The sequence below is a fragment of the Piliocolobus tephrosceles genome, chromosome 8 (assembly GCF_002776525.5).
Source record: "Piliocolobus tephrosceles isolate RC106 chromosome 8, ASM277652v3, whole genome shotgun sequence".
Lineage (NCBI taxonomy): Eukaryota > Metazoa > Chordata > Mammalia > Primates > Cercopithecidae > Piliocolobus > Piliocolobus tephrosceles.
Window position 1 is genome coordinate 64,055,034 of NC_045441.1, and position 72,089 is coordinate 64,127,122.

The 72,089-nt window shown below is 36.4% G+C and overlaps 1 protein-coding gene and 2 pseudogenes across 1 annotated transcript; 2 read left to right on the forward strand and 1 right to left on the reverse strand.

The window, feature by feature from the left end:
• Nucleotides 1-8,321: 8,321 nt before the first annotated feature.
• Nucleotides 8,322-8,592, reverse strand: LOC111545088 (annotated as a pseudogene).
• A 6,652-nt stretch (nt 8,593-15,244) lies between these two features.
• AGR3 (anterior gradient 3, protein disulphide isomerase family member) lies at nt 15,245-37,275 on the forward strand. Its single transcript, XM_023216009.1, has 8 exons — nt 15,245-15,284; nt 17,902-18,037; nt 22,395-22,458; nt 33,995-34,047; nt 34,601-34,677; nt 35,228-35,291; nt 36,070-36,153; nt 37,049-37,275. Exons 2-8 carry the CDS (start codon nt 17,929-17,931, stop codon nt 37,096-37,098), a joined length of 501 nt encoding a protein of 166 aa, XP_023071777.1. The 5' UTR covers nt 15,245-15,284; nt 17,902-17,928; the 3' UTR covers nt 37,099-37,275.
• Nucleotides 29,953-32,320, forward strand: LOC111545086 (annotated as a pseudogene).
• Nucleotides 37,276-72,089: the final 34,814 nt, after the last annotated feature.

Below are 72,089 nucleotides of genomic sequence, written 5' to 3' on the forward strand. Positions count from 1 at the left end.
AGGACCAGATAAAGTCACAGTGGAATTCTACCAGAGGTACAAAGAAGAGCTGGTACCATTTCTACTGAAACTATTCCAAAAAATCGAAAAGGAGGGACTCCCTGCTAAATCATTCTATGAGGCCAGAATCATCCCGATGCCAAAACCTGGCAGAGGTACAACAAAAAAAGAAAACTTCAGGTCAATAACTTTGATGAACATTGATGCAAAAACGTCAATAAAATACTGGCAAACTGAATCCACAGCATATCAAAAAGCTTATACACCACGATCAAGTTGACCTCATCCCTGGGATGCAAGGTTAGTTCCAAGCATACAAATCAATAAATGTGATTCATCACATAAATAGGGCTAAAGGCAAAAACCATATGATTATTTCAATAAATGCAGAAAAGGCCTTCAATAAAATTAAGGATCCCTTTATGTTTAAAACTCTCAATAAACTAGGTATTGAAGGAACATACCTCAAAATAATAAGATCCATTACTGACAAGCTCATAGTCAATATCATACTGAATGGACAATAGCTGGAAGCATTCCCCTTAAAAATCAACATAAGACAAGGATGCCCTGTCTCATCACTCCTATTCAACATAGTATTGAAAGTTCTGGTCAGGGAAGAGAAAAGATAAAAATAAAAGATAAAGTGTGTTCAAATAGGAAGTAAGGAAGTCAAATTACCTTTGTTTGCAGATGACATGATCCTATATCTAGAAAACCCCAAAAGCTTCTTAAACTGATAAGTAACTTAAGTGAAGTCTCAGGATATAAAATCTATGTGCAAAAATTACTAGCATTTCTATACACCAACAACAGGCAAGCAGAGAGCAAAATCATGAATGAACTCCCACGCACAATTGCTACAAAAAGAATAAAATACCTAGGAATACAGCTAACAAAGAAAGTGAAGGACCTCTTCAAGGAGAACTACAAACCACTGCTCAAAGAAATCAGAGGACACAAACAAATGGGAAAACATTCCATGCTCATGGAAAGGAAGAATCAATAGCATTAAAATGGCCATATTGCCCAAAGTAACTGATAGATTTAATGCTATGCCCATTAAATTGCCACTGACATTCTTCACAGAATTAGAAAACCCTATTTTAAAATTCATATGGAACCAAAAAAGAGCCCAAATAGCTAAGTCAATCCTAAGCAAGAAGAACAAAGCTGGAGGCATCATGCTATCCAACTTCAAACTATACTATAATGCTTCAGTACCCAAAACACTGGTACTGGTATAAGAACAGACACATAGACCAATGGAACAGAATAGAGAAATCAGAAATGAGACCACACACCTACAACCATCTGATCTTCTACAAACCTGACAAAAACAAGCAATGGGGAAAAGTTTCCCTATTTAATAAATGGTGCGAGAGAACTGGCTAGCCATATGCAAAAAATTGAAATTGGACCCCTTCCTTACACTGTATACAAAAATTAACTCAAGATGGATTAAAGACTTAAATATAAAACCTAAAACTATAAAAACCCTAGAAGAAAATCTAGGCAGTACCACTCAGGACAACCATGGGCAAATATTTCATGATGAAAATGCCAAAAGCAATTACGAAGTCAAAATTGACACATGGGATCTAATTAAACTAAAGAGCTTCTGCACAGCAAAATAAACTATTGTCAGAGTGAACAGGCAACTTACAGAGTGGGAGAAATTTTTTGCAGTGTATCCATCAGACAAAGGTCTAGTATCCAGCATCTATAAGGAAATTAAACAAGTTTACAAGGAAAAAATAAAACTAAAACTAAAAAGTGAGCAAAGAACATGAACAGACACATTTCAAAAGAAAACATACATACAGTCAACAATCCTTTGGGAAAAAAAAAAAAAAACTCAGTGACACTGATTATTAGAGAAATGCAAATCATAACCACAATGAGATACCATCTCATGCCAGTCAGAATGGCTATTATGAAAAAGTCAAAAAGTAACAGATGCTGATGAGTTTGTGGAGAAAAGGGAATGGTTAAACACTGTTGGTGTGAGTATAAATTAATTCAACCATTGTGGAAGGCAGTGTGGCAATTCCTCAAGACCTAAAGATAGAAATATCACTTGACTCAGCAATATCATTACTGGTTATATACCCAAAGGAATATAAATCATTCTGTTATAAAGACACATGCACATGTATGTTCACTGCAGCACTATTCACAATAGCAAAGACATGGAATCAACCTAAGTGCCCATCAATAATAGACTGGATAAAGAAAATGTGGCACATATATACCATGAAACACTATGCAGCCACTAAAAAGAATAAGACTATGTCCTTTGCAGGGCCATAGATGGAGCTGGAGGCCTTTATCTTTAGCAAACTAACACAGGAACAGAAAACCAAATACCACATGCTCTCACTTCTAAGTGGGAACTAAATGATGAAAACACATGGACACATAGAGGGGAACAACATACACTGGGGCCTATTGGAGGGTGGAGGATGGGAGAAGGGAGAGGAGAGGGAAAAATAACAGGCATACTAGGCATAATACCTGGGTGATGTAATAATCAGTACAACAAACCCCCATGACACAAGTTTACCTATGTAACAAACCTCCACATGTAACCCTGAACTTAAAATGAAAGTTAAAAAAAAAAAGAAAAGAAAAAAATCAGAAAAACACTAGGTGAGTGGCTAAACAAATTGAGATCTGTTTATATGGTGGAATAACACTCAGCAATAACAAGGAATGAACTACTGATACATGAAATAACATGGATGAATCTCAAAAATGTGGTTAGCATAAGAAGCTAAACACAAAAGACCACATTCTATATAATTTTATTTAGAAAAGACAAAATTAATCTATACAGACAGAAAGAAGAGTAGTGGTTGTCTAGGGTTTAGGGTGGGCCATTGACTGCAAAGTGGCCCAAGGAAATTTTGGGAACTGATGAAAATATTCTAGATCTTAATTGTGCTAGAAGTTACATGAGTGTGTAATTTCTTCAGAAGTCTTAGAAATATAATTTTAAGTGGATGCATTTTATTCAAATTAAATATCATTAAAGATGTAAAAGTACATACATATAAGTGTGTGTGTGTATATATATATATATATATTTTTCTAGATTCAAATAATGCTACCTTCATTAACATCATAGTTAAGTCAGTCACCCATTGTTGACACTCATTCTGGCTCCTCATGTTTTCTGCCCCATACAAAAGTCATTGCTATTTAAAAATAGCTACTGGCCATTTTGCCCTGTGGTCTCTCAGATATACCAACGTGACTTTGAGCACCTTCTTTCTGCTGAGCCTCCTTTCCCATGTGGAACTCAGTCACCATAAGCCTACCATTAGCAGGGAATACTAATGAAGTGGAAAGGGGCAGGATATATGGATATAATGCAGCTCTGGATTTAAGTATTGTAGTCCATCCCTCTCATTTGCATCCCATCCAAGTTGTTACTCTTTGCCACTTGCTTCTCACTGTGTTTTGACTCAGTAAACCATGTAGTTTGAGGTCTTAATTTGGTCTATGAGACATTGGCTCCTGACTTCTGAAACAGTAGCATAGTTAGAAGCTATCATGGCATCATGGTAATTTCTCATCTTGACAAGACTACAGCCTAACTATATACTGTGAAATCCAAAGATGTACAATGGAATCAACCTTAAGAATTGGAATTTTTAAGACATTGGAACAAAAAAACATACATGTAACAATGAAATAGCAAACCCCTAAGTAAAAGTGGCCAAACAATGAGAAATGGTGGAATTAAAAGAAAGTAATTTCCCATAACAGTAGAAAAATACAGTTCATTGTGACATCAATATGTGTCTGGTATTGGTGAGACAAGGTCCCTAAACATGACGGTAATCAGTGATTGTTAAAGTTATAGCGCCAAATATTAATAAAATGTTCATATTTTTAAATTGTATGTTCCATTCATCCTTTTGTCAGTGAACACTTGGCATAATTAAAACAGCATGGCACAGACACATTAAGACATATATAAGCAGTAGTCCTCTTTCCTTCCATTATAAAAACTTAGCAGTTTTAATGTATACAAAGATTAATATAATCCAGATAATTTAGCTGTAAGTTTGGTTCGGAATCACCAAGAAAATGATACAAGTATTCAGAAGAACAGCTTCTGAATACTTCCATTTCTTCTCAATGAGAATAATCAACAGAAAACAAAAAATCAATCAAGTGTCAAATAACAACTAGGTAATTACTATGGACTCAGTAATCTAAGCACTGCACATGATGCAAAAACACCTTGAACATGAAAACTGCCTGCTCTTAGGCCGTTGCTATCCAGTCTTTCTTCTTCAACCTATCTACATGAAACAGTTTACATACATTGCATTAATTCTCACGAAGAGCAAAGGAAAAAAATCAAGACACTTTAAAATAAACTTTGTCACCAGTACTGAGAACCCCACTCCTATCCCCAGTATCAGTCTACTTCCTGGGATCACCAAGGTAATGTAGTTATGTTAGACACGAATCTGCCTTTCTGAATCTTCAGAGCTGTATCCGCCTTTTGATGCCCATCAGAATCAAGGCCTTCATCATAGCTTGAAAAAAAGATGTAGACATGTAAAGACCAAGCTTCTCTCTGCATATTTCATAATATTTCTCTCCATGTGGGACCTTCCCACCACTAAAGCAATGTAAAAATTAGCAACTCGGACCAATATCAAGAGGGTAATGAGAATGAACTTTGATACTTGTACTTGGAACCTAAACCAGAGATCTTGTGGGCTCTTGATAAGCCAAGTTATACATATGCAGGCTGATATTCAACCAATAAATACTGGTACAGTCATCCCAGTTATTAATATGTCAAAGTACTTCCCTCAAGAGTTGATAAATAGGTACTACAGCGGTTGCTCCCCATTGGATCTTCCCTACACCCATATGGAGTGCCCTTATTTTCCACTGAAAGCCCTAGCCATGACTAGATTTAATTCATTGGTACCTATACCGCATCAATTGTTAGATATTCTGAATCTATTCCAATAGTGTGTGCCAGTTCACATACGTAAAGATATATTTAATATAATATGCCTTGGGAGGATGGACTTTTCAGTTCACCCAGTTGCCTAGCAATAAATGGAAACATTAGTTTGGTCCCCTGCCCTCTGTTTGTAGATATTTTGCTTAAGTAAACAAATGTGAATGTATCTGGTAATTCTACTCTTAACACACAAATACTAGTAACCTGGGGTTCTTCACATCTTTAAGCAAAGAAACTTTGGGAACACCTGATAAAGTATATAATTGAAGAATATTTGAAAGACAACTTAAGCCTTAAGCATTAAGCTCAGAAGAACTAGACTTGGTGATCTGGTCCGTAAAATTATCATTTGGAACCTGTTAGGAATATTCTGCACTGAAAATCCTTGGGGGCCTCTATCAGTTCTGTTATCTATTAGGGGAAGAAATAACAAGATGTGCAAAGTGGTTAGGAGTTTTTCCTAGTCAATGTCTTAGGAAAATGAAGCAGTTGCCATACATGTATTAAAATGCTCCTTTTTCCCCATGGCAAGGTGGATACGCAAATCATGTCACAAGTTCTTATCCAGGAACTTTGCACCACAATTGAAACACTTCTCTTTCCTCCACCACATTGAATTTTCACTTCACTGCTAGGTTGCCCGCTCTACTTTCCTTTGATTGCAGTGACATCTAATGTCAGAGTCAGAGAGTAGCTCAGCTCAGCTCCTGTTGAACTTCCAAATTGACTCTTCAGGTTGTAAACCCACCTCCTCCGCAGACAAACAGCTCACTAGGATAATTTATTGGGCCAAGAAAAACATGAACAAAACTGAATAAACTTGTTTAAAATTGAAATGGAATTAGTACTCGAATCATGAATTTTCAAAACTGGCTCCTACTCATCTTGAGAGAAGTCTATCCTCTAAAATATCATGTTTTGGGAAAATACCTAATACATCAGCCCATCTTATTGCTAAAAGAGTTTTCTCACTAGTTTCTGGGCTTAGTGGGCTCACTTGAATAATAGTTATACAATAAATAAGAGAAGCTAATATTTATTGGGAACTCATCAGCTATCATTTTTAAAATACTCATTTATTTTCTTTTCCAAAAAAGAGAGCAATTTGACCTTTGTATTTACTGTTTTATCTTCATTAACTGCCGAAGAGACCAAAGCGCCTGCTCTAAGGTAGGCCCACATGTTTGGGAAGGTACTGACTGCTGTCACTTTTCATGTTCTCTCACATTTCATCATTACAACACTTCCGTACGATAAACATTATCATCATTTCTATTTGCATTAGTAATTTGTCTGTGGTCATGGTGGCTACTAAGCAGGATTGGAACCCAGACATCCTAGCCCCAGAATAGAAGGACCACTGGAGGCTGGATGCTCAGGGCAAATGGTCCCATGATCACTTCTCCTCACATAACTAACAAGTCATGACAATTGTTAAGGCAATGACGACATTGTTAGAGGAAGCATCACAAAAGGTGGGATTGAAATCAGTGGTCACACTGTAAGGTAAAATGTGAAAAGAAAATTCTCTTTTCATGTTCATGCTTGACTGGAGAATCAATTCCTTGTCGTGGTCCCCTATGGGCCCACTCCTCCAGATGTTAGAACCTGTCTACTCTCCTTCTGTAGGACTCCCACTCTTAACTACTATGCATACTGCCTTCCTAGTGGAAAGAACACAAAATTTGGATTCAAATGATCTAAGTTTAAGACCAGGCTCTGCTACTTACTGTGAGTTTGGACAAGTCACTCAACCTATCTTAGGTTCAATTTAAAGTGGAGTAAATGGTAGCATTCTGTACAAGATGCCAAACTCAGCCCACATTCTTCTTTTTTGAACATAGTAAGGAAACAATTATACCCTCTTGAAAATGACAGAAAGATGTACTTAGTCAAACTGAAAATTCAAGAAATCTCTCTAAGACAGCACAGACAAGATCAGGCTGTGAGGACTGACATGTCCATAATCTAATATGTATAAAAGACAGCCTGCAGGGCGTAAGTGAAGGAACACTATCTGCCTCCAACAGGTTTGCAGTGGGGCCTGAAAATAAAGCTAAGTCATGCGATGATTTGTGGGAGAAATTGTTCATTCTGCTGGCATTTCCAGGAAGTGCAATAAAAGCTGGAGTCTTCATACAGTGGGGAGCTACAAAGGCACCCACAGTGTAAACCTGGCAAAGGCAGGCTTAGGAAATGAAGTCACTCTGGAGGTTTAATAGCTGGCTACACCCCTTACAGAAACACCTTATCACACAGATATAAAAACAAGATCTATAGTCATAAACAAAACAATTTGAAGCTAGAAAAGAAGTTTCAAAATGAAAAGTGTGATTGCTAACCTTTTTACTGTAATGGGAAAAATAAAGAATAAACTGACTACTACAAGGATCAAATTGGTTAAAAAAAAACAATGAGAAATTCAGGCCTCTGTGGAGGCAGGCTAGAGAGATGCAAATTATAAAGGGCATATAGATAATAATGTCAGATTTCCAATACAGATGGTCCTTGACTTACCATGGTTTGACTTACAAGTTTTCTACTTCATAATGGTGCAAAAGCGATATGCCTGTAGTGGAAATCATACTTTAAATGTTGAATTTTGATATTTTCCCAGGCTAGTGATACATAGTAGCAGACTCTCTTGTGCTGGGCAGAGGCAGTGAGCCCCAGCTTCCAGTCAGCCATGCAATCTGGAGGGTAAACCAATACTCTACAGTGCAGTGTGTTGCCAGATGATTTTACCCAGTTGAAGACTAATATAAGTGTTCTGAACACACTTAAGGTAGGCTAGGCTAAGCTATAATATTCAGTACTTTAGGTATATTAAATGCATTTTCAACTTGCGATATTTTCAACTTATAATGTGCTTATCAAGATGTAACTCCACCATAAGTCGAGGAACATCTCAAATCTGGAAAGCAAGTTTTCCAGAAATAAAGAGTTGATCATAATGAAATTCAATAACCAGCTAGATGATAAGAAGAAACACTTCTAGAAACTGAACACAGCCTTGGGTGTTTATGATTCAACACATTTATTGAGTCTTAGGCAAAATTAAGAAGTAGCAATTTATATTTTATAATATCTTGATGAAATTTTTTAACCAAAACACCTCTATTTTAATCTTCAAATAAACTTTTTTCTTTTTTTTCCAAGATAATCATGATTAGCTTACAAAAATGGGTACATGCCTTCAAAACATTTCCCTTAATAGGAAACTTAGTTTTATAAGATCTAAACACTAAAAGGCGAAAAAAAAAATCTATTTTCTTTTCATTACAAGACAAAACAGAATTCAGCATAAGTCAAGGAAACACATTCATACCTCAGGTCCTCCTCCTCCATGAACCAACATTATTATATTATTTCTATTTAGTGAAATCTGATCTAATTTAGTACTCTTTCTTCTGGTGGGATTTCAAAATCAGTGATATCGTGTAGTACTGTATTGACAAAGTTATCAAATCCTAGAAGAGTATCAACAATTTCCTTATCACTCTTCATCACAATGAGAATTTTTGATTCTTAGATTTGTCTATAAGCTCTAGCAGTAGCAGCTGGAAGGAGCTGGTACTAGTGTTAGCCCCCATGCCTGTGATGGAAATGGACTTGATCTTGATTAACATTTTTTTTTCTTTGAGACAGAGTCTCGCTCTGTTGACCATGTTGGGGTGCAGTTGTGCCATCTTGGCTCACTGCAACAGCCGTCTCCCAGGTTCTAGCAATTCTCCTGCCTCAGCCTCCTGAGTAGTTGGGATTACAGGTGCGCACCACCATGCCCAGCTAATTTTTGTATTTTTAATAGAGACTGGGTTTGCCATGTTGGCCAGGTTAGTCTCGAACTCCTGACCTCAGGTGATTTGCCCGCCTCAGCCTCCCAAAGTGCTGGGATTACAGGCGTGAGCCACCACGCCTGGCCTTGATTAACATTTTTAATTTTAAGAACAAGCAAATAATTCTACAAGCTTCTGGACAAGGAAAAAAAAAAATAGGTCACACAATAACGACAGATGGTCCTCAAACCTTTCTTCCATACCAAGTAGAAGATGGTGCCCACTAAATAAGCAGAACCCTCAACAGCTGTATCTAAAACGTACTGAACTATGAATAATCCAACATTCACGCAAGCTCCCATCCCAGGAGATGAACAAAAAGGCATTTTAGACTTACAAAGATCAATTAATATCACCAGTGTACACTTCTTCTAAAATTATACACACAAAAAAATTTTACCCAGCCTATTAGTAAAGCAAAATAAACAATGATAAAGATACAGCATAAAAGAAATATCAATCAAAAATGAAACTAAAAGTCAAAAAAGTTAAATATGTAATTATGAAATAAGCAAATGCTAAATAATGTTATCAATTAGGATGCTGCCTGATAGCTAAAAGTAACAAAACCTCAGCTGGCTTAAACAATAGGAAGAAAATTTTTTTCTTAGAAAAAGCCCTAAGATATGACAGTTTCAGGCTGGAGGCTGATTAAAATGGTGATTCTGATATTTAGACACACACAGAGGTGCACACACACACGCACACACACACAGATTCTCTCCATCTTTCACTCAGGTTCTTTAAGGTAAATCAACATGTTTTTTCCTAATCATCCTCATGAAACTACGGTGGCTGTCGGAGTTCAATACACTGCATCCAGATATGACCATATCAGTGGAAAAGGGAGCCATTTTCTTTACATTTATTGATTTTTAATTAATGAGAAGAAACTTTCCTTAGATTTCCCCTATTTCATCAGCAAGAATTATATCACATGTTTATGCCTAAACCAACAGTGATTTAGAAAGGGGATCACCATGATTGGGTAAAAATAGACCAGGAGTTCAGCCTCATCACTAATGACATTTTGGGATGGATAATTCTTTGTTGGAGGGAGCTATTCTGTACATTGTTTAAAATCCTCCTTGCTCTCTACCCAGTAGATACCTATAGCACCCTCCCCAATCGCAACAATCAAAAATGTCTCCAGACATTGCCAAATGTCCCCTGGTTAAGAACCACTTGAATACACTAATCAATCTAGCCCCTAAGTCTGGCTATGGGGCCCACCTTAAATATAAAACAGCACAGTAGAAAAGGAAAAGCTGAACCAACTCAGTATGTTTCAGAAAAGAGAGCTATATGAAAGAAAAATAGTCTTAAGTAAACAACCAACAATATTTTGTATGGTAATTCTATAAAAACAATATATAGCAATGGCAAAAAATATGTACTTAAAATTCTGTATTAATCAACTAAGAGGGGTCAGGTGTAGTGGCTCACACTTGTAATCTCAGCACTTTGGGAGACTGGGCAACTTAGTGAGACCCTATCTCTACAAAAAAACACAAAAATTAGCTGGGTATGGGTGGCACATGCTTGTAGTCCCAGCTATTCCGGAGGCTGTGGTGGGAGGATCACTTGAGCCCAGAAGGTAGAGGCTGCAGGGGACTGTGATCATGCCACTGCACTCCAAGTTGAGAAACAGAGTGTGACCATGACTCAATAAATAAATAAATTAATTAATTAATTAAATCAAGAAGGAAATGAATGAAGAGTTTTAGCAGGACTGAGGACTGTTAATGTATGGTTTAATCAAATATCAATTTGTACTTATAAGAATATACAATTTAGTTGACTTTCAAAATTCATCTTTGAAACTAATTTTCATTGTGGATTTGTATATACAATATTTAGTCCTTAAGAATAAGATCAACTAGAGGAGCTATATTCTCTTTCAGGAGATAATCTTCTATTAGAATTTTTGAAGCTATCAAAATAAAATGATTCCCTATGGAAAGACTCATAGTTTCCCTAGAAAGATACCTTATTCTATGCCTTGGTGCTTTTATGTCTGCAGCTTATGAATATATTTATTCTTTTATGTTAAAACATAACTTTTAAAATGTGGATCACATTATAACACCTTATTTGCCATCTTAAAAAGGTTTTTTATCCTCTAATCTCATGGTACGACCACATCCATATTCTCCAGTCTGCTGAATGGAGTCAAATGCCCCACACATCACTCAAGAGCCCTACCACTCTTTCCTCCTCAAATCCAGTGGGTACTCCCTCCTTTCCCTCCTTCTGTTATTCTCTGGCTCTGCTTTCTTCTTCCCATTATCTGTATCTATTCTTCATCTACTTGAGAACTATTTGGGGATCTCACTTCAGATTCACTATGGCTGCCTCCCAGCTATGCACAATTCGTTTTAATTGTATTCATGTCTTCCAAAACAGGCCCTCCCTGAATTGGGCTGAGGAAACTGGCCAGGCTAGGTCCCTGATCTCCATCATGGGAGGAAAAAATGCTATGCTTGTTTAAGATATAAGAGCATTTTTATGGGAAAAAGTACAAAGTTTATCACCACAAGCTACAGGTAAGAGCCTGATTGAAGGACTTGAATCTCTAATCCAAAAGCTACATGCACAATTCTACTTAATCTTATTTAGCTCACAGGGCAAATACCAAGGAATAAATCTCATTTACATTTATATTATAAAAATACCACAGGTTTATCAAGTGTTTAGATGTACTACCCTCCAAGTTCAGAGACTTTATGCTTGACGGAAATAAAGCATTATTGTTTTGCAACGGGAAGTGTAACTAATTTTGACAGAGCAAGAACCTGTAGGTTACATTGATTATGAGAGGCTTATAAAAACACTATGCATTTAAATATTTGGTATAAAATTATACTGCTCAATAACAAATTCTGGAGCTATCTATTCCTTTGATCCAAAGAGTCTTTTTTCTCCAAACCCAATATTTTTAAAAATAACTATTTGCCTGTACAGGATTTAGAAAATAGTGATACATAAATGCTCTCTGCAAGACATTATTCTCTTTCATTTACTGAATAGTCTCCAAATACCTGTCCTAATATGGTACAATTTTCAATATTCTTACATAAAAAGAGGTTCAGAAGTATTAATAGAATGGCATCATTTGTGTGAATATACAAATATAAATAGGTAGATAAAGAGATAAATAGAGTATTGAGAGATGATAAACAGATAGAGACATGCTTTAACAGAGAGAAAGTATTTCTGGAAGAAGGCTCAGAAAATAATCATTATTGCCTCAAGAAGACCCATAGACTGGGAAAGAGGAATACCTACTTTCCACTGTCAGCTTTTTTAAATATATATAAATTTTCTTAGTAAGAGACTGATAAACTGAAATACAAACAGATGGACACACACACACACAAAGTGAATAGGTAATCCTAATCCTTTATTTAACTAATGACTTATGTGAACAATTAAACTTGTAAAAATATAGAACAATGCCCTCAAAAGAATCAACTCCAAGAGAAAAATAGCTCGATTTATTATTAAAAGAGTATATAGTTAGATACACTTATATTCTGTTCCTGAATAGAATGAAATAGAGAGGCCCTACAATTTTGTAGCTTGGAAATTTAATGAAACATTTAAAATAATTATAAGGCAAGATGATTTATTTTACTTGTTTCATCTTGTAAAATTTTCTGTTGAAGAAGATACTCTAAGCAGAGGCTAAAAGACAATATTTGAGATAATATTTCAATAAGATTAAAATTAGAATTAAAACTGTCCTCCAGTGAACTAGACTTTCTCAAATACCAGGTAAACCATCAGCTATAGAAAGATTATTTTCTTAATTAAAAATAGGATGTAATATGACCTACAGGAAGAGTAAATTGAAGCTGTTGACAGTTCCAAATCCATTAACCCTAAGATTGACTTTGAAGATTATTGCAGTCAATTTTATGAAAAAATAAATATGAGGTCATATTGAAAAAATAAAGACAGTTAATGCCAGAAAAAATACCACCCACCTGGTATCAGATAGGTACAGTTAAGAAAATGATTAACATAAATATATCCAAAGAATAATTTGTATAATTTGCCATCATGTACATGAATATACTTTAAATAATTTTACTTCTAAGAATAATCTTTCATAGAACTATTTGTGATCTATTACACAATAAAACCAATTTTGGCTAACAAATATACATTTCAAAATATTATTTTAAGATGCCATAATTCCAATGACTTTATTGCCTCCTTTTACTTTCAAAATTGTCCTGGGTTAGAGGACACATTGCATTATCACCCTAGTGGGAGAGACCTAAAGACACTGATCCGCTCAGACATTACAGGATCTAGTTTCACTACCCCACAGGTACTCGACTTCCTCTTTTTCACTCTTATCTTATATTTATTTAAATGAATACTATGTGAGAAGTTTAACAGGGATGCAGAATATTTTGAGATTTTCCCATAATCACACTCAGTCAACAAGAAGTTGAAAACTTTCCCCGACTTTTCACTAACAGAGAAATTTAAGGAGTATTGCCCAGTCATTTCTTTGCTTTGCAAAGGCTGGCTGGATTTAAAATTAAAATTATAGGTCAAGTTTCTTAACCTTCAGCAAGAAGGATTCCATTTGAATAGCATGTTCCAGGGAAGGTTCCCTTTGAGAACCTGTGTAAGGAAGAAAGCATAGTTAGACAAGTACACAAATCAGCAGTACAGTTAAAGAATACACAACCTAGCTACATGAGGTTTCTTTCAGGACCATGGAAAGTTTAATTAGGAAAACAGTAAAATTTTCTATATCAAATGAGAAAATCCATACACCCATCTTTATAGAACAAAATCCAACATTCCTGCTTTTAAGAGAGGTAGTTTAAGAATAACGGTTACCTTCTTAACATGGTCAACTCAGCCAAATCCAGCACTACGTCTGAAGTTAAAATACTAGAAGCACATCCCCTTTAACATCAGGAGCAAGACGACCATCACCCCCATTCCTGCACAGTACATTTGTTAATATATTCAGAGCAATTAGACCCTCCCCCACAAGAAAAAGAAACAAAAAAAAAAAAGAGTGAGAGAAGTGAGCGATGGAGGGATGGAGGGATGGAGGGAGGAAGGGAGGATGGGAGGGAGGAAGGAAGGGAGGGAGGGAGGGAGGGAAAGGAATTTATAAACAATACCCTGGATTACGCTTCAATAAACATTTTCTGTAAACATTTACTAAAGATAGTAAATATTTTCAGTTTTGCAGATCATACAGTCCCTGTCACAAGCACAGCTGACCCTTAAACAATATAGGTTTGAATGGTGTGGGTTCATATAGAGGAGAAATTTTTTTTAAATAAATACAGTCCTTCATATGAGCAAGTTCTGCATCCACAACCAAAAGTGGATCAAAAATACTGTGTTCACAGGATGCCAAACCTGCACATATGGAGGACCAACTTTTCATATCTGTGGGTTACGCAGGGCCAGATATGGAACTTAGTGTGCACAGATTTTGGTATCCACTGTCCTGGACTGTACCGGACTTTGCTGTTGCAGTGCAAAAGTAGCCACAGACACTAATAAGTAAATGCACATGGCTGCATGCCATCCACCAAATCTCTCTCTATTTATGGACACTGAAAGTGAATTTCATATAACTTTCACATATCACAAAATATGATTCTTTTGGTTTTTTTCCCCAACCATTTAAAAATGTCAAAATCGTTCCTGTTTCCTGGGCTGTGCAAAAAAACAAATTTGATGACATTCTGCCCTACATTATTTTAACAGTAATTAAATAATTACTGTCAATTAATTAAATAGTATCTATTAGATAAATTTAAACTTATCTAATTGCTGTTTTCTATTTTTGTGCACAGTAAAGATTTTATAGAAAAATTGTAAAGAATAATCAAATTATGAAAATGTTCAATTTTAAAACAGAATTATTTCCTTCTCTCTCAAAAAAAAAAAAAGGACTCAATCTCTTTAGCTGTTAATTATATTCCTGTAAACAGAGTAACCCTTAGGAATTTCTATTTGCTTTATTTCTAATCTGCAAGCCTCACAGCACTCTCATCAAGAACAATAGCATGCACACAGTTCTTAAATTCATTCCAGTTTCCTTCTTCCTTTTTTTTGTGTGTGTGCTGAACTTCAGCCAAACATTAAATTACCTTGGGAAATAAAAAGTAAAAGAGAAAGAACCACAAAGATGGTATTTAACCTCATTTTATGAGGACATTCAATCTGAATTTAGAGAAAAAGAAAAGAGCTTTTTTAGTGTGAGAAGCATGAGAACTGGAAAGAAGTACAGAGTTTTTCAGACCAGCCTACTTTTTAAAGTTTGTTTTCCGGTAACTATGCTCTTGTTTCTATGCAGGTGAGGTTGTAGGTCAGGTGTGTGTGTGTGTCTATAAATCCACACCCATTTTTAACCAGAAACATCCAGAGTACATTTCCAACAAGAGCACTGGCCAAGTCAGGTAAGCAAGCAAAGTTTCCAGATTACTTAATCAGTGGTCAAGCTTTGCAATATTTAAATAATTACCTTTTGCTATTTAAAAGTGAAGCTTTCAGTAAAGGCTGGGAAAGTGAAATGAATTTTTAATTTTCTTCTTTTACCGAACTGGATTTCCTTTGCTGGTTTCATAGTTTTATCTCTATTTATATTAATGGTATTAGAATAAATTGACATCAACCACAAAAACGACTCTTTAAAAATTATTCTACAAGTAATAATAGCTCTTCTTTATATTCTTTTAAGTCTTGTTTTATTTTAAAATATAGGTGCTTATAATATCAGTTACTTATGTTAAATTACTTTTGAAAAATAAAATACTAATGTCAGAAAATGCTAATTGACCAATGTTTATACAGCCTAATTTCTGACATATGGTTATATGCCTCCCAAATGCATTTTAAGCTGCTATAGGCCTGTAACCATGCCATATTTATCTGTGTTCCCCCGAGTAGCTTAACCTTGCAACTGATTCTAAAGGAGCCTTAGCAATTTACACTGTATTTTACCAAGGAAAGCATTATTTATTCAAAATCTACAATGTACAAGTTGTACTGCTTTGTCACAGAATATATTTAATATCTATTTTATAATTTATCAATGTAAAACCAGAAAACCAAGATTTTTATTTTTTAATTAGAAAGTATTTGACAATAATACACAAATATTTGAAATTTTAAAGAAAAAAATGTTCCCACCTAACTCTAAGCTTGGCAGCTCTAAAATAGCAAAAATGATGAAGTTATGCTTTTTATTTTTTAAAAATGCAGATTCCACCTGCTTGTCTCTGTACCTAACATAGAAAAATCTTTCTAAAGGGTCCTCCAGACTGACTTTTCTTAACTCTTCTTTATATCCAAGATCCCTGGAAGAATTTTAATGACGTTTTGGACCCTATTCCCATGGAAATGGAACAGGCAGATAAAATTTTGCATGCAATTTCCAGGGGTTTTGAGCCTTTTGTAGCTCATCCACAGGCCTTCTAGAAGCCTGCTGGATTCAGGTTAAGATGCTGTACTAGATGGTTGCTTCAGTTTCTCCACCGCAACTCCCAACCTGTCTAACTAAGGCTGCATTTGCTGGGTTGGGTTTCATGTTCCAGAGTTAAATGTCCCTGTCCTCTACTAAAATCCACCCTTCCTTTGTTTCAGTCTTTAAAGTACAAGATGACCGAGGCCTTAAGGTACAAGATGACATTCTGAAATGTTTTATGGTTTAATAACTTATGGAAACTTAAACTGAAATCCTTATCAGGCACCATGATCGTTATTTAACAGGGTTTTATATGCCTGGAAAGAAAGGACAGAAGAGGATGAGAGGGGAAAGGAGGGGAGAGGAGGGGAAAGGAGGAGAGACGAAAGGAGGCCAGGAGCTGTGGCTCACCCCTGTAATCCCAGCACTTTGGGAAGCTGAAGCAGGTGGATTATTTGAGGTCAGGAGTTTGAGACCAGCCTGCCAACATGGTGAAACCCCCTCTCTATTAAAAATAGAAACATTATCCAGGTGTGGAGGTACACACCTGTAATCCCAGCTACTCGGGAGACCAAGGCAGGAGACTCACTTGGCTAAGGAAATTTTACTATTTTGGTGACGAATTCAATACTAATGTAAATCAATAGGAAAGACATCTTAAAGAAACTTTAAATAAATGTGAAGGATATCTGTATATTTATTTTATATTTTGAGGTAAAGTTTCAAAACTGCATGTGCCAACCATTTTCAAATGAGTTTTATATGCTAATGCTGTAACTAAACATCTCACAAGTATTACAGACTTCCTGTAATATATTTATCAAGTGATTTATGACCAGATTTAGATCAGGCCCAAATTTGGACTTTAGTTTTTATCTTAATGTGCAAAGTATAAAAGACTCACATTGAGTTAAGAATTGGTTTGAATGAGAATGTAATCGTGGCACGTCTACGCTTCTCTATACATATGTCTAATTTATAATAATATGACAGTATTTTGTTTTTATAAAGAGCTGTATTATAAACTGAAGGGCAAAATTCTGAGTAATTGTTGGAAGGATGAGAAAGGTAAGAAACTATAAAGGAACTGAAGGACAAGAATCCTCCATATTCTATTTTTCCTCTGATTTCTATTTTAAGCAATATTTGTTCATGTATAATCTTATCTTGGTATAGAGTCAAAATGTTTTGACCTACTAGATACAGAAGAATCAAAAGGCAAAGAATATTTCTGCATGCTAAAAGCCACTTTATAGTTTACAAGACATTAAAAAACATAATCTTATTTGAGTTTCATCTTGGTGGTGTGAACACTACAGGGCGATTCAGAAGCAGGCTTTGTGTGCCCTCATCCAGCTCTCTTTTAATTATACAGCACTATGCCCAGGATGCACAGAATGTGACTTTTCACCAACTGAGCATGTATTGAGTTGATTAAGTATTTTAAAAATAAAATGTGAATGAAAGTTCTATGTGGTTGGTTATACCATGTCAAACCAAAAGAGCAGAACTGTCTGTCTTCACAGTATTGGTCCAACTCTTAGCAAATATCTTCTAATAATAGCTTGAAGTAACTCACTAGATTCTGAGAATTCCTTTCTGTCATCTAGCTTCTTCTGAGAGATTCTCTAGAAGACATGATGCTACACTCAGCTTTGGCTCTCTGCCTCTTACTCGTCACAGTTTCTTCCAACCTTGCCATTGCAATAAAAAAGGAAAAGAGGCCTCCTCAAACACTCTCAAGAGGTGCTGTAATCTCATTTTATTTTCTAAACTCAGTCATTTGGATTGCTTTTTAAAATGTCTGGTGTCTTCACTCATGGTCTAATTATAAAACAAATTCAACTAACTGAATGATTTTTGTTGTGTGTGACTTCAAAGTGGATTTTTAAAAACAGAAGGAATCAGTTTATTTTAGGCAGTGAATCAAATCAACTAGCAAACAATAACATAAATTTGCATTATCTTTTGCTGAAATAATGGAGAATTGACTTGCTCTCTATAACTTTGGTAACCAGAGTCCTAGAAAATAATGATTGATTGCTATGTCATATTGGTGTCCTAATAGCAATTTAAGGTTCCTCAAAATTTGCTCCAATTCCCAGTCCTCTATTTCCCAGTCCTCCAAAAAAAAATAATAATAATAATTTGGAATGATTTTATATAAGCCTTCCCAGAAAATTATACTGTACCCCAAACCCTGAGAATTTGGGGTACCCAAGTCTTTGCTATATTGACTCTGGAAGACAGTGGTTTTAGACATAATCAAGGATTGTCATTGGCTACATGTTTAGAAAACATTTCTTTTTGTATTTACTGTTTTACTTTGGCCTAAGAAACAAATACACATTCATTTGTAAAGAAACATTTTATAAAAGAAAAAATTCTCAACGTTGGTTTCTATATCTTTAAGTAACAGAAGTAGGAACAGAATTATTTGTCCCCACATAGCTATTCAAAATTATCAGTATTACCACCAAGTACTTGACCATTTGTTTGCTCCATTCACATTACCACTGCAAATAGTGGTCAAGTGCCTTGTAGTAATACTGCTAGTTTTGAATAACCATGTGGGAACAAATAATTCTGTTCCTATCTCTGATACATATATATATCATATATATTATAATAATAACATATAAATTATATATATTATATACAATAGTATACATTTATGTTATAATATATAATAAATTATATATAAATATATGCTATAGTTATAGATATATATTATATAATTTCAAATTCTAAAAGACTGACTTGCTTCCCAAGTACATTCATTTCTTAACAGATGTACTGAGTGCCAGCCAAGTGCTCATCGATGTTTACCTAAGCTAATTAACTCTACTTCAGCTTAACAAGCACACAAACTATATACACAGAAAGTCAATATATTTTTGCAAAAGAAATGAATGAAAAAGTTGAAATATTTTCCTAAACATAACTCTATGTCTCTATATAAGCATAATTGTTGCAAAACAATGAGCTCAGTAGCCTTAAAGTGCCAAAGCCTAAACTTAAAGATTTTCCAGGTCTGCATTAAGCAGCACTGTGATAACTGTACCACAAAGCATCAACATTCTGTGTGCTCACTTCTAAATATTTATTTAAAACTCTTGTTGAATGTTTTGAAAAATATATTACATTTGTATGCTCTATTTTAAACAACTTAAAGGTTCTGTTATTTCAATTGATAAGAAACTAATTTAACACAGAAGATTACTGATATTAGCTGAGAACACCATTATTGAGAACTGGTTTATATTTGGCAAAGTCTTTTACCATCTATTGCTACATGGTGAACAACGGAGAGAATGAGGCTCAGAATGAATGAAGATTAAAGGTAGGGGTGAGTGGGAGGAGTTTGGATACAGTACACAGAGTAGCATATGGAGCCCCTTAGAGCACAGGGCAGCACCAGTTAAGTAGAGAAGGAAGTAAGAAGAAAAGGAAGATTAATTAGATAAAGGTAGTAGAAGATTCAGGGAGAAAAAAATACATATGCATACAGTGATCCAAGAAAATCCCAACTTCCTTTGAATTAGAATTGCTGAGTTCCTAGTCCAGTGCTTGACAGATAGTAAATACTTAATAAATATATGTTAGATAAATGAATAAAATCTCAAAAGACAAGAAAACATAGCCAGAGACAGAGATAGGGATAGAATTAGAGTAATGAGCAGAAGCCATGAGGTGCATTTAAACTGTACCAGCTTTGACCTATTGTGATTATAACAGAGTATATGAAAAATTATTATAATGCAATATAGCTTTCCTACAGGGCTTTGGAGAATTTTTTGAGAATAGGGATTATATTGCTCTATGTTTGTATTCCCACTGCTTTGTGGAGTAAGTTATGCAGCAGATGTTCCTTTACTGTTTGTGGAACCAAATTGAGCAGGAGCAGAGAATAGAAATTTTCCCCACTGCTAATGCTCCAGCATTGAATGATATTTGCATCAGAAGAGGGAAAATTAAGCAGAGGCCTAGTCTCACTTGCTGTATTAGAATAACTTTTACTTAACGGAAAATGTGGTGTATAGATATTGCATGTGTTCAACCAAAGTGGGAAAGAGGATCTTTCAGGATTATTATAGAGAGCAAGAGTTCCTGTTAAGATGTGGCATTAAACTAACAAGAGATGTTTTTCAATGTTAAGATTTTAAATCAGGCAAAAAAAAAAAAACCAAAAACATTGCTGGTGAGAATATAAAATGATGTAGCCACTTTAGAAAATAACCTGACAGCTCCTCAAAAAGCTAAATATAGTGTTGCCATTTGTTCAGCAGTTCCACTCCTAGGTGTATACCCAAGATAAATGAAAACATATACCACTCAAAAACTTGTCTATGTATGTCCATAGTGGCATTATTCATAAAAGGGAAAAAGTGGAAACAACCCAACTATCCATTAACTGATGAACAAATAAATAAAATGTGGTATATCCATACAATGGAATAATATTTGACCATAAAAAAATGAATTAAATAATAATACATGTCACTATATGGATGACATGCTTAAAAAGGTTATGCTGAGTGAAAAAATCTAGTCACAAAAGCCTACATATTGTATGATTCCATTTATATGAAAAGTCCAGCATAAGCAAATCTATAGAGACAGAAAGTAGATTAGGGGTTTCTTAGGGCTGTGGCAGTTGAAGAAAATGGGGAGCAGGTGATAGCTAAATGGTATAGAGTTTTTTTTTGAGGAGATGAAAATGTTCTAAAATTGATTGTGATGATGGTTGCACAACTTTGTAGATATACTGAAAAAAGTATACATTTTTTTCTTTTTTCTTTTTTTTTTTTTTGAGATGGAGTCTTGCTCTGTTACCCAGGCTGGAGTGCAGTGGTGCAATCTTGGCTCACTGCAACATCCACCTCCCAGGTTCAAGGGATTCTCCTACCTCAGCCTCCCGAGTAGCTGGGTCTACAGGTGCATGCTACCACACCCAGCTAATTTTTGTATTTTTAGTAGAGACGGGGTTTAACCATGTTGGCTAGGCTGGTCTTGAACACCTGACCTCAAATGATCCACCCGCCTCGGCCTCGCAAAGTGCTGGGATTACAGGCATGAGCCACCACGCCTGGCCAAAAGTATTCATTTTCAATAGGTGAGTTATATTGGTGCATTAATTTTATTTCAATAAAGCTGTCACCAGAAAACAAACATGAAAAACAAACAAGCAAAAATCATGGAATCATATTTGTCAAATTATTATCATATTTACCATGACATTAAAGCCAGAAACTGTGGTCTGACAACATTTGAAATGTACACGAAAATCTGGGCCCAAACTGACTTCCAAATATTGCCAATTTTCACATTAATTCAATCTCTCTCATTGATAGACTGAGACACTTCCTGAAAATACTCAGTAATGTTTTTGGAGGTTCTGGGCATTCTTCTCCTTGATGATCTTATTCTTTAATTGCCAATACACATTCCCAAATACTCATACCATTTCTTTAAGGTGAACGGGTTCTCTCTATATTTATTGCTTTCTGTTTTTTCTCTCCATTCTTTTGGGTGCTTCCAAAACACATGTGTTTAATTATGTCTCTCAGCCATGAAATTCCCACACAAGAATTTTTTCCATGTCAGAATTCAAAGCAAAATTCAGAATTCCCTTATTTCACAATGTATACTGACTTAGAAGAGGTCAGCATCTCTTGGGACCCAAAATAGGAGGGCATTGTAGAGTACAGCCCAAAGGATTCCTAATAATCTTACGAAGTATGCAAAGATGAACTGTTACTTTCCAAACATTCCTAAAGCCAGAGCTTTTACCAGAGCTTTTACATTATCCAAAGATGTCCTTTCAATCAGCTGCAATCATAACAACATTTATTAAGCACTTACTGGCTTGAAGGCCACGGGCCTCAAGGTTTGAAATACAGTAGCAAAACCTCAGTACTACAATATAAAGGGAAACCACCTCCATATCTAGTGAAAATTGTGGGTCCTCTGCATCATATATCAGCCAACAGCTTGAAGGCTTAGTTAAATATCTGTAGGTAGATATCTGATTATTAGATACCCATTTCAGAGCTCATCTCTAGTTCTGGGTTACTGCACTGATTTCTCTCTTCTATTTCAGGATGGGGAGATGACATCACTTGGGTACAAACTTACGAAGAAGGTCTCTTTTATGCTCACAAAAGGTAACATGACTCTCAGCTCATTTTTTCCTTTTATTTGTAGTAGACTCATAATAATTGTACATATTTATGGAATATAGAGTGATATGCTGATACATGTACACAATGTGTAGTGATCAAATCAGTGTAATTAGCATATGTGTCACCTCAAACATTTTTCTTTCTGGTGGGAACACTCAAAATCCTCTCTATTAGCTTTTTAAAAATATACAATAAACTATTGTTAACTGCATGTACCCTATAGTGCTGTAGACTACTTGAACCTATTCCTACTATCTAGCTGTATTTTTGCATCTATTAATCAACCTCTCCTTATTTTTCCAGCTCTGAACCCTTCCCAGCTTCTAATAACCAGAGTTCTACTCTCTACTTCTATTAGTACAACTTTTTTTTAAGCTACCCTATATGAGTCAGAATTCATGGTATTTATCTTTTCATGTCTGACTTATTTCACTTAACACATCCTCCAGGCTCATTCATGCTGCTGTGAATGAGAGCATTTCATTATTCTTTATGGCTAGGTAATAGTCCACTGTGAATATGTAACACTTTTTCTTTATCCATTCATTCATCGATGTACATTTAGGTTGATTCTATAAATCTTGGTTATTGTGAATAGTGATTCAATAAATATGGAGATGCAGATATCTCTTTAATATACTGATTTTTTAAATAAATACTCAGTAGTAGGAAAGCTGGACCATATGGTAGTTATATTTTTAGGTTTTTGAGAATCCTCTATATGTTTTGCATAATGGCTGTATTAATTTACATTCCTACCAACAGCGTATAAGAATTCCCTCTTCTCTGCATCCTCACCAGCATTTGTTATTTTTTGTCTTCTTGATAATATCAATTCTAACTGTGGTGGGATAATATCTCATTGTGGTTTGATCTGCCTTTCCCTGATGATTAGAGATGTTAAGAGTTTCTTCATATCCTTGGCCATTTGTGTGTCTTCTTTTGAGAAATGTCTATTCAGATCTTTTGCCCATTTTTAAATCAAATCATTTGGGGATTTTTGTTGCTGAGTTATTTGAGTTCCTTGTGTATTCTAGATATAAGGCCCTTGTCAAATGAATAGTTTGCAAATAATTTCTCCCATTCTACAGGTTATCCCCTTATTCTTTTGTTTCCTTTGCTGTTCAGATGCTTCTCAGGTGATAGACAAATAGACCATTTGTTTTTTTTTGTTTTTGCTGCATTTGCGTTTGAAGTCTTACCCATACATTTTTTTGCTGGGAACAATGTCCTGAAGGGCTTCCCTTATATTTTCTTCTAGGAGTTTTATAGTTTGGGGTCTTACATTCAAGTCTTTAGTTCATTTTGAATTGATTTTTGCATATGGTGAGAGATAGGAGTCTAGTTTCATTCTTCTACATATGAATATTCACGTTTTCCAGCACTATTTATTGAAGAAGGCGTCCTTTCCCCAATGCATATTCTTGGCACCTTTGTCAAAAATCAGCTGACTTTAAATATGTGGATTTATTTCTGGGTTCTCTATTCTATTCCATTGGTCTAGGTGTCTGTTTTTATACCAATACCATGCTGTTTTGTTTACCATAGCTTTGCAGTATATTTTGAAGTCAAGTAGTATGATGCCTACAGTTTGTTATTTTCACTCTGTATTGCTTTGAACTATTTGGAATCTGTTGTGGTTCTATAAAAATTTTAAGATTTTTTCTTTGTTTCTGTGAAAAATGTCATTGGAATTTTGATAGAGATTGCATTGAATCTGTAGATGTCTTCCGGTAGTATGGTCATTTTAGCAAAATTCATTCTTCCAATCCATGGCATGGGATGTCTTTCTATTTTTGGTGTTCTCTTCCATTTCTTTCATCAATATTTTATAGTTTTTCTTGTAGGGATCGTTCACCTCCTCGGTTAATATATTCCTAGGGGTGTGTGTGTGTGTGAGTGCGTGTATGTGTGTGTGGTTTTTGTTTGTTTGTTGTTTTTTTGAGATGGAGTCTCACTCTGTCGCCCAGGCTGGAGTACAGTGACGCGATCTCAGCTTGCTGCAACCTCCACCTCCCAGGTTCCAGTGATTCTCCTGCCTCAACCTCCTGAGTAGCTGGGATTACAGGCACACGCCACCATGCCCAGCTAATTTTTTATTAGTAGTAGAGACAAGGTTTCAACATGTTGGCCAGGCCAGTCTTGAACTCTTAATCTCAGGTAATCCGCCCACCTCAACCTCCCAAAGTGCTGGGATTGCAGGCATTAGCCACCACGCCCGGCCTTTCTGTGGTTATTGTAAATAGCACTGCTTTCTTATTTCTTTTTTTCAGCTAGTTTTTTATTGTTGTATAGAAATGCTACTGATTTTGCATGTTGATTTTGTATCCTCCACTCTACGTTAATTTTAACAAATCATATAGATACCTCATAGAATAATCAAAAGAAGGCATTTTAGTTTTCAAAAGGATGCCACAAGTATTTGCTCTGCTATTGTATGTCAGTGGGACTAATAGTTGCTGTTAGAATGCATTTTATAAATGAAAGCTCTAAATACCTCTATATTAATGAATTTATTACTCAATCAAGCTTTTGAGTATGTTGTATAAACAAAGTAGTATTACTTATTAGGCATTACACAGGCTTAAATAGAAAACAGGTTTAGGGCAGCAGTTCTAAGTCCTGCCTGTTTGAATATCAGAGCAATTTGAGTAGCTTTTTAAAAAATCCAAATTTATAATTAATCAGTCAAGTATTCCTTGAATGTCCACTGCTATGTGCCAGACACTGTTTTAGGCTCAATGACCAAGTATGATACTGTTTTTATTCTTAAAGGCCTACTGAGTCTTTGGGAATAAAGCTGAGAAACATATTATTAAATTAATGAAATATCTAAAGAACATTCTATTGCAATACTCTTTAAAGATGAAGAAAGATTTCGAACTAACTATTGTTTCAATATTGGGCAAGTATTAGAAAAGAAAGAAGTCTACAGAAGAATCTCACTTCCAAATATCAGTGTAACAAACAACATATTAGTAAGGAGCACCAGCAGAACATTTGAAAAATATACCCTGATAAATTGAGGTTTGGTCTGATAATGCCAGGGTGGTTTAGGATTAAGAAATGTACTAATTAAAATAATTTAATATTTATAAGGAGACAATACATACAAATATCTCTCATCTCCATAAATTCTGAAAATACATTAATAGAATAAAACATCTATATTTGAATTTTTAAGACTTGGCATTTGACAATATTAATTTCTTTAAATTAATCCTAACAAAGAAATAGCATTCCAACAGCAGCAACAACAACAACAAAAACAAACACATTATGCTTACTGGGAAAACAAATAGAAGTGTCCCATTAAAGTGTGGATAAGTCAAGTATATCTACAATCACAACAATTACTAACATTTTTCTGGAGGTACTAACTAATGCAAGTATAGGAGGAAAAAGTAGAAAATGTAGAAAGGAAAAGTTAAAAGTATCTTTATTTGCAAATGATAATTTATATACCCGAAAAACTTAAAAAATTTAAATATTCAGAATAACAAAAATTCTGTTGAATTAGATGGGAATACACTGATATTTAAAAATTGACTGTATTTATATATAGAAAAACACATCCAAAAAAACTTGCAAAATACCTCATTTACAATGACAAAAAAGAAAATACTCCAGAATAAATTTGACAGAAGATGTGCAAAATCTATATGAACCTAAATACACTGAAAAGAAAAAAGAAATTTCCAAACCAATGGCAGTGCATATTATATTCTTGGATTGCAAGACTTAATATCATAAAAATGCCAATTCTCTCTATACTTAAAAAACTTCTTAAGATGATCACAATAAATTGCGATAAGATTTTTTTAAAAGATAATTCTAAAGTTGAAATTAAAAAATAGACATGAGTAGTTAGGATAGTTAGGAACATTCTGAAAAGAGAGCAATAAGGATTAGGCCTTAATCATTATTAAACATTTTTACAAAGCAATAATAAACAGTATGTTACTTGTAAATAAACAAAACATAATAAAAGTATAGAAATAAAACTCTGAATGTAAATGGATTTGGACCTCCAATCAAAAGACATAGAGTGACTCAATGGATTAAAAAACAGATTCCCCATGCCCCATGAAAAAATAAAAGAAAAAAAAAACTTCACAAGACCCAACTATAGGCTCAAGTGATCCTCCTGCTTCAGCCTCTCAAGTAGCTGGGACTTCAAATGTGTGCCACCACACGAGCCAATTTTTGTACTTTTGGTAGAGACAGGATTATACCATGTTGCCCGGGCTAGTCTCAAACTCCTAAGCTCAAGTGATCCTCCCACCTTGGCCTCCCAAAGTGCTGGGATTACAGGCATGAGCCACCATGCTGGGCCTCACTTCACCTTGAAGGATGTTTATTAACTGCAGTTGAAAGGATCAAAAAATATATCCTATACAAATGGAAACAAAACAAAACACAAAATAAGTAGCTACACTTGTATCAGATAAAAGAGACTTTAAGTCTAAAAATGTAAACAGAAACAAAGAAGGTCATTATATAATAACAAAGATTAATTTACCAAGAAGGCATAACAATTATAAATATATATTCATCTAACATCACAGTACCTAAATACATATATCAGATATTAATAGATCTGAAAAGAGGGATAGATTACAACACAACAATAGTAAGGGACTTCAGTACCCCACTTTCAACAATGAACAGATCATCCAAAAAGTCAATAAGGAAACATTGGACTTGAACTACACTTTAGACCAAATTGACCTAACAAACATATACAGAGCATTTAATCAAACAGCAAGAGAAGATACATTCTCAATAGTGTAGGGATTATTTTTTAGAACAGATCAGATGATAGACCACAAAACAAGTCTAACAAATGTAAGAAGACTGAAATTATATCAAGTATCTTTTCTGACCATCAACGGATGAACTGATAACATATGATATATGTACATAATAAAATACTATTTAGCCATTGGAAAGAAGGAAATTCTGAATAGCTATCCAAAGAGCCTATCTCCTTTGACGCTCACAATTCACTTAAAATTAAAGCAGCATTTTAAAATCGTTCTATATACCCAGACATTAGTCTGGGCAATGATTTTTTTTATATGACCTCAAAAACATGGGAAACAAAAGCAAAAATAGACAAGTGAGATTACATCAAACTAAAAAGCTTCTGTACAGCAAAAGAGACAATAACAGAGTGAAGAAATAACCAACAGAATAGAAGACAATATGTGAAAGCCCTACATCTGAAAAGAGGCAAATATATAAGGAACTCAACTCAATAACAAAACAAAAATGGAATTTGTGTTTTAAAAATGGACAAAAGACCTGAATAGACATTTCTTAAAAGAAGACATACAGGCTGGGCGCTGTGGCTCACACCTCTAATCCCAGCACTTTGGGAGGCCAAGGCGGGCAGATCACTTGGGGTCGAGAGTCCGAGACCAGCCTGACCAACCCTATCTCTACTAAAAATTCAAAATTAGCCAGGCATGGTGGTGCATGCCTGTAATCCCAGCTACTCGGGAGGCTGAGGCAGGAAAATCACTTGAACCTGGGAGGCAGAGGTTGTAGTGAGCCGAGATCGCACCGTTGCACTCCAGCCTGGGCAAAAAGAGCAAAGCTCCATCTCAAAAAAAAGGAGACAAACAAAGGGCCAACAGGTAGATGAAAACAATACTTAACATCACTAATCATCAGGGCAATGCAAATTAACTCCACAATGAAATACCACCTCACTCCTTTTAGAAAGGCTTATTATCCAAAAGATGAATAATAGCAAGTGTTGGCAAGAATGTGGAGAAAAGAGAACCCTTTTACACTGTTGGTGGGAATGTAAATTAGTGCAGCCATTATGGAAAGCATAATGTATGGAGATTACTCAAAAAATTAAAAATAGAACTACCATATGATCCAGTAATTCCCTGCTGGGCATATATCAAAAAGATAAAATCGGTGTGTCTAAGAGATATCTGCACTCCCATGTTCACTGTCATTTGCAACAACATAGAAGAACCTGGAGGACGTTATGGTGAGTGAAACAAGCCAGATACAGGAACACAAATGTCACATAATCTCACATGTGTAATCTAAAAAAGTCAAACTCATAGAAACAAAGGAAAATGGTGGTTACTAGAGTCTGGGGGTGAGGATAGGGAGTTCTTGATCAAAGGACACATTATTCAGTTAAGTGAAATAAGTTTTAGAGATCTGTTGTATATTGTGGGAATAATAGTTAATAACAATATATTTTATACTTGAAAATTGCTGAGAGTAAATTTTAAATATTCTCACCACAAAAAATAAGTATATGAGGTGATGCATATGTTAAATAGCTTGATTTAACCACTGCACAATATACATATATCAAAACAGCATGCCATACATCATAAATGTACACAACTTTTACTTGTCAAATAAATAAGTAAATCGATTATTGATCATTGACAAACTCCATAGATAAATAGATACTACAGGAAATTTTTAATACAGGAAGTGGCATTTTAAATCAGGAATAGGGGAGACAGGTTACATAATAATTAGTGTCAGAGAGAAGTTGATAGCCATCTGGGAAAAACAAATAAATTTGTATCCATATCTCACATTTATGCAGAAATAAATTAGAAAGATATAATCATGAAAATTAAATCATTAAGGTGCTAGAAGACACTACTGCAAAATTTTATTTCTTTAAATGCTTGGAATGGGGAGAGCCAAGATTATAGTGAGGCAAGAATGATACCTGGGATACAAAAATAAAGCCTCTAATTTTAGTCTTCTAGATGCTTCCCTGGCCTCGTGCTAGTCCTGTCTGCTAGGCTTGAGCATAACCAAAGAAAAGGAGAAGAGAAAAGAAAAAGTCTGAAAGAAATGACTAATATTTTTAATTACACAGAATTTTCTGCATAACCAAAACCTTACAGTAAACAAAGGAAAAATATTTTTTAAATGGAAAACTGCAGCACATATTAAAAGGGTGACTTTCTCTAATATACAATATACTCCATATTAATAAGAAAAAAGTCAACGAGTCAACAGAAAAAAATGAGAAAAGAATATGAAAGTTCACAGAATAGAAAAATAAGTAACTCAAATATACAAGATTGACTATTTTTTATAAGAAAGACAAACCACATTCATTTCCCTCTTTTCACCTGTTGGATTAAAAACAATTTAAACTAATAACCAGCTTTAGTGAGAATAGCAAAAACAACTACTGCTCACACTACCAGAGAGAATATGAATTGGTACAGCTTCTATGGAGAGTATATATCAGAATTATAAATGCACACACTCTTTGACCCAGAAATTCTACTTCTGGAAATGTATTCGCAAACATACCCATCTATGTGCAAAATCAATTTTAAAAAAACAGCATGGTCTCTCATTTCAGGAATCTGGCATCTTCAGAAACAGTTACCAGCGTTTTAAAGGAGGTGAATTTAGTTTAATGTACTACAGGTCCTATACTATGGATGGGAACTATTACAGCTTATAATGTCAAAAACTTTTCTTAGACCAAAGGTATCTTCCACAAAGGTAACAGACTGGATGACCCATCTTTCAATGATTTTCTAGAGTGTAGAGTCATCTCTATTACTGCCACATCATTAGGTGTGAATAACTGAAGTCATAGAGAAAAAAATGAGCCTTCTACATCAGAAAGTAGGATTATTTCCAGCTAGAAAAATAGGAAGTCAGCCGGGCGCGGTGGCTCAAGCCTGTAATCTCAGCACTTTGGGAGGCTGAGACGGGCGGATCATGAGGTCAGGAGATCGAGACCATCCTGACTAACACAGTGAAACCCCGTCTCTACTAAAAAAAAAAATACAAAAAACTAGCCGGGCGAGGTGGCGGGCGCCTGTAGTCCCAGCTACTCGGGAGGCTGAGGCAGGAGAATGGCGTAAACCCGGGAGGCGGAGCTTGCAGTGAGCCGAGATCCGGCCACTGCACTCCAGCCTGGGCGACAGAGCGAGACTCCGTCTCAAAGGAAAAAAAAAAAAAGAAAAGAAAAATAGGAAGTCTATCTTCCTTAGAACAGATTTATGGTTTAGAAAATTCAAAAGACTATCTGTCAGAAAATGAATCACGGGTAGATAAATATAAACCAGAAACTTAGCATGAACTTACTGTGCATAAAAAGAAAATTGAAGAAGTTGAAACCTGGTAAAAAGCTCAAGTCTTAGAAAGGCAACCAAAACGGGATGGATCTATTTTATTAATAACAGGTCCTCCTGGATGTGGAACAACAACTACCAAAAAAATACTATCAAATAAGCATGGTATTCAAGTACAAGAGTGGAATAATCCAGTTTTACCAGACTTCCAAGAAGATGATTTCAAGGAAATGTTTCATACTGAATCAAGCTTCCGTATGTTTCCCTATCAGTCTCAGATAGCAGTTTTCAAAGTTTCTACTAAGAGCAACAAAGTATAACAAGTTACACATGCTTACTGATCCATCTGAGAGCTGATAAGAACATAATTCTGGTTGAAGATTTACCTAACCAGTTTTATTGGGATTCTCATACTTTACATGAAGTTCTAAGGAAGTATGTGAAGATTGATCGATGTCCTCATACATTTATAATCTCTGACAGTCTCAGTGGTGATAATAATCAAAGTTTCTCGTTTCCCAAAGAAATTCAGGAAGAGTGTTCTATCTCAAATAGTAGTTTCAACCCTGTGGCACCAACAATTATGACGAAATTTCTTAATCGAATAGTGAGTATAGAAGCTAACAAGAGTGGAGGAAAAATTACTGTCCCTGACAAAACTTCTCTAAAGTTGCTCTGTCAAGGATGTTCTGGTGATATGAGAAGTGCAATAAACAGCCTCCAGATTTCTTCTTCAAAAGGGGAAAACAACTTAATGGCCAAAGAAAAAAAGAATGTCTTTAAAATCGAGTGCTGTGCTGTCAAAATCAAAACGAAGAAAAAAAACCTGACAGGGTTTTTGAACATCAAGAGGTCCAAGCTATTGGTGGCAAAGATGTTTCTCTGTTTCTATTCTGATCTTTGAGGAAAATCCTATACCATAAAAGAGCCTCTTTAACAGAATTAGACTCATCTCGGTTGCCCTATCATTTATCAGAATATGAACGGGATACATACTTGTTGAACCTGAGGAGGTAGTAGAAATGTCACACATGCCAGGAGACTTATTTAATTTATATCTTCACCAAAACCACATAGATTTCTTCATGGAAATTGATGATATTGTGAGAGCCAGTGAATTTATAAGTTTTGCAGGTATCCTCAGTGGTGACCGGAATACACACTCTTTACTCAGGAAATATAGGATAGCTATAGCTACGAGACGTGTGATACATTCCAACAAAGCCCGAGGATATGCTCATTGCCAAGGAGGAGGATCAAGTTTTTGACCCTTGCACACAACCCAGTGGTTTCTAATAAATAAAAAGTATCGGGAAAATTGCCTGGCAGCAAAAGCACTTTTTCCTGACTTCTGCGCACCAGCTTTATGCCTCCAAACTCAGCTACTGTCATACCTTGCTCTACTAACCATTCTGATGAGAAATCAAGCTCAGATTTCTTTCATCCAAGATATTGGAAGGCTCCCTCTGAAGCAACACTTTGGAAGATTGAAAATGGAAGCCCTGACTGACAAGGAACATGGAACGATCGACCCTGACAGTGGGGATGAAGCCCAGCTTAATGGAGGGCATTCTGCAGAGGAATCTCTGGGTGAACCCGCTCAGGACACAGATTCAGAAACCTGGTCTCTTCCTCTGAGTCAGAAAAGTGCCAGTGAACTGCCTGCCAGCCAGCCTCAGCCCTTTTCAGCCTAAGGAGACATGGAAGAAAACATAATAATAGAAGAGGATGAGAGTGATGGGACATAGAAACCAGCCTGCCAATCCGATTGCTACTTCACAGATTCATTTTTGTTTCATTCAGTGGTACTTCAGCAGAGTTAATATGCTTCTCTGATGAATTACACAACAGTTTGTTAATTCTCCGTTCTCGTAGTATTTCATCACGAGAAACTAACTATTCTGTCATCTTGAAGTAAATAGAAGATCAAGCCTTCGAATAATCTCTGAATGTTTTTCTGTAGGATCTATTAAATCTGTGAGTGGTTGAAGATCAAGCCTTCAAATAATCTCTGAATGTTTTTCTGTAGGATTTATTAAATCTGTGAGTGGTTTAAGGAGAGGTCAGTGTGTAAAAAGTGTGTTTGAACATTATGCCAAATATCAAAATGTGAAGGACTAATTCAGAATGCAAAAACGTTATGGTGGGTTGTAAATATGAACTATACAAGAGTTTAGTATGCAATTATGAGTGTAAAGAAACTGTGTGCCTTAAAAAAAAAAAAAAGCATGTTTACCAAATAAATGTACAAATGTAAATGTTTAGGAACAATCTAAATACAAGAGATTGGAAACAATTTAAATATCCATCTTTGGGGGGACTAATAAGATAAAATATATTCATATAATAGAATATAATATAAAAGAACAGTGGCATATCTAAGATATGTTATATTTTAAAAGCAAAATGTAGATACTTGTGTGCTAGTATTTTTGTTTTTTAAAATGAAATACATGCACATAAATATGAACATGCATCTGGGTATATACAATATGTAAACATATTCATATAGATTTTCAGTTATATGACCTGAAAACCTCTGGGAGAAAATATAAAGAAAAGTAATACAGCATAGTTATAGAAGCCAGCAGTAGGAGGAAGAATTGTTATCTTTTTCACTTTTTTATGGTTAAAATCAAAATGACCCCCCAAAAATGTATTAACTAGGAAACTCCCACTTACGTTGTCTGTACATTCTACAATGTGCAAGAATGAAAGGATATGAAAATAGTCAAATATTAATAGCTTTTTTATAAAACCTTTTTTAAAAACTAAATTTAAAAATCTTTAACTTTCCTGAAATCTTATATTAAGTGTTCATTGGAAATGAATACATTGTTCATAATATCTCTTTATCTCTGGATACACAATTGATTTTCTCTAACTGCACTATAGAGTACATAAAAATTATCTAATAACCTTGTTAAACTACAGATGCCTGACACCACCCCTCACCCCAAAGATTCTGATTTGAGTGGGTCTGGGATGAAGCCTTTGGTTTTTTGTTTGTTTGTGTGAGACAGAGTCTCGCTCTGTCACCTAGGCTGGAGTGCGGTGGTGCCATCTCGGCTCACTGTAACCTCACCTCCTGGGTTCAAGTGATTCTCATGTCTCAGTCTCCAGAGCAGCTGGGACTACAGGCTCATGCCACCACGACCAGCAAATTTTGGAATGGAGACTTTGCTAATTTTGGAATGGAGCCTTTGAATTTAAGTTCCTAATAAGCTACCTAGTGATACTGATACTGTCAGTTCTGGGGCCACAAATAGAGTAACACTGCTGTTGACTACAGTGCTATGATCTGTAAATCTGAGTTACTACTGTAAGTCTTATCGAAACTAATAAAACTTCAAATCTAACTCCACTGTATGTTTTGACTCAATGTTAATCATTTGACTTAATTCCATACTTTCTTTGTTTAGTAAGAAGCCATTAATGGTTATTCATCACCTGGAAGATTGTCCATACTGCCAAGGTAATTTTAGCCCCTGAACTCTTATTATAATACATAATATTTCCAATATAAAATAGGAAAAGTGACCTGGTAATAATAGCTAAGAAGGCACTCAGCAAATCTCATTAAACAAAAATTGGACAACTGCCAGAGTACCATCATTTTACTGAAGTGCTTAAAGACCACAATGATTGTTACCAATCTACTGAACATTTCTATTATATCCCCTTGGAAATTAGATATTCCTCTTCTTCCCATGAAAAGAAAGGGGTGAGCTGAGAGGGTGGAGAAACACTGAAAGAAAAAAGTTGTTGTCTTAACCAATGAGTCAATGAGTTACATAAAATTATAAAACTAGTGTCTTCACTGTGATTATCCTTTGATGTCTCCTTGAATGGACTGTCGCTCATTGCTTTCCAATGAGGGACAAAGTGGCAATAGGCCAATGAACTATTAATATTTACACCTCAGTTACATATGCAAACAAATGCTAAATATTAGCTTTATTTTGCCATGCTACATTAAAGTTCTCTTGATCCTTAAAACTAACTGACAATTTTGTTTTCCCCTACAGCACTAAAACAAGTATTTGCCCAAAATGAAGAAATACAAGAAATGGCTCAGAATAAGTTCATCATGCTAAACCTTATGGTATATAAACTTTATGATGTTTTCTTAACATTATAATTTCATGGAAAATTTGAATCCCTTTTTTTTTCTTTTTTTTTTTTTTTTTTTTTTTTTTTTTAGACAGAGTCTCATTCTGTCACCCAGGCTGTAGTGCAGTGGCGCAATCTGGGTTCACAGCAACTTCAGCCTCCCTGGTTCAAGTTATTCTCCTGTCTCAGCCTCCCAAGTAGCTGGGACTACAGGCACCTGCCACCATGCCCAGCTAATTTTTATATTTTTAGGAAAGATGGGGTTTCACCTTGTTGGTTAGGCTGGTCTCAAACTCCTGACCTCAGGTGATCCACCTGCCTCAGTCTCCCAAAATGCTGGGATTACAGGCATGAGACACCACACCCAGCCTTTTTTTCTATTTTTAAAGCACAAAGAGCTAAATGTTGGTTAATAGAGGAAGTTATGTGGAATTATAAAAGGCCAAAATAGAATTTACTGACAGTCTACTTCACACAAAATCATCTTGAAACTATTAAAAACAAACGAATCCAATAACATTCTTTTTTTTTTCTTCTGCTAGCATGAAACCACTGATAAGAATTTATCACCTGATGGGCAATATGTGCCTAGAATCATGTTTGTAGGTACGTATGTGATCTCATTTCATCAGATCTACAAAATTGTTAGAAGTCAGCATTCTTGCTTTTATTTTTAAATGCTGGTTCAAGTACTATTCTTTTTAAAGAGAAGTCATTTCTAATCCAATCAATATCAGCTCTTGTCAGTTCTACAACCAAAATCCACTATCTCTGCAATTTGAAAATTTTAAATGTTTTTTAAAGCACGTATGCTATTAAATCTATATCCCAATGTACTTTCAATATAGAGCCCCAGACTAGATTGACTTATATCTATGACACACTAAAAGGAGAATTCAGGTTAATTCATCATGAACTGACATGTATGAAAACTAATTTTGCTTATAAATTTGCTTGACATTTGTTTTAGATTAAGAAACAAAAATGATTTTAACAACGTTTTATGGATGTAGCCAGAGGCCGTTATCCTAAGCAAATTAACACAGAAACAGAAAACCAAATAGTGCATGTTCACACGTACAAATAGGAGCTAAACACTGGTTACACATGGACATAAAGAGGGGAACAATAGGCAATGGGAACTCCAAAACAAGGGAAGGAGGGAGGGGGCCAAAGGGTGAAAAACTAACTGTTGGGTACTATGTTCAATATTTGGGTGTTGGGTTCATTTGAAGCCCAAACTTCAGCATCACACAATACATCTGTGTAGCAAACTTGCACACATAACCCCCAAATATAAAATAATAATAATAAAATTTTTACAAGAGTGGAAAAAAAGAACATGCTAAATTATACTTTAGTGACTCGGTTTTTTTCTTGACAGACCCTTCTTTAACAGTCAGAGCTGATATAGCTGGAAGATACTCTAACAGATTGTACACATATGAGCCTCAGGATTTACCCCTATGTAAGTATTCACAAATGATCTGAAACAGTGGTCATAGCTGACCCCTGACTGTTAGTTAAGGGACAATGATGCCCTACATCAGTGCTTCTCCACAAACAGTGCTATCTACACACCAGAATCACTGAGGCTAGTGGTGGTGTTTAAAATGCCAACTTCTGGCTCCCGCCAAAATCAGAATTTTGGCGGTAGCTCAGAATCTATTTTAACAGGGATGCCTAAGGGCTTTTATGATTACTAAATTCTGAGATCACTAAAAAGAATATAGTACACATTAAAATGACAGAAACTTGAGACAGTCCATTCTCCTAGTATCAAAGATCTCATGTGACTTCCTCAAATGATAGTAAAATCATTTCATCTTTCTTTAATGCCTATAAGCAAGGAGGTACAGTCTTACTTAAGACTTTAATCCTCTCTCTCTTTTTTTTTTTTTTTTTTTCGTAGAGACAGGGTCTTGGTATGTTTCCCAGGCTGTTCTCAAACTCCTGGCCTCAAGTGATCCTGCCACCTCAGCCTCCCAAAATGCTGGGATTACAAGCATGACCTACCATGCCTGGCCAAATCTATTTTTTACAACATTATTGTCAACCACATTTAGTAAGACAACTGTGCCTGTAAGATCTAGCAATACTAATACAAAATGATCCATTAAAAAATAAAAGAGGTATTCCTCAAAACTCCTCTAATGAAATGATTCAACATAAAGTTGACCAACCAGTTCTCAATGGTCTAATCCCTAAATTTACATGTACACTTTGAGCATATTCCTTAATGTCACAGATGAATTCTCAAGTTTTCAAAGCTATTGGGTCAATTTCAGGTTCTAGAGTTAATAGATCATAGCATTTGTACTTTCATTTGTTAATAGCATAATATATATTAACTCTTATTTCAGTGATAGAAAACATGAAGAAAGCATTAAGACTTATTCAATCAGAGTTATAAGGGATGATGGAAAAATGCCTTCACTTCGAAGAAGTCAAATTGAATGAAGAAAACCTCTGGCACATTGACAAATATTAAATGTGCAAGTATATAGATTTTGTAATATTACTGTTTAGTTTTTTAATGTGCTTGCAATAGTCTTATTAAAATGAATGTTTTTTTAAATCTGAGACTGACAATATAGTTTTATTTCTGCCTCATCAGTGGCAAAGAAAGCCTGCCAGGAGTTATAGTGGAGACAGGAGGACCTAAATAGGAGGTACCTATATGGTTTATCTCTATTTCTTCACCTCTCCTTCACTCCATCAACTAATCTAATTTTATTTTTAATTTTCTAATTTTTTTTTTTTTTTTGGTAGAGATGCAGTCTCACTATGTTGCCCAGGCTGGTCTCGAACTGGGCTTAAGCAATCCTCCAACCTTGACCTGCCAGAGTGCTGAGATTATAGGCCTGAGCCACTGTTCCTGGTCCAACCACCAACTAATCTAATTTTAATTCTGTCTCCTCCACTGTACCATACCTGCCAACCCAGGTCATAAATGATCTCCATGTTACCAAATAAAGTAGATAAATCTCTGCCCACTTGTGACTTTTAGCTACATATTTCAGCATTAACCACTTACTTCTTATCTTACTTTACACTAAGACAGACATTTAAAACCTAAATATATTTTTAAAATTCAACTACATTTATTTATTTATTTGAGACAAAGTTTTGCTCTGTTGCCCAGGCTCGAGTGCAGTGGTGCAGTCTTGGCTCACTGCAACCTCTGTGCCCCCGCCGCCACCCGTTCAAGCAATTCTCCTGCCTCAACCACCCAAGTAGCTGGGATTACAGGTGTGCACCACCACATCTGGCTAATTTTTGTATTTTTAGTAGAGACGGGGTTTCACCATGTTGGCCAGGCTGGTCTGAAACTCCTGACCTCAGGTGATCCACCTGCTTCAGCTTCCCAAAGTGTTGGGGTTACAGGCCTGAGCCACTGCATCCAGCTACATGTTTTTCTTAATTAGTGGGTAGATACTTTAAAACTTCTAATAATTTTAAGAAAAGTGTAACTACTTCAGGAAAATTGAAGAATTCTCCAATTAACTAGTAGGGAAGGATTATATTTATTCTGAAATGATCAAATATCCAATCATCAACTCAGTTCTCCACAGGAAGCCTCCAGAGAGTTAATACCATGTCTTCTATTTATTTAAATAACAACAAGAAGAAAAAAAAAATCTGCTAATAGAAATCCCAAAATCAGCTGGGAGTAATTATCAGAAGGTAGAAAATATTTTAGAGGCTGGGCATGGTGGCTTATACCTGTAATCCCAGCACTTTGGGAGGCTGAGATGGGAGGATCACCAGAGATCAGGAGTTCGAGACCAGCCTGGTCAACATGGTGAAACCCGTCTCTACTAAAAATACAAAAATTAGCCTGGCATGGTGGTGAGCACCTGTAATCCCAACTACTCAGGAGGCTGAGGCAGGAAAATCGCTTGAACCTGGGAAGTGGAGGTTTTAGTGAGCCAAGATCGTTCCATTGCACTCCAACCTGGGCAACAAGAGTAAAACTCCATCTCAAAAATAAAAAAGAAAATAAGAAAGAAAATGTTTTAGATGGGCAAAAATTTTCCTAACTTATAGGATTTTAATGCATTTAGCAAAATTTGAATTGCTTTGTGATATAGAACTACACTTTTATATGAGATAGATATGCAATGTCTATGATATTATGTTATAGATACCTGTAATTTCAACATTTGATGAGTCTGAGGAAAAAAAAGATTTCCTTTGGGTGTTATTTGATCACTATTCTGTTCATTTTAAGCAGGTTTGTAGTAAATTGATCTATTTGAATATAAATAGGTTATATGATTATCAGTACTAGATACCCATTATCCTATTTATTTATAAAAGAATATTAAATATCCTATTTTAATTTTTATATTACAGCCTATTTTGGTTTTTTAGATAACAGTCTAGAGATTTTATCTTAATGGATGCTAAGAGATCAGAATGCACTGGCATTCTGTGATTTAATAGTTTAACATATGAAGACTAAAGAAATATAGCTGATTCCACGGTTGCATAAATAGTTCAGAGGAACCAAATGTTAGCAGTTATTTGCAGTGAACTGTAAAAGAGATCAGTTGACAATTTAGTTTTTTAAAGAATAAATAAAATTGAATATTCACTTATCTTTCTTCAAGTAGCAGAAAAATGTTACTAAGTGATAAATTGTTCTTTGTAATAAAAATGTATACACCTTTATATTTTATTCTTTTTCTTTTTTTTTTTTTTTTTTTTTTGAGACGGAGTCTTGCTTTGTCGCCCAGGTTGGAGTGCAGTGGTGCGATCTCCGCTCACTGCAAGCTCCGTCGCCTCCTGGGTTCACGCCATTCTCCTGCCTCAGCCTATTTATAAGCTGGGACTACAGGCACCCACCACCACGCCCAGCTGATTTTTTTGTATTTTTAGTAGAGACGGGGTTTCACCGTGTTCGCCAGGATGGTCTCGATCTGCTGACCTTGTGATCCGCCTGCCTCAGCCTCCCAAAGTGCTGGGATTACAGGTGTGAGCCACCGCGCCCGGCCACCTTTATATTTTAATATGCATAGATTGTTATTTTGTTATGTATATACTTTTATTATGCATGTAATTATATGCATGCCAACATTTAATATGTAGATATTTTACATATAAATTATTCGATAATCAGTTTCAGTCATTGTAATCTTGTAACCCATTTAGTTTTCCTTCTCTACTCACTTTAACAAACTCTATAATCCTCGCTGGGTACTGTGGCTTGTGCTACTTGTGAAGTTGAGGCAGGAGGATTACTTTAGCCCAAGGGTTTGAGGCTGTAATGAGCTATGATCAAGTCTATGAATAGCCACTGTACTCCGGCTTGGGCAACATAGTGAGACCCCAACTTGTTTTTTAGAAAAAAAAAAAAAACCTTTCTATATTGTAGTTGATATTTCTACCCTATTTTATAAAATTAATTGTTTGGATTCCATTCCTTCTTAGGTTACCTCTACTTTGGAAATGTAAGACTATGTTTACTGAACGTGTGTCTGTGTATGTACATATAGGGGTATGTGTGTGTGTGTATGTGTATAATTTTACTTCCATTTGTTTTTATCCTTATAACCTCCAAGAAATTATTCCTTTCCTAACACATCCAACATTTTAAAAAGTTACCAACATCAACTACCTGAAATAGTATGCATAATTCTATGTGCAAAGCATTTTAATGCAGGCTTTCAGAGTTTTCATTTGCATTTCAAAGAGATAACAGTCAAAAAAGTTATACATTCAAAAAGGATTAATTAGATAAGGTCCAGCCTTGCCACATAAAGTATAGGTCATCCAGTTAAATTTAAATAGGGGATAAACAACATTTTCAAAATATAAGCATGTCCTGTTTAATATTTGAGACATACTAAAATGTATTTGTTGTTTATGTGATATGTTAAATTAAACTGGGCGACCGCTATTTTTATTTGCTAATATTGTCAATACTAGTTTAGAATTACTGCACTGATCCTTCACCTCTTCCTTGTCCTCCTTCCCATTTGTTTTCCTAAAATAGCAACATTTCTATTCAGATCAAGCTCTCAATTTCTGAGATCAAAATAAAACCTAAATTATTTCCTAGCATTTAATCTTTCCCAATTATTCAATGATTAATTTTCACTCTGCCAGATACTAACTTTGATATTGTGGATCCAAAGATAGACTGGTTAAAAGAAATTCACAGTCTAGTGGTAATATATATCACTGGTGGGAAATAACTCCTTACTAAATAAGCTAATAAAATAATGTGAAATCAGTAGAGAAACAGCTCAACCTTCTAGTAGAACTGTCAAGCTTTACACAGGATGCAGTACTCATGAATCCTGAATGAGAGGAGAATGTATTTCAACATCATGGAAAACAACATGATAAAATAGAAAATCAGGTATATTATAGGGGCTGAAGAAAGTATTGTTCATTGGTATAATCTTAAAATACATAAGTATACAAAGTTTTCTAGGTAGCATATTTCAGACTTTTAGATTAGAGTTAATAAGAGTAGGCCAAGCCTCAGGGAAGCGTACTTTCTTAACTCATTGATTTCACACACATAAAGATTACTTGAGTTTACAAGTAGTACTTCTTAAAATGCAATTATATACAATATGTATATTCATGAACCTCCTTACTGAGTAAAGAAAGATAAGTATTTTTTTTCTTCTTTTAAAATTTGCTTTTTGTGCAACATCCATCTTTTTCACTAAATGGAAAGTCCTTGGGAGCAGAAAGTCCCTGTCTCCATCCCCCTTCTCTTTCACACACCCACGCCCACACACAATCTCACAAAATAAGTCTTGTGAGTGTTAGGAGGGCAACAGAATTTTGTGGGGAGCACCCACAATAGGAGGTCACTAAACACTTGGCTCCCCTGGTGTTAGCAGTGATTCAGTTTCTGAATATCTTTTCTGGAATGAATTAACCGGAATGCAATTAGATTTTTGCTAAGTAGTGATTACTGCAACTTCCGGAAGTATATCATAGTTACTTTCCAGGATAGGATACTGTAACAGGTTGAATTGTGTCCCTTCCACACACACAAAATTATAGGTTGCAGTCCTATCCTCCAGTACCTCAGAATGGAGGTATTTCCTATTTGGAAATAATGTTGTTAAAAATGGGAATAAGTTTTTGTGTCCTATAGTACTGTAGGATGACTATAGTAAACAAAATATACAGTTTCAAATAGCTGGAGATATTGAATGTTCCCAATACAAGGAATGATAAACGTTTGAGATGACCGATATTGAATTACCCTGATCTGATCATTATACCTTATATGTGTCATAACATTATGTACCCCATAGACATGTATGATTATTATGTGTCAATTAAATGTTTTAAAGGAAAATGTTATTAGATGAGGTAATACTGGAGTAGAATGGGCCCCCAACCCAGTATGACTGGGTTCCTTACATAAAGAAGAAATTTGGATACAGAGACATGCCTACAGAAAGAATGCCACGTGAACACGAAGCAGAGAGTGTGATCATGCAGCAGAAGCCAAGAGAATGCTCAAGGTTGTCAGCAAACATGCTGGATGACAGGCACAGAAAAGATTCTCCCTCACGGCCCTGGGAAGGAACTAACCCTGCCAACACCTTGATCTCAGATCTCTACCCTCCAGATCTGTGAGACAATAAATTGATTGTGTAAGCCACTCAATGTGTGGTACTTTTTATGATAGCTCTAGCAAACCAATACAGATGCACTTTCCTCGCCTCTCCAATTTACATGATTTCCATGATGGGTGGGGAAACACCAAAACTTCCTATCACAAACTTCAAAAGGAGCTATGCTAGAATGGACGAATCATTTCTCACAATAAGTTTGCCAGGTTTTTGTTCCATCCTCCAAACAAACTTCTACCCTATTAAGTATTATTTTGGTACTCAAAGAGTTTTATGTCATTGTTTAAGTTAATCAAGTCTATGAAATACCTAAAGTCAATGCTGTAGTTTTACTTCAAAAGAAACAGTCATTCTCAGAGAAAGAGCTCATTACCATTGGCCACGGTGGCCCACGCCTGTAATCCCAACACTTGGGAAGCTGAGGTGGGTGGCTCACTTAAGGTCCGGAGTTTGAGACTAGCCTGGCCAACATGGCAAAACCCCATCTCTACTAAAACTACAAAAAATATGAGCCAGGCGTGGTGGCATACACCTGTAGTCCTAGCTACTCGGGAGGTGTGAGAATCGTTTGAACCAGAGAGACAGAGCTTGCAGTGAGCTGAGATAACAATACTGCACTCCCGCCTGTGCAACAGAGCAAAACTCCATCTCAAAAAAAAAGAGCTAATTACTGTATTTGGTATTTTTGTTATTATTAATAACCAACATATATTGAACCCTTTCTACGTTCCAGTCACTGTGCTGAGGTATTTGCATGGATTATCTGATTAATACCTTACTATCAATGTGAAATATTGTTATACTCATTTTACTAAGGAGTTAGCTATGGACTGAAGATTTTCAATAGCGTGGTAAAAAGGTTGCACAGCTAATGAGTAAAGCCAGGGCTCAAACCCAGCAAGTTTGGCTCCTGAGTTTATAGTATTCTGCTTTATTTTACATATTGTGAAAAACAGAAGACAATCAAAATTGACATTATGCAAGTTACCAGCTCGTCTTTATTCTTAGAGCTCCCAAGATGGGGCGGCCGCTCCCAAGAGGGCAGCAAGCCTTTTGTTCTTTGATCTAGGGTTCTTGGCCTCACGGATTCCAAGGAATAGAACCTTGGGCCATGCAGTGAGTGTTATAGCTCTATTAGAAGCCGTGGGTCACGGAAGAGAAGCGTGGAACCCAGTGACCAGTGTTAAGCTTGATTAGGACGAACCCGGGCGCTTAGCCAGCAGGAACAATGGTGAGCCTCTAGCTGGATCGGGAGTGGCAATGAGCGCCTTGCTGGATCAGAAGCCCAGCGGACAGCCTGCCAGATCTGGAGGGGTGAAAGTCAATGGCGGGTCTGTGACTGCGGCCTTCAGCAGTGGTGGACTGTGAGTGAAAGCTCAGCTTGAGCGGGAACAAACACGGACCAGAAGAGTGTGCAGTTGCAAGATTTAATAGAGTGAAAACAGAGCTCCCAAACAATGGGAGGGGACCCAAAGGGGGTTGCCATCCCTGCTCAAAGGCCTGGGTTTATATCCCGATCATTGTCCCTCTCCCCGTGCTCTCAGGCGATAGATGATTTGATTATTTCTTTACCTCCTGCTTTTAACCTAATTGGTATTTTAGTGAGCTCTCTTTTTACTACCTGATTGGTCAGGTGTGAGCTGAGTTACAAGCCCCGTGTTTAGATGGGTGTGGTCACCTTCCCCAACTAGGCTTAGGAATTCTTAGCCTAGGAAATCCAGCTAGTCCTGTCTCTCACAATGACTGAAAATCCTTAGAGTATATCTTTTATTAAAGAAAGGCAGTTAACATCTATTTTAATTGTTTTATAGCAAAATCATAGGCAATTCTTCTTTCCCCAGCCCCGAGTTTCCACTATGCCCCCCGACAAACCGAAGGGCGAGGTTCTATCAGTTTTTGGTGGATCGGTGTAACTGTGATGTTCAAGATGAGAGGCTTGGGGGCCAGGAGGGGAGGGACAAGGTAGTATTGTTTTAATATCATGTACACAAGCACCCTCATTTTAAAATCCCTGACCTAAATGCCCCAGTGTTCTTACTCTATAATGTTACGCAATGTTACCCATAAAAGAATTTTTAAGAAGACAAGTGATCTTTGGCAGCATTCTTAACTTTCTTTTTCTTTCTTTCTTTTTTTTTTTTTTTTTTTTTTTTTTTTGAGATGGAGTCTCGCTCTGTTGCCCAGGCTGCAGTGCAGTGGCCGGATCTCAGCTCACTGCAAGCTCCGCCTCCCGGGTTTACGCCATTCTCCTGCCTCAGCCTCCCGAGTAGCTGGGACTGCAAGCGCCCGCCACCTCGCCCTGCTAGTTTTTTTTGTGTGTGTGTGTGTTTTTTTTTCCAGTAGAGACGGGGTTTCACCGTGTTAGCCAGGATGGCCTGGATCTCCTGACCTCGTGATCCGCCCTTCTCGGCCTCCCAAAGTGCTGGGATTACAGGCTTGAGCCACCGACCCGGCTATTCTTAACCTTCTTTCGGACCTCTCTTCCCTAGTCATTCATTGCCCTGTTAACATCACTCACCTCTCAACCCCATCGGCTCCACACTTGCTTTAAGTAAACTCTTACTTTGGGATCTTTTGCTCTCCTCAGTCTCTTTTGCTTTTCCTCAAGCCTCCTGCCCGCTCCCAGCCACCCCCACCCCAATCTCTTTCAAAATCTTATCTGCCCTTTGTCTAGATTCCCCTTAGAAATCATTCATGATTAAAGTAGCAAATATCTTCTGTAAGGTATTTGCAATTGACAGTATTCCCACCTGGATTTGCATATTTATCAGTGGAAAGCTGAGGAAATCAAAGCTTTTGAAGTTCCAGGTCCCAATATTAAGAGACGAAAAAGAGTAAGTGAGCCTTTCAAGTACCTTTATGATATAGTTTGGCTCTGTGTCCCACCCAAATCTCATGTGGAATTGTAATCCCCACGTGTTGAAGGAGGAGCCTGGTGGGAGATTATTGGATTGTGGGGGCTCAGATTTCCCCCATGCTGTTCTCCAGATAGTGAGCTCTCACCAGATCTGATGGTTTAAAAGTGTGTGCCACTTCCCCTTTCGCTCACTCTGCCACCACGTGAAAAAAAGGTGCTGCTTCCCCTTTCCCTTATGGCAGGATTGTCAGTTTCTCGAGGCCTCCCAGTCATGCTTCCTGATAAGCCTGTGGAACTGTGAGTCAATTAAACTTCTTTTCTTCATAAATTACCCAGTCTCAGGTAGTTCTTTATAGCAGTGTGAAAACAGACTAATCCACTCTCAAATCACCTATTCTATCTACCAAAACCTGGATCTTGTACCATATTGAGGTCATACTCTTCTGATTTTATTGCCTGTATGGAACACTTAAGAATCTTACTAATACTAATCACAGAACTCTGGTATCAAAAAAAAAAAAAAAAATAGCAAGAATTTATGATAAAGACGCCCAAAGCAAATACAATAAAAAATTTAAAATGAGACTTAAACATCTCTGCAAAACAAAAGAAACTATCAACACAGTTGAAAACAACCTACAGAATGGGAGAAAATATTTGCAGACCAGCTCTGGGCCTGTGGGGTATGTGGCCAGCCCAGACTCGGGGCCTACAGTGACCTGTAGTCCCAGCTGCTTGGGAGGCTGCGGAACGGAACGAGAAACGCTTGAACCTGGGAGGCGGAGTTTACTGTGAGCCGAGATCGCGTTACTGCATTCCAGCCTAGGCTGCAGAGCAAGACTCTGTCTCAAATAAATAAATAAATAAATGTGTATTTTTCTGCAGAAACTAGAAGCTACTGCTAACTTTTAAAATTCTTTGGTTTTCAAGGCACTGATACTGTATGAAGTCCATGCTGCCTGTGAAATAAAATACCTTTTTGCAGAATTAACCATCACACCAAAAAAAAAAAAAAACTCCATTACAAAGCGAGCAAAGGATATGAACAGAACAAACACTTCTCAAAAGAAGACATACAAGCGACCAGCAAAAATATGAAAAATATTCAATACCATGAATCACTAGAGAGATGCAAATCATAACCACAATGAGATACCATCTCACACCAGTCAGAATGGCTATTTTTAAAAAGTCAAAAAATAACAGATGTGACTGAAACTTTGGAAAAAAGAAACTGTCTATACACTGTTGGTGGGAATGTAAATTAGTTCAGCCACTGTGGAAAGCAGTCTGGAGATTTCTTAAAGAACTAAAAACAGAATTACTTTGTGACCCAGCAGATCCTATTACTGGGTATATACCTGTAGGAAAATAAATTCTTCTGCCAAAAAGACGTCTGCACTCATGTGTTCATCACAGCACTATGCACAATAGCAAAGACATGGAATCAATTCAGGTGCTTATTAACAGTGGATTGAGTAAAGAAAATGTGGTACATACACACCATAGAATACTACACAACCATTAAAAAGAAGAAATCATGTCCTTTGTAGCAACATAGATGCAATAGAGTCTGTCATCCTAAGCAAATTAATACACAAACAGAAAACCAAATACTGCATGTTTTCACTTATAAGTGGGAGCTAATTATTGGGTACACATGGACTTAAACATAGGAACAATAGATGCTGAGGACTCCAAAAGGTAAGAGAGGCAAGGATTGAAAAACTCTCTATGAGGTACTATGTTTGCTACTTGAATGATGGGATCATTAAAAGCCCAAACCTCTACATCATGCAATGTACCCATGTAGCAAACCTGCATAATAAAAAATTGCAGAGTAAAGCACTGTACCTCAAACGAACAGGTTTTGCTTGATTTGCTTTCTTACCTAGATTTGGCAAACAGCATGTATAAATTTGTCTAAATCACCCAGGAGTCATAGACAACCAACTTTCAAAATCTAAAATACAGTAACTAGTGGATTTTTGGCCTTCATTTTGTATTAGGGTTTTCCTAAAGAATAATCTCAGAGGCAAGCCCTTTAGGGGAACACTTGATGTGCTATGGTGAATCTGAAACTTGTGTCTTCTAAAGAGCATTTTTTTTTAAGAGACAAGGTCTCACTGTCACCCAGTAGTGCAGTGGCACAATCACAGTTCACTGCAGCCTCGACCTCTCAGGCTCAAGCCACCTTCCCACTCAGCCTCCCTAGTAGCTGGGACCACAGGTGCATGGCACCGTGCCTAGACAATTTTTTATATTTTTGTAGAGACAGGGTCTCACTATGTTGCCCAGGCTGGTCTCAAACTCCTGGGCTCAAGTCATCCTCCTGCCTCTGCCTCCCAAAGTGCTAGGATTACAGGCATGAGCCACCACGCCCAGCCAGGAGGGCTTCTTTTAAAAGCAATAGTAGCTACTTCAAGGAACAAGCCTCCACTACAAATTCATTTTCCAGATTCTATAAGCTTCCCGTTGAGTGGCAAGAACAAATATTTCATGGAGAATTCTAAGGTATAGTATCAGTCGAATGTCTGTCAGTTTAAAATGGGGACTTATGGTCATTTAAAAGATAAATTAGTGTGAGGATGGCTTGAGACCAGGGGAGTGGAGCTTGCAGTGAGCCGAGATCACGCCACTGCACTCCAGCCTGGGTGACAGAGTGAGGATCCACCTCAAAAAATAAATTAAACAAATCAATAAAAAATAAAAGATAAAATACTATGAGCAGAGTGTCTTTTTTTCTACCCTGCTCTCGGTACTTGCTAGGAATAAGGTAATGAAGATTCCTTGCTTGCTCAGTTAATGTGACAGCCGTCATGCCTGCTAACATAATCACAGAATGCCAAATGATCTATTCATTCATTTCATTCCTTGCACTAGAATATCAGAGTGGAGAATCCACAAATGCACCCACATATCCAAAGCTGATAGCATTTTGGCTCCCATTACTGTGAAAAGATTTCTCCAAGGGAACCTGAAAGTAATCTTTGTGGGTTGCAGCAAATGTACACACCCTTTTGGAATTTTATCAGGCAATCTTAGCACAGGGCAGCTCAAACAAAGCAGGGCCCCACAGCGTCAGTGGCCTTCACTTAAGCACTAGAGGAACAGGATACCAGCCTGTAACCGTCTCCTTACAGGTGGGTGTTGGCTCATTTTAAGCAGATGGTGGGTTTATGATTCTAATGTGCCATATATTGCTCAATGGACAAATATTTGTACTGGACCAGAATAAATTAAAAAAAATTCTTCAGCTTAGCTTCTAAAGAATATCAGAAGTTTTAGGACACCTCAGCATTTAAACTATAATAGGAAGTGAGTGAATGAGCCACAACTCCTATCTTTCCTTTTTCTTCTGCTTAAAACCTGCCCTGAAAAATGAAAGAAAATGTTTGGAAAGCACAAGCATAGTGAGTTATAATCAGGAATTGCTATGTCTCTCCCATTGAGAGAACTCTTAGAAATGTACAGTTTAAGCATATTTTAGCTCTAACAAAAAGATTCAAGTTAAATTTCCAACTGGAACCAGAAAATGGAGCCTATCTACTTTTCTCTCTCTAGCAATTTCTGTTATTTCTTTCCGTAGTATGATAGTGGTCATTTTTTTCCCCAGGTGTGAATGTACTCATGAAGAAATCTGAGTAATGCTCAACAGATTTAACAGAATATTAGTTTCACATTACACCTTTAGGGCAAAGGTATCTGCTCTGTCTCTTCTTAATAGGCTTTTTCTTTTTGTTTTTCATATACTTGTTGAAGAGCTGGATATTTTTATTTGATCTGGTTTCCCTGCAGAACTTGAAAGGGCTGCCCCACTGCCGAGCTATGGGACAGATGCATTTCAACAAGGTGATGACATTATGGGAAGCACATTAACCTCCTCCAAAGCAGCAACAAAAGAAAAGCAAGATTGAGTCACTGGAATGAAAATACTATTTCACAAATTCAGTGAATGTTTTAAGTCCTCTAAAATTTGGCATTTTGACTTTTGAAATTAATGAGTAGGAAAATTTATTTAACATGAATATTCCCCCAAAAAGAGAAGGCATTTGAACCCTAAACTCTCTCATCCAACATGGCTAGAAAATTAGATTTAAGAAGAAAGATAATTTGATTCATCTGAGTTTCTCTGCAAGGAAATATCAATCAGAGTGAAAGAAGAATATACATTTTCCAAGGAACTTGCATTTCCCTCCAGGAGGAAGGTCCAGACAAATGCAATAACTGGGTCTTTTAATCTTCCAAGAATGGTCTCCAACGGCTGGTACTAAGACCAAAAATCTCAGCAAACACGGGGAGATGGCAGTGTGGTAAGACATGGGGGAAGGTGGAATAAAAGAGAAACAAAAGAGATGGGTATCTGCAAGAGATGTGGGAAAAATATTAGGGACAAACAGACACACATATGCATACACACACATTCATTCTTCCCCTCTCCCCTCTCTCTTCTACAAATTTGAGAGAATTAAAGGAGATAAGGAAAGGCACTTAAGAGAAACGAGGCTATGAACTATGGCATAGATCTCCATCAATGTTCTTTGAGAACTGCAAGTAAATATGGGAATATTTTCAATTCTTTTTATTGGATAGAGCCATTTTGTGCCTGAGAGCTACTTGAATTAGAATCATTACTTTGGTAAAATATTCTGCTTACTTTATTAATTTATTTTTCTTTGAAATATATGGACTTAAAAAGTCATTCTACCTTTAATTACTACAATTTATACATTATGAACTGAAATAGATGCTTCATTTAATCTAAAAAGTTACCTGTTATTTTTCCCTTTGAAACAAAAGGAAATTCTCAGAGGAGTGTAGAAGGAACCAATCTCTTGAAACCTTTCTTCCTCAGCAGACCAGAAAGTCAGTTGTAAGAGCAACAGCCCGAATAAAAGAAAGAATGCCACTTATATAAGTGACATTCTGCTTAATTATGATTCATCATTCATGAAATATTATCTTCAAAGCATAGATATTAGAACATACCTGTCTTAAATATAAAACATGATTAAATTATTCTTTGATTATTTACATATCTTTCACTCCCTGCTCAAACTCTCATCAGGATTCCACGGTGTTATTACCTCTCTTGAAACAATTCCTCTTTTTGTTACTGTAACTCTCCATCCTCCATTTCCCATCTGCCTTTCCGGCCAATTTTCCCTAATTTCCTCCCAAGCTCTTCTAGTCAACCTCCAAACTTTGAAGTGCATGAGCTCTATCCTAGGCTTTCCTTAACTCTTTATCTACAATCTCTCCATAGATTACTTCATTTCATTTCATTTATTTAAAACCCAATTACATGTTGATGCCTCGCAAACCATATCTCTAGCCTTGATTTCTCCACTGAGTCACACACTCATATATAAAACTATATATAATTGACACATCCTCATCAAAGAAAAACATTTATTTTACACTTTAACATATCGTGGACTGAAATCCTTGTTTTCCACCCATCCCCAAACCAGCTACTCCTATTTCAGTAAATGGCATCATCTTACTTTTTTAAACCAAAATCTTCCTACAGTTTTTGGGAGGTCATCTATGATTATTTCTATTCCTTGTTTCCTAAAAGCAACCCTTTAACAAGTCCTGTTGATGCTAGTGCCAAAATACATTTTTCTCCATATGTATTTTTCTCTATTTGCAATGTCACTAACCTAGGTTTCATCACTACTCCCTTGCAGACATCACTACAATTTCATCTTACCCTTCTCCATGCTCTGGTTTTTCCCTTTGTGAGTCAATAGATACCTTTATTATTTAAACTAGAATACACTTTTTACAAATGGCACAAGGGCAATGCCATTCCCTGGCATAAAACCACTTAATTACTTTTCAATGGAATGTGACTCTACAGGCCAAAACAAGAAAATCCAAATCAAGTTGGCTTAAACAATTAAGGACATTTATTAACTTACATTTTAAAAATCCAGAGCTCAAAATTGCCATCAAAGTCCCATTTTCTGCTTTCTTCTGCTATCAACAATGTTGAATTTCTCCCAATGACAGCTCATAAGATGTCTACAAAATGCAATCAGGAAAACAGGTTGTTTTCATGTCCAAAAGGAAGGAACAAGGGTCCTGTGGCTTTCCCTTATTGGCTCTCTTGAGTCACAGGCTAACCCTGGAAACAATGTCGTGACCACAGAGTTGAAATATGCTGCTAGGCCCAAGCCAACCAGGACCCAATCATGGAGATGGAGAGGAGTCAGCTTCCTCTTGAAGTACATGATCAATGCATAAAGGAAGGTAATACTCGAAAAGTAGGGAACATCAAAAAGAGGAAAATGGAAGTTAAGGAGGCAACTAACAATATCAATGATTCCTAGCAGGTCAAGTGCTTATGATCCATTTCTGTTTCCCTGCTCTTCTCTCCATCAGTTGAATATCAGTCTCTCTCTTGCTTTCTTGTGATGTCAGGGACACTGGCTGCTTACTTTGTTCTATCATGCTGAGAATCTCTTTCCTACCTCAGATTATTTGCACTTGCTGCTCCTGCCTGAAATGCTTTTTTCCCAGGCAGTTCTTCAAATGATTGGTTCCTTTTGTTCTCTAATCTAAACTCAGAACACTGCCTCTTTGGCTTTAGTAAACCCTGGCAGTTGTACACACCAACCATCTAAATGTGTAGTCTTAGAAAGCACTACATCTCTTTGGGATTGCATCACATGCAATATAATTACTTAAAAAGTCATTCTACCTTTAATTACTACAATTTATACGTTATGAACTGAAATAGATGCTTACTTAAATCTAAAAAGTTACTTGCTATTTTTCCCTTTGAAACAAAAGGAAATTCTCAGAGAGGAGTATAGAAGGAACCACTCTCTTGAAACTTTTCTTCCTCAGCAGACCAGAAAGTCAGTTGTAAGAGCAAGAGCCTGAAAAAAAGAAAGAATGTAAACAAAAAGATGTGGAGCTATTGAGTCAGGGATTATGGCTACAATGGCCCCAGTAGATCAGCCATTTACCACCTGGTTGGTCACTACAATGTCTTCCTTTTATAAGCACTATCTAAAAGAATCCCAACTCTTATTATAATGTGATCATTCTTTTAATGACCTTGGACTGGCCCACTACAGCACATGAAAATCACTAAACACATGAAAATCACTAAGTTAAACCCATAGGAACATGACTGAACTCTGAAAACTGGATACAGTGGATGAAAACAAGAATCAGCAATGTTTAGCACTTTCACCACTACCAATGATGAAAAAAACTGTAAGTTGATATAAAAGCTTACGAGGTACTCTGATATTTTGGAAAAAGCTAAATATAAGATAATCAATTTAGGAAAAAATATTACAAGAAAAATGTCGGAATAAAATGAGGTACCAGAGAACTTTGATGCAGGAGCTGCTTTTATATACAGAAGAGTAGACTAATTGGCAATACCAGCAGTTCCCCAAGTAAATTGGGCTGTGTTTGGGCTGTATCCCTATGAAACCTAATTCTAGCAGTGACTTTGTTAAATATTGATCACCAATTGTCTGTATATGAAGACAATTACCAGAGGGAAATGGGTTTTCATACATAGACTTTCAAGATAACAATGGATGCTAACACTGGCCTTATTTTAGAGCCTGCTAGATCTCTGACACTCTTTCACTATTCAGTTTAACATTGCAGCAACCACTTAGGAGGGTTCTTGAATTATTTGTCCTGTCCTTATCTATGTATGCCATTGTTGCAACAATAGTGTATGTCAGATTGCAGGATCTGATAGGTTAAAAACGTAAAATATATGCATATTACCAAAATAAGACAGCATCTATTGTAGGAAGGATCATTATGTTATATTTAACACTAAAAATGACTTAAAATACTGCCAATTCGATGACAAAACATGACCAATTGTAGAAGGCATTCTCATTTCAAAGTTGGCAAAATGTTGAAAAACTGAGCATCTAGAGGACAGAAGAAATATAATTGTAAAAGACAGAATTTAAAGCTAATCTTGATTTCTAAGCTTAGATTTACTAATTCACAGTTTCCTGGATCCCAGAAACTGTGGATTAAGTTACTAAACTGTTAAGCTACTAAAAAAAGGTATACAACTGTAACCCTAATACTTTGGGAGGCCATCAGGTGTGGATCACTTGAACCAAGGTGTTGGAGGCCAGGCAGGGCAACAGGGTAAAACCTCGTGTGTACAAAATGTTTTTAAAAAACAGCTGGGCATGGTGGCACATACCTGTAGTCCCAACTACTTGGGAGGCTAAGGTGGAAGGCTCACTTGAGCCCAGGGGTGGAGGTTGCAATGAACTGAGATTGTGCCACTGCACTCCAGCCTGGGCAACAGAGTGAGAGACCCTGTCTCAAAAATAAATAAATAAATAAAAAGTTTTTAGTATATTTGGAATTTAACATTTTCAATCTATACACCTAAAAAGTAAACTGAACTCTCCCTGCCTGGAATTTTAATATTACTTTCACTTACCTCTATACATTACAATGTTCAAGTGAGGGTTTTGGAGCCAAAGCTTAGTAGATATTTGACATTGACAAGTTATACAATCTTCATGACCCAGTTTGTTCGCTTGTAGGTAGGGATAATAATACAGGTAATAGTTGTTCTCTTGTAGTATTATTGGAAGATTTAAATATATATATATATATATATATATATATATATATATACACACACAACACACACACACACACACACACACAGACACATACACACACACATATATATATACAGTGTTTACAATGCATGGTGCCTAGCACATAGTATGCTCTGAGAAAAGGCGAGCCATTTTTATCACTGCACATCTATTCAAAATATGCATCTCAGTAATGCAGAATTAAGTTCCATTGACATGCCCGTGGAAGGAGGAACAGAGAAAAGGAAAACAAAGTGTTCCAGATGCTATAGCTAAGTAACAAACTATCTCTAAACACAGTTCTGTATCTTAAAAGAGCCATTGTTTAATGTTCACTGACTTTGTGAGTTAGTATTTCACACAGAGCACAGTTCCTGATGTCAGAGACCTCAGCTGGGAAGATTTGAAGGTGAGGAGAGGAGGGTGTGACTCAACAGCTGAGGATTAGAATCATCTTAAGCAGTCTTCACTAACATGTCCGGCAGTTGATGTTGGCTATCAGCAGGGACCTCAGCTAGTCCGTCAGCCAGAAAACATACCTATGTATTCTCCATGTGGTCTCCCAGTGTGGACTAGTTTGGGTTCTCACAGCATGGCAGCTGGGTTCCAAGAGCAGACATCCCAAGAGATCCAGGCAGAAGTCTTAATGCTTTTATGACCTCATGTTGGAAGTCACATAGTGTCAAATAATACCACCAGATTTATAAACAAGAAACCCACATTTCAAATGGAAGAAGTGTCAAAGTCACATTGAAAGAAGAGCACGTGGAATGAAAGATACTGTTGTAAGCTATTGAGAAAACACAATCTGACTGAGAGTAAGAGAGATAGTGAGAGACAAACTTTTAAGACAACCTGAACGATGACTACCTCTAATGGCACAGCCATATGACAAAACAACTCGAGGATGCACTTAATTTTGAAGGGTCAAATAACCATTGCCTAAACACAACAATTCATTCAAAACTATTGAAAGCATACAAGGCTTCTATACTTTGAAAGAGAATGGACTATCACAAATTTTTCAAAGCCACTTCTCAAATTAAGCAATGCAAAGGTAACAAACAAAATAAAGGTTTTTTCAGATATATAGATAATCAGGACTTATCATAAAATAGGTAAGGAGAAAAATTCAGTCAAGCCAGCAGGTGCCTAGAAAATGAACGAAAACAACTCTATTTGTAAGCATTCTGTTCATTTTCAGGACGAAATTATAAAATTCTTATGATTTAAAAATAGTGGTCCTTTACTGTGCACTCGTGTGCAAAGAGTGGAATGTGCACTTTTTAAATACCTAATCTTTGTAACTTTATGAAATTAGTATATTTCTCTCCAATTTATAGATAAGAAAGCTAAAGTTCAGTCTAAATAATTTAACTAATTCTACCTGCATCCCAAATTCACGCACATTCTATTATCAAAGACTACTTTTGGTTTGTTTATAAAATTATCTTCCAGAGGACACTTAAGTTAAAAATAACCCAGACACTTCTGTAACTGTGAGTATTTTTGTGAAGATTATGAACCAGGAGAAAAAAATTAATTAATTTGAAATGGGTGGATAGCAGATATCTTCAGGAAGATTTCTTAACGTGACAAAACACAAATTTTGAACAAAAAGAAATAAATATTGAGAGATAGTTCCAGAAATCAATAAAGACAAAAAAGTAATAGATATACACATCTGAAGTTGTCTGCATCGATTGGCTGGAAGAATAAATATAAATGTTGAACCAGTGTTTCTGAAGCTTAATATTGCCATTAAAAAAATAGACATTTACAGGAAAATGTTTCAGAACTTTTAACATAGCAGACTTTTTCATTTTTCTTTATTCTTCTTTGACTTCTCCTTAGGTAGTGACCTGAATCTCCCTCAGGGAAATCTTTAGATTTGTATCTTTCTTTTCTTTTCTTTTCTTTTTTTGAGATGGGGTCTCACTCTATCTCCCAGGCTGGAATGCAGTGGCAGGATCACGGATTGCTGCAACCACCCCCTCTGGGCCTCAAGAGATCCTCCCACTTCAGCCTCCCAAGTAGCAGGGACTAGGCCCGCGCCATCACATCCTGTTAATTTTTGTTTTTTTGTTTTGTTGTTCTTGTGGTTGTTTGGTAGAGACGAGGTTTCACCGTGTTGCCCCAGCTAGTCCCAAGCTCTTATGATCAAGCAATCTGCCCACTTCAGCCTCATAAAGTGCTTGGGGTTACAGGCGTGAGCCACCAGGTCCAGCCTACATTTTTCTTATTATCTAGATTAACATGCCCTTTCCACTTTCTCTCAGCTAATAGAGTATTTTATTGAGCTAGTAAGATTTTGTTATTTCAAAAGATTTTCAGTATAGTCAAATAAAGGGATTTTTGTTGTAGTTTGATATGTAAGCCAGAAGGAATCCTGAGTATTTAAAAAATGTGTCACAGCACAAAACAAATTATAAAACTTTATAAAAGATAATCTGATGCTGATACTTCCATCTAAGTAGTGCATAAAGCTCTCTTATGAAGTTGACTATTCACCTAAGATCTTGTTGAAGTTAGGAAAACACTTTTCCTTCTTAAATTGAGAAGCATGACCAACTTTTAATGTACAGACGCACAAGCAGAAAATCCAAAAGCCAGTTAAGAATATTAAACTACATTCTTTCCACAAATAAGCTAGTTCTGACTATTAAAAGAAGAAAAAAGAAACGCTCTTTTCTGAAGCCTTACCCAGTAAGAGTTTACATATCACTGTCTTATAACAAAACGCCAAAATCACCCCAACTACTTTTAGAACCAAATTATTAATTGAACACATTTGAGAATAATTTTAAATGTGAACAAGTGAATAGAGTGAGCCAAGAAATAAAACAGTGGTGGGTGGTGGGAGCCGTTCTTGTTTTGGGTTTTTTTTTTTTTTTTAACTGTCTTTCTGTATTACCTGAAGCTAGTTACTTTTGGTTTAAATCCTTCCCTATTCCAAAAGCTTCTATATCTGAGACCCTGATTTTTTTCTTAACCTTTAGATTCAAAATTTGGAATTAAGAGTGCAATCTTTACCATTTTACCATGGAGTAAATCATAATTTAAAGAAAAGTAGCAGTTAAAATATTTCTGCAGCTAGCAACGATTACCAGGAGATCTGTTTCTGCAGTTACCTCTAGGTCATCTGACCCAGGATGGATGAACTTAAACAAAATCACTAGAGGCCAATCAAGAGCTACCTACTTTATTTAAATACACTGGCTGCTTCAGACTAATACCTGAAAAGGGAAGTAATAATTTCAGACCCTAACACTGATAAACATTCACCCAGTAGTAAATGATGACTACTCAAAGGGCCATCCTTTATAATCTTCAACTTATCTTCAAAACTAGGAAAAACACTCTCTTTTGGAATAAACATAATTATTCATTTGCACCTAAGGTTCTAAATTCAAATCCATTGTTGAGTAGGAGGTCATCTGAACTAGTTTTCCAATCTCTGATCTGGAACTACAAGTAGGACCCCAGGGGAAGGTAACCAGTTAGCAGAATACCACCCTCATCTGCTGCTGGGGACAGCTTTATAGAAGGCCAAGAATTTTTTAGATACTAAAGGATAGAAAGTCCTTTGGGTTAGAAACACTCCCAGGTCTTCCAATCCATTCCCTACTTTTGTGTGTGTGTTGTTCTGTTTGATACTTTCAGAGCCCTCAAAATCTCACAGACACCAAACAACACCATCAGTCAACCACTGTGCAGACTGCTGAATTGGCTAACAGATCTGGAATTTTCCCCAGATTCTCAGTGAATAGCTCATTTGTACTGCAGGAAGTAATACAAAATGAACTAGCTAAAAATAAGTATAGTTTACCTTCAAGTTTAGACAGTAACTGGATCTAGCTTATCCAATTTCTATTAAAGACTTCACTTTAGTGAATGGATAAAAATGGTCTGTTTTTAATATATAAGATAAACTGTATAGACAGAGTGATTTCAACCTAATGCTATTTGGTTTTATGACTACTCAAGTTTTTAATTAGTTTATTGGCTTAAACAAGTAAATGTTCCTACTTGAAATCTTATTTAAACCATTTTTTGGCATAGACTCACTTTTCCGAAGGCATTTGATTCTAAACATTAATCAAAGTTTAACGTCAGCTAGCCGGATATATATTATCATAAAGTCCAAAATAATGATAATTCACAGTATGACATCAGAGCAACACAAAAGACACTGTTTCAAAGTGGCACTTCACTATTTATGGAGTTGCAGCATTAAAAGTGTTCCACCCAAAGTTAACATTTTTTTCCCTCTGCTGTACCTAGATACTCAGACTCATCAATAACAAAGGATTAGATTAGATTAAAAGAACAAAAGGAACCAGAGAAAAATAATAATATAAATAATGGTATCCTCTCCTTAAGAGTTATGCAGTGATTGTGGAGTTTTCCAGACATAACTAACAGAGCAAGGTAAATTAGGGGCAAATGTCACTGGATCTTTGCACAAAGACAAAGTACCAACCATTCTAAAAGGGAGAATTTGAAGTATCTACCTAGGTGGCTCTAACCAATAGGTGTCAATTAACAACATAATCAGATTCCTGGCTTCAGTATAGCAGCATTTACAGGAATATTTCTGCTGTCTGTTGGGCCTGTCTCATCTCTGCAGTCAGGCTTCCTCTAGTTTCTCTCAGCACTTGTTGGTAGGGTATGTTGTGTCCAAGAACCCAGGTGTTAGAGAGGGGCTAGATTCAAATTCCAGTTCAGCCATTTTTTAACCTATGTTAGATAAATCACCTAATTTGTTTCAAAACCTCCATTGCTTTATATAAATAATTTATAATTGTATTAATAATAATAATTCCCACTTGATAGACTGTTTTAAGGAAGAGGGATAATGTAGCAAAACACCAAGCTTAGAACCTAACAAGTGTTTGATAAATAGTAATTATTCATTGAATAAATATTTATCCAATGTTACCATTATGAACGGCAAAGAATCATGAGTTGAATAAATTGAGTTGAATTCCCTCCTAATCTTCATGTAGTTTGAACTCTTCACCGCAACAACCCAAGTATAAAAAGAGGAAATATTTTAATCACCACTAACAGGAATATTTTCTGACAGTCCATACATATAGTCCAGCACACACTATCTGTATATGAGAGTATCTTAGAATATTTGTATTGTCAAATCATCATGATAATAGCTTGAAACTTGGAGATACCCACTCTCCTTTTCGTCTGCAGGCCCAACCTCCATTCTCCCTGAAACTGCCTTTGCAAAAATTACAGCTGAGAAAATTATGATACTGAAAGAGATCTGACCTAACCAATTACATCTTGCTTCTAATCTCCAAGCTGTCCTTATTCACTTCTGGGCACAGGCTGAACTAACTTTGGGAAGAACTTAGTTTATAATTTGACTTTCAAACAAAGATGGTAACAGCCCTTTCCCGAAATAAACCCCCTTCCTGCCTGGGGACTAGACTGCCTTTGCAGAACTAACAAATTAGCTAAAAGATAAGAAATTATGGTTTAGGAGTCATGTGGCTGGAGACTGAAAGATTCTAAACCTCCCAAATTTCTCCTCAGGATGACATCACTGTTGTAAAATCTAACTTCAGTGCTTGAGATATTTTGCAAACCTTGCTCTGGGTGAATCAGCCGCAACACTCACATGGATAAACTGGCTCATCTAATCTTGTGATTCTCACCCAGGAACAGATTCAGTACAAGAGGACAGTTTTGACTCCCTGTGACTTCATCTCTGACCTGACCAATCAGCACTCCCCATGTTCTGACCCCCCCATCCACCAAATTTTCCTTAAAAACCCCAATCCCTGAGTTTTGGGGGAGAATGGTTTGGGCAACAATAAAATTCTGATCTCCCATCCAGCCAGCTCTGTGTCAATTAAACTCTCTATTGCAATTCCCCTGTCTTGATAAATTGGCTCTCTCTAGGCAGTGGGCTAGGTGAACCTGCTGGGTAGGCTCATCTTTATATTTTAACTTATGAATAAAAGCTCAGTCTTTAGAATCAGATAGGGGTTTGATTCCTGGTTTCAATTTGTAGTCATTGAGAAATCATGGACAAATGACTAATCTTTATGAACTTATTTACCTCATCTATACAATTGGAATTGTAGTAACTGCTTTATAATATTATTGTAAGGATTAGAAATAAATAATTGTACATTTCTGGCATATAGTTGGCATTCAATAGCTTGGAGTAATGTTATTCAAGTTATTTGTGTTATTTCTCCCTAATTCTAAACTTTAGTCTTAAACTGAGTTGTTTCAGTCTTTACAAGGATAAAAATCTCAGAGAAAAACTTTTAGAGTTTTAGACAAAATGGATATACTTAGTTCTATTCTTCTCACTAAGTACAGCTAAAAATCATAGGAATTATAAATAAAACAGACATAAGAAGATTCTCAGAGACAGAGAAGAAGGCAAACCAGAGACCCTGGGACTGGAGGAATAACACAGTGGTGAGTTCCCTGGGGTTTTTTTTCTTTTTCCTCAAACATTCTAAAATCGAGACAGATGAAGCTGGTAACCTGAAAGTTCCAACGGCCATAGACAAAATAAGCTCCAATAAAGGCGTGCTCTTTCTAACCAAAGAAACAAGACAGGCACAGCCCAGAAAGACAAAAAACTTCTGGACAATAACCACTCAACTCCAACCAAACACTGTTGGAAAAGTTATGGCTTTACTACCACTTTTGTCAGCAAAGGCCAAGTGGAAAGCCAGGATATCCACCACCACTGGGGATAATGAGGCACCACCTCTCACAGGTGATGGTGTCAAGACCAACTGAGAAGCAAGGACTTTCACCACTCTCAGAGTTAATGTCCAGAATACATTCAAAAACAAAAAACATTCATCATACCAAGGAACCATGAAAATCTCAACTTAAATGAGAAAAGCCAACCAACTAATGTCAACATGGAGATGACACAGATGTTGGAATTACCTGGCAAGGATTTTAAAGCAGCCATCATAAAGGTGCCTCAGTGAGCAATTACAGACATGCTTAAGGCAAATTTAACAATTAGAAAGTCTCAGCAAAGAACTAGAAGAAGAATGAATAAAAAGAAAAACCAAATGGAAATTTTGAAGTGGAAAAGTACAACTGAAATTTAAAAAAAAATAATAATTCAATAGAGAAATGAAGAAAACAGAGGAAAGAATTGGCAAAATTGAAGTAGAAGAAAAAAATCACTAAATCTAAACAATAGAGAATATGATGAAAAAATAAAATGAACACAGCCTCAGGAGCTTGTGGGATTATAACAAAAGTTTTAACATTCATGTCATTGGCATCTTTGAAGGAACAGAAAGAGATGTTGGGACTGAAAAAGTATTTGAAAAAAATAATTTGACTGACAGATCCCTAGTCTGACAAAAGACAGAAATCCACAGAATCCAGATAGAGAAACCTACAGAAATTTAAGATATGATAATAAAATTTCTGAAAACTAAAGATAAAGACTTAAAAAGCAGGGAGAAAAACAATGTATGACATACAGGGGAAAATAATTGAAAAGACAGCAGATTTCTCATCAGAAACCCTGGAGGACAGGAGCAGAGACAACATTTTTGTAACGTTTTAAGAAAAAACTGTGAACCTAGCATCCTGCATCTGGAGAGTCAAGCCTTCCTCCAGTTAATGAACTTTAAGAGAATCTATTGACAGCATCTACACTCAAAAAGAATGGCTAAAGAAAATTCTTAAAACAGAATGCAAATGCTAAAAATTGAATTTTGGAACACCAGGAATAAAAAGCAACAGAGAGTAAGCATATAGGGAAGTACAATATGTTTGCCTTCTTCTTTTGAATTTTCCAAATTATGTTTGATGGCTAAAACAAAAATTATAGTATCATATTATGTGATACTCAAGATATATACAGGAAATATTTAAGACAACTCTATCTTTAAAAGGAGAAGGTAAAGAGACTTAAAGGGAGGTAAAGTTTCTACCCTTCACTCAAACTGGCAAAGTGTCAGTGACAGTAAACTATTAAGATTATAGATAGAGAGAATGTAGTATCTAGAGCAACCACTAGAAAATCTAAACAAAGAGATACACTCAGAAATGCTATAGATCAGTCAAAATGGAATTCTAAAAACTGTTCACATAACCTTTAGGAAGACAGGAAAAAGGTCTCATTCTTCTTACGTTTAGGTAGAAATTGCTAATAGCTTAGCCGTGCTTTCCCCAATGTAAGTCATACCTTAGCTTCAACCTCCCTCTATTCTGAATACTGATTTTTAACATGAGTCAATACTCAATGCATCCCCCACTAATAGCCATTACAGTCTCATACTCAATAATAATCAGAAAGTATATTAAGGAAAATAATACTTATGGCTGATTGTCTGAGGAACAAGGGGCCTGTTTTGCCAAAGAATTAATATAACCCTGGGTCAAGCAAGATCACAAGAGATAAGGCAATTAGACTTCACTGAATTGTACCTCTCTCCTAGCTTCCCCGTACACACACAGGATAGTTTTTATTATATAAATATTTCATTTTGGTACATTAATGTGAATGCTTTTCAAAGAGATACCCCTGCACCTAATGTTAACAATAATACTGGTATCTTCCATTTATTGGGTACCTGTTACATACCAGACATCTTGTAAAAGTTATTAATTCTTAAAACAAGCCCTGCAAGGCAGATATTATCTCGTTTACAAGTGTCTGGGCCAGAAGGTATGCTTATACCTGGCTTACCTAAGTAAGTAGTCTGGCTCCATTTACTCAGACCGTGACTGTATAGAGAATTTTATTGAGAGAATTTATTACTTCAGTGTTCTCATTAGGAGGAAATGCCAGAAGAAATTGAGTTGAAGAGAGAGCAACATTGTTAACAGGAATTAGATTCACAAGGCCAACAGACAACCCAACGTATTTAAACCATGAGAGCGGAATGAATCTATGAAAACTCAATGAAGACAGAACAAGAGAAAAATATTTTCAGCCACGATGAATTAGGAGAACAAGATGTTAAATTACAATCTACTCAAGGCAAGAGATAATCAGGTATGGGAATTCTGCAAATTTCAGGATAGCAGGTAATTAAATGTTCCTAGATGTAAGAGGACAATTGAAAGAACAAGTCTTACAGTCAGATTCTGGTACAGTAGCCAGGTTTTTACTCAGGTTCTGGAGACATATTTGCATGTCAAAAGCTATCGTATCTGACCCTGGGAATTCTCCTACTGTCTTTCACTATAACATGCAGCATGCTTTTTTATTTTTATGGGTATATAACAGGCACACATATTTATGGGGTACGTGCATAGTAGGTGCATATATTTATATACCTAGCAATGGGATTGGTAGATCATATGGCAGCTCTATTTTTAGTTATCTGAGGAACCTCCAAACTGTTCTCTATAGTGGTTGTGCTAATTTACCTTTCCACCAACAGTGTACGAGGGTTCCCTTTTCCCCACATCCCTGCCAGCATTTGTTATTGCCTGTCTTTTGTCGGGGGAAAAAGCCATTTTAACTTGGGTGAGATAATATCTCATTGTAGTTTTGTTTTGCATTTCTCTGATGATCAATGACGTTGAGCACCTTTTCATATACCTGTTTGCCATTTGTAAGTCTTTTTTTGAGAAATGTCTATCCAGATCTTTTGCCCGTTTTTTTTTTTTTTTAACTTTTAAGGACTTTATTTTATTATTTTTTAAAATATACTTTAAGTTCTAGAGTACATGTGCACAACGTGCAGGTTTGTCAGGTAATGTGGTCCCTCCGGTTTTGTTCTCTTTGCTCAGGATAGCTTCGGCTCTTCTGGTCTTTTGTGGTTCCATATACATTTTATGATTGTTTGTTCTATTTCTGTGAAAAAATCATTGGTATTTTGATAGAGATTGCATTGAATCTATAGATGGCTCTGGGTAGTATGAACATTTTAACAGTACTGATTCTTTCAGTGAATGAACATGGAGTATCTTTCCATTTCCTTTATATCCTCTTCAATTTCTTACATCAATGTTTTATAATTTTTATTATAGAGATCTTTCACTTCTTTGGCTAAATTTACTCCTATGCATTTTATTTGTAGTTATTGTCAATGGAATAAATTTTCTGATTTCTTTTTCAGAGTGTTCACTATTAGTATGTAGAAATGCTGCTGGTTTAGGCGCAGATTTTTTTTTTCTTCATCCTTTCAGTCACTCTGTGCCTTTTGATTGGAGAGTTTAGTCCATTTACAATTTTATTATTGGTAAATAAGGACTAACTCCTGTCATTTTGTTTGTTTTCTGGTTATTTTTTTATCTTCTTTTCCTTTTCCCCTTTTTTTGCGTCTTACTTTTAGTTAAGGTGATTTTCTCTGGTGGTTCTTTTTTTTTTTTTTTTAATTCCTTGGTTTTTATTTGTTTTGTATTTGTTGTAGTTCTTTTGACTTGAGGTTACCATAAGTGGCTCACGTCTGTAATCCCAGCACTTTGGGAGGCTGAGGCAGGTGGATTGCTCGAGCTCAGGAGTTCGAGACCAGCCTGGGCAGCATGATGAAACCCTGTCTCTACAAAACACACACACACACACACACACACACACACACACAATCAGCCAGGCACAGCAGTGCACATTGGTAGTCCCAGCTACCTGGGAGGCTGAGGTGGGAGGATCACTTGAGCCTGGGAGGCGGAGGTTGCAGTGAGCCAAGATCATGCCATTGAAGTCCAGCCTGGGCAACAGAGTGAGATCCTGTCTCAAAAAAAAAGGGAGAGAGATAAATAATACTAATTTTTGCATGTTGATTTTAGTATCCTGCAAGTTTACCAAAAATGTTCTTCAGTTCTAATAGTTTTTTGGTGGAGTCTTTAGGTTTTTTCAAATATAAGATAATAGCTGCAAACAAAGATAACTTGACTTCTCCCTTTCCTTTTTGGATTCCCTTTCTTTATCCTGTCTGATTGCTCTAGCTAGGGCTTCCAGTACTATGTTGAATAACAGTGCTAACATATCAGTGAGCATCCTTGTCATGTTCCAGAGCTTAGAGGAAGGGCTTTCAGGTTTTCCCCTTTCAGTATGATACTAGCTGTGGGTCTGTCGAATATGACTTTTATTGTGTTGAGGTATGTACCTTCTATGCCAAGTTTTTTTTAAGGTTTTTATCATTAAGGAATGTTGGATCGTATAAAATGCTTTTTTGACATCATTTGAAATTATTATATGGTTTTTGTCCTTCATGCTGTTGATATAATGTATCACACATTGATTGATTTGTATATGTTGAACTATTCTCAAATCCCTGGAATAAAGCCCACTGGATCATGATGAATGATCTTTTTAATGTGTTGTTGAATTCAGTATGCTTATATTTTGTTGAGGATTTTTGTATCAATGTTGATCGGAGATATTGGCCTGTCCATTTCTTTTGCTGACGTGTCTTTGTTTGGTTATCGGGGTAATACTGGCCTCAGAAAAATGAGTTTGGAATTATTTCTTCCTCTGTTTTTCAGAATTAAGATTGGTTAATTGGTTAGTTTCTCTTTAAATGTTTGATAAAATTCAGCAGTGAAGCCATTGGGTCCTGGGCTTTCCCTTACTGGGAGACTTTATATTATGACTTTGCTCTCATTACTTGTTATTGGTCTGTTCAGGTTTTAATTTCTTAATGGTTCAATCTTGGGAGGTTATATGTGTCTAGGAATTTAACCATTTCTTCTAGGTTTTCCAATTCATTGGCATATAGTTGCTCATAGTAGCCTCTAATGATCCTTTGAATTTCTGTGGTATCAATTGTAATGTCTCCTTTTTCATCTCTGGTTCATCTGCGCTTTCTCTGTTTTCCTTAGTTGGGCAAAAGGTTTGTCAATTTTATCTTTTCAAAAACCCCAACTTTTTGTTTCATTAATCTTTTGAGTTTTTTTCATTTCATTTTCATTTACTTCTGCTCTCATCTTTATTATTTCTTCTACTAATTTTGAGTTTGGTTTGCTTTTGCTTTTCTAATTCTTGAAGATGCATTGTTAGGTTGCTTATCTGAAGTTTTTCTACTTTTTTGAAATAGACACTTATTGCTATAAACTTTCCTTTTAGTACTGCTTTCACTTTTCACTGTACCTTTTTCACTGCTATCCCATAGGTTCTGATATGTTTCCATTAACATTTGTGTCAAGAAATTTTTTAATTTCCTTCTTAATATCTTCATTGACCCACTGGTCATTCAAGAGCATATTATTTTATTTCCACGTGTTTGTATCATTTCCAAAGTTCCTCTTGTTGTCAATTTCCAGTTTTATTTCATTGTGGTCAGAGAAGATGCTTGATATAATATCAATTCTTTTGGATTTGTTAAGCCTTGTTTTGATGTGACTAACACACAGTCTACCTTTGACAATAATCCATGTGCTGAGAAGAATTTGCATTTTGTAGCCATTGGATGAAATGTTCTAGAAATATCAATTAGATACATTGTTCTATAGTAAAGATTAAGTCTGATGTTTCCTTGTTGATTTTCTCTGGATGATCTTTCCAGTGCTGAAAGTGGAATATTGAGTCTCTAGCTATTATTGTATTGAGAGTGATCTCTCTCTTTAGCTCTAATAATATTTGCTTTACATATCTAGGTGCTCCAGTGTTGGATGCGTATATATTACTATTGTTATATCCTCTTGCTAAATTGACCCCTTTATCATTACATAATGACCTTCTTTGTCTCTTTTTATAGTTTTTGTCTCAAAATCTATTTTGCCTAATGTAAGTATAGCTACTCTGTTCTTTTTGGTTTCCATTTGCATAGATACCTTTTTCCATCCCTTTATTTTTAGTCTATGTGTATCTTCGTAGGTGAATTGTGTTTCTTGTAGGCAACAGATTGTTGGAGTTTTTTTTTTCTTTATCCTTTCAGCCACTCTATGTCTTTGATTGGAGAGTTTAGTCCATTTAGAATGTTATTATTGGTAAGTAAGGACTAACTCCTGTCATTTTGTTTGTTTTCTGTTTTTTTGTTTGTTTGTTTTTTAATCTTCTTTTCCTTTTTCCCTTTCTTTGCATCTAACTTTTAGTTAAGGTGATTTTCTCTGGTGGTATTTTTTTAATTTCTTTTTATTTGTTTTGTATCTGTTGTAGTTTTTTTGATTTGAGTTACCATAAGGCTTGCAAATAATATCTTATAAATCATTACTTTAAACTGATAACAACTTAACACTAATTACCTTTTAAAAACCAACAAGCAAAAAGAAAACCAATAAAAATTCTACTATTAAACTTCATCCTTTTTCTTTTTAACTTTTTGTTGTTTCTACTTATATCTTTTTATACTATGTCTTGAAGAGTTATTGTAGTTATTATTTGTATAGGTTCATCTTGTAGTCTTTCTACTCAATATATGAATAGTTTACACTCTATGTTGTTTTTTGACACAAATATTCTGTTTTTCTGTGTACTTACTAGCACCAGTGAGTTTTGTAACTTCAAATGATTTCTTACTGCTCACTAACATTCTTTCTTTCAGACTGAAGAACTTTTAGCATTTCTTGTAAGACAAGTCTAGTGTTGATGAAATCCCTCAGCTTTTGTTTGTCTGAGGAAGCATCTCTCCTTTATATTTGAAAGACATTTTCACTGGATACACTATTCTAGGATACATTTTTTTCCCTTCAGCACTCTAAATACATCATGCCACTCTCTCCTGATCTATAAAATTTATACTGAGAAGTCTGTTGCCAGACTTATTGAAGCTCCTTTGTACGGTATTTGTTTCCTTTGTCTTGCTGGTTTTAGGATCCTTTTTATCGTTGGCTTTTGGATATTTTATTGTTAATCCTGAGGTAGTCTTATTTGGCTTAAATCTGCACAGTGTTCTATAACCTTCTTGTACTTGGATATTGATATCTTTCTCTAGGTTGGGAAAGTTATTGTTATCCCTTTGAATAAACTTTCTACTCTGATCTCTCTCTCTCTCTCTCTCTCTCTCTCTCTCTCTCTCTACCTCCTCCTTAAGGCCAATAACTCTTAGATTTGCTCTTCTGAGCTATTTTCTACATCTTGTAGGCATGCTTCATTGTTTTTCCTTTTTTCTCTTGTCTCCTCTGATGGTGTATTTTCAAATTGCCTGTTTTTGAGCTCACTAATTCTTTCTACTCCTTGATAGATTCTTTATTAAGAGACTGATGCCTTATTCATTATATCAATTGCATATTTCAGCTCCAGAACTTGTTTGATTCTTTATACTATTTCAATCTTTTTGTTAAATTTATCTGATGGAATTCTGACTTTCTTCTCCATGTTATCTTGGATTTTGTTGAGCTTCCTCAAAACTGCTATTTTGAATTCTCTATCTAAAAGGTCATATAATTCTGTATCTCTGGGTTATGTCACTGGGTGTCTTATTTGTTTGGTGAGGTCATGTTTTCCTGGATGGTCTTGATGCAGGTGGATGTTTGCATCTGGACATTGAAGAGTAACGTATTTATCGTAGTCTTCACAGTCTGGACTTGTTTGTATCCGTCCTTCTTAAGAAGGCTTTCTAGGTATTCAAAGGGACTTGGGTGTTGTGATCTTGTCTTTCTTCACTACAGCCATATCTGCTTTGGGGGAAACCCCAAGTCCAGTAACACTGTTGCTCTTGCAGACTCAGAGGTACCACACTGGTTGTCTTGGGTAAGATCCAGAAGAATTTCCTGGATTATCAGGCACAGACTCTTGCTCTCATTCCTTAACTTCCCACAAGAAAATGGAGTCTCTCTCTGTGATGAGCTACCTGGAGCTGGAGGAGTATTGAAAGAGCACCCCTGTGGTCACAACCACTCTAACTTTTCTGGGTCAGACCTGAAGCCAGTACAGCACTGGGCCCAGAGTGAACACTACCTGACTATCACCTATGTTCACCCAAGGCCCAAGGGCTCTATAATCAGTAGGTTGCAAATACAGCCAGGCTTGTGTCCTTCCCTTCAGGGCAGAAAGTTCCTTTTGGCCCTGGGCAGGTCCAAAGGTGCCATCCAGAAGCCAGGGCCTGCAGTAGAGAACCTTAGGGATCTATCTAGTACTCTATTCTACTGCAACTGAGCTGGCACCCAAGTCTCAAGAAAAAGTTCTTCTCACTCTTCCCTCCCCTTTCCTCAAGTGGAAGAATCTCTTCCTATGGTCCCCAGTGCCCCAGGCCCACCGTGAGTACTGCCTGGCTACTGCCAGTGTTCGTTCACTCAAGGCCCAAGGGCTCTTCAGTCAGCTTATGGTGAATGCTGCCAGTCCTGAATCTGTCCGTTCAGGCAGTGGGCTACTCTCTTGCCCAGGACAGGTCCAGAAATGCTGTCTAAGAGCCAAGACCTGAAACTGGGGACTCCAGGAGCCCTCCTGTTGCTCTATCCCATTGTGGCTGGGCTGATACTCATGCTGCAACACAAAGTCCCCTTTATTCTTCCCTCTTCTTTTCTCAAGTAGAAGGAGTTCCTCCCCATAGCCACCACAGCTGGGAATATACTGGGTCACACCTGAGGCCAGCATGGCGCTGAGTCTCACCCAAGGCCACAGCAAGTATTTCCCGGCCATCACTGCTGAATATTCAGGGTCCAAGGGCTCTTTAGTCAGCAGATGATGAATCCTCCCAGGCCTGGGTCCTTCTTTTCAAAGCAGTGGGTTCCCTTCTGGCCCACAGAGTATTTAGAAATGTCATCCAGGAGCTAGAGCTTGGAATGGGGGCCTCAGGACTATGGTGCCCTATCTACTGTGGCTGAACAGATATCCAAGTTGCAAGACAAAGTTCTCTTTACTCTCCCCTCTCCTCTTCTAAAGCAGAAGGAAGGAGTCTCTCCTGGAGCTATGAGCTGCAGTGCCCGGAGCTGGGGGAGGGGTGGTGCAAGCACTCCCTTGGCCACCCTAGCTGGTGTCTCACTAGGTCACATGTACCCAAGTCCACACCTCCACAGGAATTGTAGTCCTTATGGCCTAGACTGCCTTTCAAGTTTATTCAAGACCCCAGAGCAATGTACTCCATGACGGCAGGGCTTGCTAGAACTCAGGTTCTAACTGCAAGGATGGATGATTTGTCTCTGGCTCAGGCAGGTCTGAATGCTCCTTCTGTGGGTGCCAAGAGAGTTCTGTCCTGTGTCGCTTTTCACTGTGACAGGGTGGCACTGAGTTCCAACGCAAAGTCCCATAATCACTGTATTCTCACTTCCCCTACAAGCACACCGATTCTCTGTGCCACATGGCTGCTGTCAGGGAATGGGGAAAGGTGATGTCAGTGATTCAAGGCTGTCTTCTACCCTTTCAGTGCTTCTTGATATGATGTAAAAACCAAGCACTGTGATCACTAATCTTATTTTTAGTTGTTATGAAAGTGCTTTTTTGTGTGGATAGTTGTTCAGTTTGGTATTCCTGTGGGGAGGACAATCACTGGAGGCTTCTATTTGGCCATCTTGCTCCCAAATTTCCAGGAAGCCTTTTCTTGAAGAGTGAGATGATTTGGGATCTTGTCTAGTTTTGCACTAAAGCAGTAAGTGTTTGTTAGAGCCCTTAACTCATCTTGGCCTATTTCCTTATTTGTAAAATAAAGGATCTGGATTAACTGACCTCTAAAACCATTTTCAAATGTAAAATTCTGTAATTCTATTGAAAAAAATTTTAGAGACAAACCTCTACACCTACTTGCTTGAAGAACATTGTAATTATAATTCTTATTCATTTGTGGGCTATTACTCAATGTCCAGTAATTTTTGTGAAAGTGAACGCAACTCCATAATAACCAATCTTTATCATTCTTTTTATACTGTATTTTTTAGTTGTTTCAATTCTCTGGAACACAAATTCATACCAATCTTTTCTCATAGATTATTTGTTTTTGTATCTTTCTTTCTATGACCATAAACTTCTCTTTCCACTGCAGCCAGATGTTATGTAAGGTGTTTTCCAATGACCGTTAATGGGAACCACCAAAGAGGATGTTGCTAGATCAACATAAATCAGCAACCATTATGAAAAATACAACTCTAAACACAAGTCCCCCCAACCAAGCAAGATCACAAGAGATAAGGTGGTTTGGTACATTTGTGAAGCAGTGTCTTGTCATCAACCACCATATCTCTGAGCGTCTGAGTAGCTGGTGATGCTACCCTTTTCAGCCTCATTTTTTCTTACATTAACTTTAATAATATCTACCCTACTTTCTCAAGTAGTGGTTTTAAGAGTCAAATGATATAATGTACATAAAAGAAACTGTGTACATGGGAGCATTAAAGATTGTAAGTACTGTATTTTTCTCTGAATAGACTGTACATTATCATGTCAACTAAGCTGTGGTCTGAGTCTGTAAAATATCTATTTTAATGAGACTTTTTTTACATTAATTCAAGATTTCTTGAAGTTTGTTCCATGAATGTTAATAGATAATTACAACAATGAAGCTCCTTAAAAGATGTTTTATTAAATAAGCTGAATAATGCTTGGTTAAGCAAAGTTAAATGACTTCTTTCCTGCAAAACTTCATAAAACCTTTAATATGCCAATGTGCAATCCTCCATGGGATCCTCACTATATAGTGATTTCCAAGCTTGTTTGACCAGAGAACCATTTTTCTAGAGAACATCTCTTGGAAATATTGCCCAGCAAGTATCACTTAGGAAACAGTACTAATAAATTGTTTTCTCTGGTATAACTTGCTGAATGAAGCAGAACCTGTTCAGCATGTACTCCAGAGCTGGAATTTCAGACACACACCTAGAAGGAAGGTAAAGTAGCTAATACTGATCCCAGCTGGGTTAATCACTTTTCTAATAACATTATAATACATAGAGTTTCTGAGCAGCAGATATTTTAGAGAAAATGCATCTGTTGATTCCCAGGTTTTGAAGTAAAACCATAGGTAAGTGAATGTCATCTGGTCCAAATTCACCTACCCACATCATTAGAGCTATTCTCCCTTCTCATTTCCTGACTATATTGTAATAATCCCTTGTTTTTACTATTTTTTTCCTTCTCCTCAAAACTTAAGGCCCTGAACTTTCTGGTACATTACTGGGGGACCTGGTAAAGGATAGAATAGTCTAGTAAATAAGAACTTATTCCGGAGCTAGACTGCCTGGATTGAAGCCCTGTGTGGCCTTTGGCAAGTTACTTCACTTCCATTGGCCTCAGTTTCCTCTTATATAAAGCAAATATAATAATGTAAGTATCCTCATTGTCTAAATATAGGAACTAAATGGATTGGAATAAATATCTTGCTATTTAAACTCCTACTACTTGCTGTCTTAAAATGAGGAACCAAATTGATTTGGATAGTATGATATTGTCATTTTCCAATTTTGCTACTCAAACTCAATGATAAAATAGATTTGATAGCAATATTTGCTGTACTTACATCAAAGAATTGTTATGAGC

What these genes read in the sequence shown, in the direction of transcription:
- AGR3 (XM_023216009.1), top strand. Translation starts at nt 17,929, where the DNA reads ATGATGCTACACTCAGCTTTGGCTCTCTGCCTCTTACTCGTCACAGTT. An exon ending in TCCTCAAACACTCTCAAGAG is followed by an intron (nt 18,038 to 22,394) that starts GTGCTGTAATCT and finishes CTTCTATTTCAG; the next exon opens with GATGGGGAGATGACATCACT. An exon ending in TCATCATGCTAAACCTTATG is followed by an intron (nt 34,678 to 35,227) that starts GTATATAAACTT and finishes TTCTTCTGCTAG; the next exon opens with CATGAAACCACTGATAAGAA.